Consider the following 71,658-nt stretch of genomic DNA (forward strand, 5'->3'; position numbering starts at 1 on the left):
TTTGAGGGATACGCAGGAGTTTGTTAGAGGAGTTCAGGGGAGGCACTCTGAGGTCATACGTTCCTGTACTCATAAGCCCAGCAGTGCAGTTCCAGAATTTCATGGCCCGATGGTACCAGAGAAAACTCTTGAGTTCCTGCCCCCTAGGAAGGAAGGCTAAGGAAGAGCCACACAAATTGTTTTATGGAAAGTTCGTTAATTTGCATTTCAGGTGAAAGGTAGAAGATTATTAATGGGCTCTTCCAATGGAGCAAGGTGCCAACCACAAAATGCTGGCAATTGCTGTGTTATAATCAATATTCAATATATTATTGTACACATTTATAAACTAATTGTTAAGCTTTTAAACTTGGCATATAGAATTACTTTTAAATGTAATTTTATTTTAAATTGCTTTCACTTTTTCCTTATTTTTCAATAAAATCATACATTTGATAAATCAAATTTTCCTAAACAGATACCACTTCCATATTTTGTTAACTAAAATTCCTTAGGCATTTCATATTATGGGCTGAAAATATGATTTTAAAAAATACTTTACATACCTAACAAGGCAGTTTTACAAACCTAAGAACTTTCTCCTAAGGACTTAAAAAGGCTCTTGTAAATTTAATGTCAGATTTTAAAATGCAAAACAAAATTTAAGCATTTTACTGTGCAAAAAACAACATACACAAAATAGCACACATTTTCTTAAAAGTACAATTTATTTGCATGTGTGTCTTGATGTTTCATGTGTTCCAAGATGAGTTTGTAGCCTACCATGTTTCTTCAATCTTCAATTACCTCATTCATTAATCAGGGTAACACACAAACATGCACACATCTTTCCTTAGATTATCACTTCCTTTGGAAAAGAGATCATAACCTGGGCAAAGAAAATTCTTTTAGTTCTCTTCCTAGAAGAGTGGTCTATACAGCACTGATATATACCCACATTCCTTAAGACACTATGCTTTTTATTTTTTTTTAACATCGTTATTGGAGTATAATTGCTTTACAATGGTGTGTTAGATTCTGCTTTATAACAAAGTGAATCAGTTATACATATACATATATTCCCATATCTCCTCCCTCTTGCATGCCCCTCCCACCCTTCCCATCCCACCCTCCCTATCCCACCCCTCTAGGTGGTCACAAAGCACTGAGCTGATCTACCTGTGCTATGTGGCTGCTTCCCACTAACTAGCTATTTTACATTTGGTAGTGTGTATATGCCCATGCCGTTCTCTTACTATGCCCCAGCTTACCCTTCCCCCTTCTCATGTCCTCAAGTCCCTTCTCTACATCTGCATCTTTATTCCTGTCCTGCCCCTAGGTTCTTCAGAACATTTTTTTTTTAGATTCCATATATATGTATTAACATATGGTATTTGCTTTTCTCTTTCTGACTTACTTCACTCTGTATGACAGACTCTAGGTCCATCCACCTCACTACAAATAACTCAATTTTGTTTCTTTTTATGGCTGAGTAATATTCCTTTGTATATATGTGCCACATCTTCTTTACCCATTCATCTGTTGATGGACACTTAGGTTGCTTCCATGCCCTGGGTATTGTAAATAGAGCTACAGTGAACATTGTGGTACCTGAAACTTTTTGAAATATGGTTTTCTCAGGGTATACGCCTAGTAGTGGGATTGCTGGGTCATATGGTAGTTCTATTTTTAGTTTCTTAAGGAACCTCCATACTGTTCTCCATAGTGGCTGTATCAATTTACATTCCCACCAACAGTGCAAGAGGGTCTCCTTTTCTCCACACCCTCTCCAGCATTTACTGTTTGTAGATTTTTGTTGATGGCCATTCTGACAGGTAGTTTTGATTTGCATTTCTCTAATGATTAGTGATGTTGAGCATCCTTTTATGTGTTTGTTGGCAATCTGTATATCTTCTTTGGAGAAATGTTTGTTTAGGTCTTCTGCCCATTTATGGATTGGTTTGTTTTTTGATATTGAGCTGCACGAGCAGCTTGTAAATTTTGGAAATTAATCCTTTGTCAGTTGCTTCATTTGCAAATATTTTCTCCCATTCAAAGGGTTGTCTTTTTCTCTTGTTTATGGTTTCCTTTGCTGTGCAAAAGTTTTTAACTTTCATTAGGTCCCATTTGTTTATTTTTGTTTTTATTTCCACCTAAACTTACAGCTAAAGCAATTAGAGAAAAAAGAACAGAAAAACCCCACAGTTAGCAGAAGGAAAGAAATCATAAAGATCAGATCGGAAATAAATGAAAAGAAATGAAGGAAACAATATCAAAGATCAATGAAACTAAAAGCTGGTACTTTGCAAAGATAAACAAAATTGACAAACCATTAGCCAGACTCAACAAGAGAAAAAGGGAGAAGACTCAAATCAATAGAATTAGAAATGAAAAAGGAGAAGTAACAGCTGACACTGCAGAAATACAAAGGATCATGAGAGATTACTACAAGCAACTATATGCCAATAAAATGGACAACCTGGAAGAAATGGACAAATTCTTAGAAAAGCACAACCTTCCAAGACTGAACCAGGAAGAAATAGAAAATATAAACAGACCAATCACAAGCACTGAAATTGAGACTGTGGTTAAAAATCTTCCAACAAACAAAAGCCCTGGACCAAATGGCTTCACAGGCGAAGTCTATCAAACATTTAGAGCAGAGCTAACACCTATCCTTCTCAAACTCTTCCAAAATATAGCAGAGGGAGGAACACTCCCAAACTCATTGTACAAAGCCACCATCACTCTGAAACCAAAACCAGACAAAGATGTCACAAAGAAAGAAATCTACAGGCCAATATCACTGATGAACATAGATGGAAAAATCCTCAACAAAATACTAGCAAATAGAATCCAACAGCACATTAAAAGGATCATACACCACGATCAAGTGGTGTTTATTCCAGGAAGGCAAGGATTCTTCAATGTACGCAAATCAATCAATGTGATACACCATATTAACAAACTGAAGGAGAAAAACCATATGATCATCTCAATAGATGCAGAAAAACCTTTCGAAAAGTTCAACACCCATTAATGATAAGACACTATGCTTTTAGACTTGTCTTCAATGAAGTTATGTGAAGCCACCCTCTACTCCTAATCACTGCCCTGCTATCTTCCCTGCAGCTCAAAGAGGCTGACTACTGGAGCTATTAGCAACAAAATGGAGTGTTGTCACCCCAATAATAGCAAGGACTAAAAGCCAACAAGGCTGGCTAGAGGCTTGAATTACATGATGGTTAGATCCCTGATCCTTTCAAGACCTTCTAGTTCCCAAAGTGAAAGGGTACCAGATGTCTCCTTTACTTGTGTGATGATAAGAATCACCTGGGGTGCTTGCTAAACACATCCATTGGGCTTCCCTGGTGGCGCAGTGGTTAAGAATCCGCCTGCCAGTGCAGGAGACACAGGTTCAAGCCCTGGTCCGGGAAGATCCCATAGGCTGTGGAGCAACTAACCCCGTGCACCACAACTATAGAGCCTGCAAGCCACAACTACTAAGCCCGCATGCCTAGAGCCCATGCTCTGCAACAAGAGAAGCCACAGCAATGAGAAGCCTGCGCACCGCAAGAAGGAGAAGCCCCCACTTGCCACAAAAAGAGAAAGCCTGTGCACAGCAACAAAGACGCAACATGGCCAAAAATAAATAAATAAACAAATAATAAAACAAAACAAAAAACACATACATTATCATGTCCATGCTCTGACAACTCTAGCTTAGAAGAGCCTGGGTGAGGCTCAAGTGTTTTGTATATTTTACAAGTGCCCCAGATGATTATTATTATCAGGCAAATATAAAATATATTGTTTTTTAAAAAATTATACCTAAGTTCACGTCTCAGCTCTACCACTTACCAGTTGTGTGTTGGAGCAGATCTAATGTGCAATGATTTCCCAAAGCTCTGGGCATCTCCTTTACTCCAGTGCACCCCTACCCTGGAAATGGCAGCAGATCTCTTTGGCAAAAGTTAGGAAGAGACTCCCAGGAAATACTTGCAAAAATATCGCAAGGTTCTTCCTAAGGGGCAAAATGCTTTCTTTTCATTTAAGAGCTTCTAGTTCTGACTCAGGACTGAAAATTGGATGAGGGGTCTGGAATTCTACCTGATGGCTCATTTTTGGTTCATATTCATATTAATTCATTCACTCAAATATTTATTGAGCACCTCCACGTGACAGAAACTGCTCTAGATGTTTGGGATGCATCACTTGAAAAAAGAGTAAAAAATTCCTGCCACCATGTAGTTTATGTTCTCAAGTAGAATCTCACTGAGCCTGCCACACAGTTTTTCCAAGGGACCCTATGATCATTTGCCACCACAAAGAATCTGTGTGTTGGATCATTCTGATATCCATACACCATAGCTGCTATTATGATATCCACATATACTTTGGTGGTTAGCACCACCTCCCATTGCAATCAAAGGTAATTTTCAACTACAGCATCTTCTTTCAGCCTTTGTGGACACCTCCACTGTGCCACTACTGCAGGCACCATCACCAATGAGCCTTTGCTGTAATAAGCACCACCATGCATAATCTCTCATTGCCCCTGAGCTTTTTCCTTTTGCTTTTTAAAATTACTATAATTATTATTGTTTATTGGAGTATAACTGCTTTGAGTCACCCCTTCAAGATGAAGAGCCCTGGATGGAGGATCTGACTGCTGAGTCTAGGACAGGTGCCCGTGTCCTTGCGGCCAGGACAGGAGAGGGACTGTCCGGCCCCTCTGGCAGGAGACAGTCCCTCCAAGACTCACACAATTTTCCAGCCCAAATAAGAACGATGGTCAGAGACTGAGTGACCAAAACAAAGCTACACAAAACCCTAATAAATGCACTTGCCCCTGGCCCACTCAGTGTTCAGGATCCTCTTTGGGCTAATTTACAGGGATCCTAGGACAGTGTAAGGAGGGATCTAAATGTGGCAAATCAGACCCAAACCCGGGACTACCCAAAATCATTTGCCTCTCCTTCAAGTGAACAAGAACTTACTCTTCAAACCCATTTGAAGGCAATAAAAAATGAGTATCAAAAGTTAATTTCCACATTAAAATCTTCTGAACACTTGTCTTATAACCAGCTGTTCTCTGTGAGTAAACTCATGCTGAGCTCCAAATTTCCAACTTGCTACAAATGTTTTAGACCTTGCTAGAAATTACTTCTGCCTCCTTTCTCTTCGGTTATTATTGTTCTTCATCTCTAAAACTCTTTCTATGTGGATCAAAAGTGTTCTGCCTGGCCCGGTTTACAATAGAAAATCATTATACCATCCTGAGAAAAATTAAAATGAAAGAATTATAACTTCTTTCCCATATTGCCTCTTGCTTGCCTCTAGTTTTCTGGGGTAACTGGTCTAGATGGATGAGGGATTGATCAGGATTAGAACATTTCTGGTCAAAATTGGTCACAGAAAATCTGCAGTTCTTTTGTATGCTATGATTTGATGAAAATATTAAATGACTTTGTCTCAGTCTTATGGTAAAATTCTTAGATAGGTGGGGTACCTTTTTCTAAGTAGCTCCTTTCCATATAGATATTGTTTATGTCTTCCTTTATAACATCTGTGGGAAAGAAAGTCTAATTAAACATATAAGGATACGCACAAGAAGTGGCAGGAGAAATTATACAGAAAAACACATCATTGTGAGCAAGTCCAAGAGACTTATTTCTTTTTTTTTTTAAATTTTTTTATTTTTTTAACATCTTTATTGGGGTATAATTGCTTTACAATGGTGTGTTAGTTTCTGCTTTATAACAAAGTGAATCAGTTATACATATACATATGTTCCCATATCTCTTCCCTCTTGCGAGACTTATTTCTAAGCCCATTAAAACAGGTTTTTCATGTGAAAGGGAGGTTTGATTTACTGGCACATTTGAAATAAGATGGGCTCTTGAATCACATAGGCAGAGTCCAATCTCAGTGTTGCACTTACTACCTTTCATTGAAAAGGAGGTGATGATAATCCCTATTTTGCATGGCTGAGAATGGAATGAGAATCAAGTATAAACACCTCATCTAATTCTTCCTCATGGAAGGCATTCAGCTAATATTTATTCAATCTTTTTTCAAAGCCAGTGGATAGTAACCCACAGCCAACCAGAGGCAACTCTTTGGGAAGGAAGAGAAGGGATGGAAAACAGCATGGATATTAGGTTGAATTTTCCAGCTTCTCTGAGAGACAAGTCATTAAACATTCACTGTGTACCTGTTAAATTTCTAGCAGGATATTGGATCCAAAAGACACATGAGAAATGAATGAACAGATTCCTACTCCCTCGAAGCATAAAATCAAGTTAAAAAGACAGAACTTAAACTCAGGATCTAGAATTAGACAACAATTATAAAGAAACTGTCGAACCACACCAAATAGTATGGACTGAAGCCCTACGTATGGGAAGAGTCTGTATGGTTAAGGGAATCCAGAAGATCAGGTAACGTAAAGACTTATTTTCAGACTGAGGTCTCTACCAGAGGTATCGAATCTGGAACCCCTAGGAGAAGGTGTCATTGTGCATTCATAAGGAGCAGTGGCAGGAAGAGCAAGGCCACATGAGCAATGCTGGTGTGAGTCTCTGAGAGGGATGTCTCCGCGGCTTTGAGCCCCCCAAGTAAGGCAAACCACTCACCTTCGTGGTTGTTAACAGGAATGAGTCATTCAGGGACACCACATGTAGATTTTATGTTATTCATACCAGTTGTTTTTCTTCTCTTTTCTCCCCTTAACCCACCTTATGCCACCACATCTTTTAGGATCAGATAGAGTCCCATTCATAAGACAACTAAGGCAACTAGGAGGGATAACTAATAGGGAAGAATTAAAATGCATATTGGCCCCTTGTGTGTCATACCGCCTCCAGGGAGAAGGCTAGCATGAGGTTTGGGGTTATCCAACAATTTCTTTGTTACCACATCAATATCACTATTGTGTGGAACGAATGTTGAAAACCTGCTCAGATTATAATGAAGTTTGAAGGCAAAACAGGTGAGAATGGAAAGACAAGAATGGAGAAATAGGACAGGGAAGTGGAGGATATGGAGAGCCTTGTTCCTACATCCCATGAAGACTGTATTGTTAATGCCAAGCACTGCTCTCAGTCAAGCCCCTTGTCACCAACAGTATGTGTGACTATAGAAAACAATCGATTGAGAAATGTATCCAAAACCTTGCTTTCCTGCACTCAGATTGTCTCAATAATCTTATTCAGCAAATCCATGCCAGGATTTATGAATAACAACAAATGAACAAAAGTCCAAACGACTGAAGATCTTTTCTTGAAAGAACAATTCATTCAACATTTACAGAACTTAGACACTGTGCAAACACTCTTAGTGTCTAGAGGAAGAAAGATGAAAAGACAAAAGTCCCACCTCTCATGGAGCTCAGTCTGTTGAGGAAGACAGTTGAGGAATACTCCTCCACTGCATAGGGGAGTATTGAGAGAGAGAGAGAGAGAAACAGAGCAACAGGAATCAAAGATGATTTTCAAGTTTCTGGTTTAGACAACTGGATGGTGGTTCCAGTAACTGAGACTGGGAAAACAGGAAAAGGAGAAGGTTGGGAAGGAAAATTATCAGATCAGCTTTGAAAATGTTGAGATGAAAGTGCTTGACAGGTGTCCATGTGGAGATGTCCCATAGCTCATTGGATATTTAAAACTGGAGCCAAAGAAAGAAGTCTGGACTGAGAACATAGATTTTGAAATTATCCATGGGGAATAGATAAATTAAATCAGGGAATTCTCATAAAAAGATGAGCAGAGGGCTGAGGAGGAGGACGATAGAAAAAAACACATAAATATTTACAACACTAGGTAGCAAAAGAAAAAGACATCTATGGATCAGAGGGCAAGAACGGGCATCAGTTCTGTTACAATCGTGTTTGATTGTCTGGGTTTCTATTTCTATTTCTATTATTAGAAGACAATAACCACCAAAGTGTCATTAGGAAAAGTAATGAAGGGGATTGTTTAGTTTTCTTATGTTATTACAACTTCACCCTAGTGGAGTGCCATGTACTTTTCTCACCAGACATTTAGCTAGCTGAGAGATAGGACTAGTGTATAATATTTAAGTTTCTCATTTTATGAGTGTTTTTTTAAAAAATAAATTTATTTATTTTTGACTGCATTGGGTCTTCGTTGCTGTGCACGGGCTTTCTCTAGTTGTGGTGAGCAGGGGCTACTCTTTGTTGCAGTGCACGGGCTTCTCAATACAGTGGCTTGTCTTGTTGTGGAGCATGGGCTCTATCTAGGCAGGCAGCCTTCAGTAGTTGCGGCGCGTGGGCTCAGTAGTGGTGGCTCGTGGGCTCTAGAGCACAGGCTCAGTTGTTGTGTCTCACGGGCTTAGTTGCTCCGTGGCATGTGGGATCTTCCTGGATCAGGGCTCAACCAGCGTCCCCTGCATTGGCAGGCAGATTCTTAACCACTTTGCCACCAGGGAAGCCCTATAAGTCTTTTCATTACACACTTTAGGTATGATGGAAAAATGCTGGGCCATTGATAGAACAATTAACTTACTATTTACCAGTTGACATTATACACTAAAAAGCAGGGGCAGTGAATTAGAATGAACCTAGAGAGGCCACCTAGTCCACCTGTGGTCTCTATGCTTGGTTTTGAGGCAGTCAACATTTATTTCCTGAGATTAACTTGGGCAGCACAACGATCAAGCTTGAGAGAAATAGTAAATATGTTCCATTACTGATATATTCAAAAAACCTCTTTTGGGGCTTTAATGTTGGGCCCAAACCTACAAGATGAAATTTGACTTGGTTTCTGAAAAGTGACTGCACAAATTAAAGATGGTGAAAGCTAACCCCATTTCCAGCCATGCTAACATAACATAGAACATGGGTAATAGTTGTCTTATGCTCCTCACTGGGAAGGATGTGGAATGATTGAGTTGTGGGTGCCCCTTCAGGCAATGAGAAGGGAACCAGACAGAAAGGAGGCCATGTGATGAATTACTGAAGAAATGCTTAGTGACTAGCCAGAGGGGGTGGAGGTAGGTAGAAGGTTGTAATGATTTTGTAAATATGGGATCTCTGTCCATTAAAAGAGGACTTAGATGAATTCAATCAAGCTTCAGAGGGCAGAGTTTCAACAAACAGAAAGAAGGTAAAGGAAGGCAGTTCACAGTAGGAAAGATCTTACGAAACTATTTTCTCTCTGCATAAATGGAATGGGCAGTCCTGTGAGGCGGGGAGCTCCCCACAGCTGGGAGTGTTTAAGCAGAGCGATGTGGCAGACGAGGGTCCTGGAGAGGGGAGAAATTGAGTTAGATGACCCTAAAAGCCATCGTCATGCTGAGGTTTACCCTTGTGAAATGATCCATTCAGATTGCTTCATTTTCCCATCCTCAAAGCAATCCTGCTTATGAGAGATTTTTTTCTCCCCATATAGAGATGATTGGTTCTACAAATCTTATAATTCTTCTAGAGGATGAAACCTTTGCTGATTTTTTCAACACATTTCTTTCTCTCCTCGTAAGCATTCTCAGACTTAAATCCAAATGTTTCATCAACAGCTGAATAGTGAATCTTACTGAGCTGAGTATCTTTTTTTTTTAATTTTATATTATTTATTTTTTATACAGCAGGTTCTTATTAGTTATCCATTTTATACATAATAGTCTATATATGTCAATCGCAATATCCCAATTCATCCCACCACCACCCCCAGCCAACTTTTCTCCCTTGGTGTCTATACGTTTGTTCTCTACATCTGTGTCTCTGTTTCTGCCCTGCAAACAGGTTCATCTGTACCATTTTTCTAGGTTCCATATACATGCGTTAATATATGATATTTGTTTTTCTGTTTCTGACTTACTTCACTCTGTATGACAGTCTCTAGATTCATCCACATCTCTACAAATTACCAAAATTTCATTCCTTTTTATGGCTGAGTAATATTCCATTGTATATATGTACCACATCTATTTTATCCATTCGTCTGTCAATAGGCATTTAGGTTGCTTCCATGACCGGGCTATTGTAAATAGTGCTACAATGAACATGGGGTGCATGTGTCTTTTTGAATTATGGTTTCCTCTGAGTATATGCCCAGTAGTGGGACTGCTGGTTTATATGGTAATTCTATTTTTAGTTTTTTAAGGAACCTCCATACTGTTCCTCAAAATGGCTGTATCAATTTACATTCCCACCAACAATGCAAGAGGGTTCCCTTTTCTCCACACCCTCTCCAGCATTTTTTTAAAAATCAAGTTTTACCAAATCAAAACTATTTCAATTTGAGCAAATAAACATGAAGTAGAAAATCCTCTAAAATCTCCAGGAGTTCCAGTTATTGATATAATGAAATCCTAAATCCCCAGCCTCCTTGATCGCCTTTGCCTGTACACAGTTATCTTTCATCACACCCTTTGCTGGTCCCCAGTGCTGCAGTGATGGCCGCTCTACCCTTGCAAAGCACACCTGGCATTCTCCCACCTCTACGCTTCTCCTTGGCTGTGTTCTTAGTTTCCATAGTTTCACCCACCAAACTCTTAACCATTTTTCAGATCTCTAGTTAAATCCTGCTCTGCTTAAGGAGTTCCTAGGTCCTCCCAATAGGAACTTATTTCCCCCTGCCTCTGTGCCCCTTGGCACTTTGCAACTTTCTTGTGTTATATGTGTGTATCTGCCCCACTGGATTGTGAAGTTGTGAATTCCTCCAGAAGGACCATGGATTATTCATTCTGCTCTACTCCCTTCACCCAGTGTTTGGCAGATAGCAATTGCTGAGTTGTTAACTGAAACCAAATTTATATATCTTCTCAATCTATGCAACTAAAACAAACCTCAAATATCAAAATATTCTTCAAACCAAACCTACACTAATCCTGCTTCTTTTTTGGTTTAAATATTTGGTTGCATCTGAGCGCTGATGCCTTATAAATAGTTGCTCACCTCAGTGCACCTTTTTCCATGGATGCTGCCTGTGAAAAGGTGAAATTTCACAAAACTAGGAAAGACACTATTATTCCACAAACACCTATTGGGTGGCACTTTGTGCTAGACACTGAGCTTAGTCCTGGGGACACAGATGTTAATGATACCATCTGTGTCTTCAAGGAATTCCAGTCTAACATGAGAGACCAGTGTTTAAGGCCAGTGCGCAAAGGGTTGTGAGTGACATGACTGAAGTCTCCAGGAGGCAGTGGGGTACATTGGAGGAAGAGGCCACTCCTACCTGGAAGAGTCAGAAAGGTGCCAGTGAAGAGGTCACACAAGCCAAGCCTGGAAAGAAGACTAGTTATTTGACAATGGTCTGGGGACGAAGATGGGGAGGGAAGGGTGGATAAAGAAGCAAGAGGAAAAGACTGGGGGGTTGAGTATCAAGAGAAGCAGAGGCCTTAGGGACAGGACAGAGTAAGTAAAGGCACCACGGAATACAGTCCTATGGCACCTTGGGGGAACCTCTAAGGCTGAAGAAAAAGTTGTGAGAGGCAGACATAGCAAGAGATGAGGCTGCACAGCCAGGCCTCCGAGAGTACGTAGGCCGAGCTTAGGAGTTTGGACATCATTCTGAGGGCAACAGAAAATCATCAGAGGTTTAGGTAAGGGAGTGACATGATCAGACTTTCATCTAGGAAAATTATTTCTGCAGAAGTCTAGCCATGGATAGCGCTGTCAGGGGGCCACAGTGGAGACAGGGAAACTAGTCAGGAGATTGTTTCAAGACTAGGTGAGAGGCGATGAGAGTCTAAAGGCAAAATGATGAAGAGGATGGATAAATAGGAGAGATTTTTCACAAAGCGAAACGCAGGACCTATCACTCTGAATGTCAGACAGAAGTGGTAACAAGAAGAGAGGGATCAGGGTAGCAGGAGTGGGTGCCTGGGTGGATGGTGGTACCAGCGACATGGTAAAAAAGGGAAGGAGGAAAAGGCCTCGAAGAGCAGGTGTTTGGGGGTGATCCGCACTCATACTCTAGCATCTGCCACTGTCTTAATGAAAGGTTTCAGAAGTAACCTTAAGGCATTTTAGCTCATCAGTTTGTCAACTTAATTATGCAGCCCGCAATAATGTTATAGAAATGGCGAACGTAATGTGGGAAGTAGAATCCTGAGAATGTCCTGGCCATTTAGGTCGCTGTGGTCTATTTAGGAAGAAAGTGGTATTTCATGTTGAGTGCTGCTGTCAATTTACAAATTTCTACCATTTACTGTCCATAATCACCCTGTCAGGTCAACATCACTCCCTCCTTACAGATGGGTCTCAGAAGTTAAATGACTTGCCTAAGATCACTTGGCAAATCTGGGGCAGTCCTAGAGTGACCAGGTCCTGTGGCTCCAGGCCTGGCGTGTTTTCCACATCAGCCTCCGGCCCTGAATGGCACAAATGTCACATGGTGAAAATGCTCCCACGCACTACTCCCACAAAATCTCACGATCTCACAGTCCCACCGCACATCCCATAAAGGTAACTTCACACGCCAGGCAGGGCGTGTCTTGTCCAACACTGAGTGCAGAGCAGGGAGGGGTCACTAAGGACTGAGTCTCCTTCATAGACCGATATTTGTGAAGTGCAGGCAACACCATCACCTTCCATCGATACAGCCAAGGACAAAGGGAAGAGACGGAGGGGGCCGCAGACTGACAAAAGTTTGGGGCCGCCGGTCTCGGGGAGATGGTCAGAATGACGTGATGTGCTGAGAGTTCACTTTAGCCCCTCTGGTTTATCACAAATACTTTGGGGGCACTTTGAGATATTTTGATGCCTACAGTGAGACTGCTAAGCATAGCTACCTGTAAACATAGAAGCCCTTTCACATTAGGCTCAAAACTGCCTAGGTCACAGACCCTTCTCCTTGACAAAAGAGGACAGTAGCCTAGAATTTTCTATCAATTTTGGACACTCTTAATGCCCCCCTAAGTAATTTGTACCTTTAATCCTCACATCCTCTGTTCTCTCTACTTTCTCCGGTTAAAGAATTTAGGCAAATCCAAAGGTATTTCTCTTTATGAAAAGGCTTTAAGCCTTTGCTCTTTCTAAGTCCTGTAGAAATGAATAATGCAATACACAAAATAAATGCCTTTTAATGTCATGAGCTTTGGCCTTTGCACACAGGCAAGATAACTCCCAGGTCGGGGCAGGATGGAACCAAAAGGTAAATGAATCTTGCAGTTTAATCTTTCTTGGTTGTTTTGCACAAAGCAAGTTGATTCAGTGCAATGAAGTTAAGAATTAATGTCCCTTGATATAGGAAAGCAATGGAACCTCTCTTCGCCTGTGGCTGCAGATGGACTGTGACATTTTCATGAAGAGAAACTCTAGACCACTTTGGCTGTTTCTTAGCTTTCTTTTGCAGGTCTTTGGTCAGACACCATTTTACACTCTTGAAAATTCATAGTGGAGCTTGTGGCCAGAAATACCCCATGACTTGGTGCGTATGATTCTTGAATGGTGTATGGTTTGGGATGGGGGAAGAGGCAGCTGAATTTGATGTGTGGATTCGGACAGGGAGAGGGATAGGAGCTCCTGAGGGTGACTATGGAAGAAACTATAAAGCAGGTAAGTAGGACAAACAGCATCAAGCCAGGTAGACATTTCTGCTTTTTGCATTTTTACCACTTGGGCAAGCAACTGCTGGTGAGTTCTTTCCTCTATATTGTAGTCCATGGTTAGCAAAAGTGATTAAACTCTCATGTCCACTGTGGTGGTTGGGTAGGAGATACTTGGAGGACTGTGTTGAGAAGAACTCTGAGGCCACACCTAAGCCAGAAAGAGTCTGAGAATTGGTTTGCGATGCTTGCAATGGGTGTGAGATAGGCAGTGCAGCCCATGGGCCACATAGCAATTATTTGCATTGTAAGGTGTAGCTCAAGTCAAGATGACACTCGACAGTTCCTAATGACTGCTTGACCATGAGACATATCTTTCTCCCAATCATTTTTTCTCTTTATATGTTTTTTCCTTGTCCTTGTTCACTGTCTTTCTCTTCTCCTTTTCCCCCCTTCCTGTTCTCCTTTTCCACTCTGTAGACCTTGGACTCACCAATGGCTTCCTCATGCCCTACCTGTGACATGTGGCATCAGAAAGCTCACTCAGCCATGCTCCCAACAAGGTTTTATTATTCTCTGGGATCTGGAGAGCTGAGAAAGACACTCCACTCGGATTCTTATATTTGGTTTTCTTACGAGAGCCCCAAGACTTACAATTTTATTTTATTTCCTTTCTCTGGTAGGTAGATCCTTCAGGGATCCGTCCCATATTCTAAATGATGTTATGTGTGAGTGTTTGTGTGTTTTTGTACACGTTGTGCTGGTGATATGGGTTGAGAGCTTGTGAGAAATTGTAAGTGTGCTTACAAAGAAGCAAGTTGAGTAGAGTTATGACTTGACACAACAGACCAAAATCTCTCCTGCTTCTCTTCTCTCAAGCAAAACTTAGATTTTTTTTCTTTACTTTGACCTTTTCTTAAACAACCTCACCCAGGAATAAGAAAGATTTTTCTGATGAGAAAACAAGCCTTTCCTTTCCTACCAATCAGTCCTTTGAGAACCTCAACCCCAGTCTCCGCTTCCCTTAGATACTATTTTTAATCAACACACCTCTCCTCTGGGCCAAATACTACAAGCATGAGGTTATTTATTGCCCTTGCTAAGCTGCATTTCTTAGCGATTCAGTTCCATTTCTCTTTTCTGTTCCTTGTTTGTTTGGACTCTAGATTGCAAAGTACAAAGGATTATTGACCTGGTTGGAAAAATACCGGTTACCTTTCTTCTGTAAAACCAACTTGTGTTTCCATTACATTCTCTGTCAGGAGTTCATCAGTTTCGTTCAGTCCCCAGAAGGAGGTAAGCCGGCGGGTGTGTGTGGGGAGAAACCTGGGCAGCTAGGTTGCACAGCATCCCGTGCCTGTCAGTCCTACAGTAAGGCTGCCTTTATAGCCTTAGATGTACGGTTGGCTCAGGCTGTGTTGCAGCGAAATCTTAGGCTGAAAAATCGGAACCAAGAGCAACAAGCAGGAGTCTGATGGGCTGGGCTGTTTGTCTCACTGCAGCCAGACATGAGAGAGTTAATGAGGGCCAAATTGCCCACAATATGTTCAGAATCAAAGGTAGCACCACCTTCACTGTTATCACCTGGCCTAAGCCACCATCATTTCTCGCCTGGCTATTGAAATCATCTCTTAATCAGTCTCCTCACTGCTGCTCTTGTTCTCTGCTCCCAGCAGCCAGGGTGAGCTTTTTAAAACATCCGTTAGTTCATGTCACTCCTCTGCTCGCTGACCCTCCCCACCACCACCACCAATGGCTCCCATCTCAGTGTGAAATCCAGCGCCCCTAAAATGCCTTTCCAGGTCCTAGAGACCTGGCGCCATTGCCTTTCTGACCTCATCTCCTGCTTCTCTCTTGCTCCCTCATTGCAGGCAGATTGACCTCCCTGCAGTTCCTCAGACATAGTGGACACATTCCCAGTTCAAGGCTTTGCACTGGCTGTTCACGCTGCTGAATACATGGAAGGCTCCTCCTCCATGTATTCACATGGACCTCCCTTCACCTCAAGTCTCTGGGCAGTTCTCACCTCCTCATTGAAGGCTACCCTGATGGCCCAATGCCCACTCATCCACCCCTGCCCTAGCTCTCCCTACGTCCTCCTTTCCTTTTTTCCTGTAATGCTTATAACTTTCATTCTCACTAGAGGATGTATTTATTATGCTTATTGTATATCGTATCTCTCCTCTGCTAGAGTATAAGCTCCTTGAGGGCGGGGATTTTTGTTCTGTTTGTGGATGTATCCCAAACACCTAGAATGGTACTCGGCACTTAGTAGGCACATAATAAATATCTGTTGAAAGAATGAATGAATAAGATTTCCATCTAGGGTTGATTTACAACTTGATTCTCAGCTCAACTAGCCAAAGGAGAAAGGAAATCAGGGAACGTTAAGATTCCGGAGATCCCACTGAGTAAAATGTTATAACAAATCGCCCATCGTACTCACCTCCCGCCTTCAATATATTGATATGTATTGGGAGAGAATTATAAAGCATATCCGAAGTGAAATCCCTGGGAGATATAAGAAAAAATCAATCCAGTGTCTGATAGTCCTCAGTCTCTTGCCTTGCAGACTGCTACCCTCTCCATCAGGGATATCAGAGGGAACCCCAACCCTAAACAGGGAAGGGCTTGAGAGAGACCAGTTGTCCTGAAGCTGGTAGGTGCCTGTTCCTGAGATAGTACTTGTGAGTGAAGGGTGGCTGGCAAGAATGAAGGGGAATTGGGACAGGGTAATTGAATAGCTCCTGCACTTCTAAGCCTGCATGGCATGTTTTGTTTTGTTCTCTAGTTGGTTTGTTTTATTTTTCAGTTGGGATTCTTGAGAACAAACTACAGTCCACAGGCCAAATGCAGTACATGTGGCCTAGGAGCTAAGAGTGTTTTTGTATTTTTAAAGGCTTAAAGAAGAAGAAGACTGTGCAACAGAGACTATATATGTGTTACAAAGCATAAAATACTTACTACTGGCTCTTTACAGAAAAAAGTTTGCCAACCCCTTCTCTAGAACATCAGATTCATTCAAATGTATTTATTTACTAACTGAGAAGGTGTTCCTAACCCAAATACAAATGTGTTCCAGAAGATTCGCTGTTTGGGCTTAGTCACACTCCTCTTTATTCATATAGATAACTGAGGATTGATGACATTAAAATCAGGGCTAGTTGGGAGTTTTTCAATTTGTCCAGTCCAAACTCTTTCCTCCAGTCAGATCTAACTTTGAGAAATCCCATTCAGAGGTACATGGTTCCTGTTCTTGAACATGTTTTCGCGTACCTCTTGCTTTCCTTTACAATAACTTTCAGTAGTCTGAAAAGTAACTTGAGGAATCCCACGAAATGGTTATTTCTCTGGGGAAGAAGGAAGGTAATCAGAGTAAGGGGTCACTGAGTGTTGAACAAACCCTAAAAACATGTTCACTATATATCTGACCTGTCGACACCCCAGGACACAAAAACATTTGGAAAAATTCAAAAACCTCACCATTCCACATCATTTTCATCCTTTATCTTTCTTTCCAGAGGCCCTTCTGAACCTTTCCGTCTGGCATCCCAACCAGTCAACCACCAGGAGGGAAATCCTGAGTCACAAGCAAAAAGTGGCTCTGTTCAAACTCCAGAGCTATTGGCTCCCAAACTTTTATACCCACGCTAAGACGATCATGGCCAAGGAGGAATCGTGCCAGGCTCTGATGCAGGAATATGAGACTCGCCTGTACAGTATCTGCTATACCCACGTAGGAGGGCTCCCTCTGAGTATAAGCATCAAGAAGGGGCACCACCCCCAGAAGCGGTACTCAAGCGGGAAGGCCAAGAGGAAGATGTGGCAGTTGACAGACCAGGGATCTTGGTCTCTGGAAGTGAATACCAACCCAGATACCAACACTTTGCTCCCCCAGGAGCTGTTTCCTCAAGACAAGTTGGTTATACAAATGCCTTCCCCGAAAGAGACCTCTTTAAAGGAGAGAATTATCAGTTTCCAGGAAGAGGATATTCTCTGTGCCAAGAAGTCCAATGTGAAGAACAAAGCCAAGAGCCACCTCCACATGGAGGGCCTCTTTGAGACATCATTCTTTACCCACCTGAGGACTGTCACCCCCATCATCAATTACTCCCCCCACATGACAATTAAGAAGGCCGTGGAGCAAAACCTCTCCTTGGGGTACACCCACTGGGCCTTGTGTGCTGATGCCTTGCAGGGAGTCCCATTTGGGACCACCTGAAGAAGCAAAATTTGAAAGTGGAGGTCCAACTCCTGGACCTCTGGCAGGACCTGCACGATTTCCTCAGTGTCCTGATGAGTAACGGAAAGACTGGGAAAGCCTTCCTGGGCACATGCTGGGCAACCGGATCTGTGAGCTCTACCTGAATGAGCAGATTGGTCTACGCCTACCACTAAAATCCCAAACCATCAAAGGCCTGAAGGAGCTGCTGCCATCTGGGGATGTGAACCTCTGGATTCCCAGAGCCCAGAAGGAGATCTGCAATGTAGGCCATGCCTCACAGAAATGGGTTGGTATCTGGAAGATTAGGTCAAGACTGACCAAAAATCCTATCTGGTCATCTATCCTGGCTAACTTAATGATATAACTACCCACATAACACTTTCCATATTGAAGAGTTGGTTGATCACTTAGGAGCAAGTTATATAAATTCCCAAGAAGCAGCCAAAACTCCAAAGTAGGATGGAGGCGGAGGAGTGGTCTTCAATTCCCCCTTATACGGAGTCACCCAAAACTGTGAACCTCGGACTGTTCTATTGAGGGAAGTTTTAAGAACTCTGTTCTAAACCTCATGTACTGAAATACAGGGTCTCCATTTTCTAGACTAGCCGTCACGGAAATGGCCAAATGAGAGGGTTTATTCTTTATTATTATTATTATTTTGCGGTACGCGGGCCTCTCACCCCTGCGGCATCTCCCGTTGCGGAGCACAGGCTCCGGACGCGCAGGCTCAGCGGCCATGGCTCACGGGCCCAGCCGCTCCGCGGCATGTGGGATCCTCCCGGACCGGGGCACGAACCCGTGTCCCCTGCATCGGCAGGCGGACTCTCGACCACTGCGCCACCAGGGAAGCCCGGGAGGGTTTATTCTTATCCCCAAACATTAGATAAAAGCATGGGACTATCCTGGAGACACAGGAAGTAATAGTTTGATGATTGTAAGTCAAGATCTTGGCAGAAAACAAATGGTGGAGCCAAATTGGGTAACAGATGAGAGCTTAATAAAAAGGCACTACTTACAAAGGAGGGTAGGGAAACCACAGTGGATACTCCGTGCAATACCCCAGGGCCAGTAAGGGTGGGCCACTTTCATCACTCTTAGGCCTGAAGAGTGGAAGAGAGGGAGCAGTTACCAGAACCAGGAGATAAAGAGCTGTGTAGAGTGGAGCACTGGTCAGGAGCTGTGACTGTCAGTAGAGGGACGTCTGGAAGGATCGGGGGGAATAGGTATTCCAAGCTCACTCTCCACCTTTTGTTTCCCTTTTCCTACCAGCTCCGGATATATCCAATGAGAGGTCAAGGGAGTGTGTTAATGTGCCCATACAGGTTAATTTCCCCAGGCACAAGCAGGGTGAAGAAGGGTAGAGAGTGGATCTGGAGGGCAATGGCTATAAACAAAAAGCTGTTTGGGGGGCTTCCCGGGTGGCGCAGTGGTTGAGAGTCCGCCTGCCAATGCAGGGGACACGGGTTCGTGCCCCGGTCTGGGAAGATCCCACATGCCGCAGAGCAGCTGGGCCTGTGAGCCATGGCCGCTGGGCCTGCGCGTCCTGTGCTCTGCAACGGGAGAGGTCACAACAATGACAGGCCTGCATACCGCAAAAGAAAAAAAAAAAAAAAAGCTATTTGGTGCATTATAACATATTTACCTGATAAGCACACTCACTACCTCCTTTGGGCTTCTTAGCACCTCCAAGCAGCAGAGAGGGTAGTATTATTGACACTACTACGCAACTGAGGAAAATGAGACTTAGAGAGGGTGTGTGGATTATCCCAAAGGCATGCAGCAGACTAGCGGAGGAATCAGGGTTAGAACTCAGGAGTCTCTGGCTCTAAATCCAGCACGATCTCTAATGCACCTTAATTATCCAGGGTTGCACATCTGGACAGTGTAGGGATGAGATCAGTCCAGTGGGTCCACAGCCAAAGCTGTTTGCAAAGTTCTCGAGTAGTAGAAGCTCCAGAGAAGTCCTCCCTCCCCTCCCTTCCCCACCCTTTGTAGAGGCATTTGGGGCTAAAGGCTTAGATAGGCTGTGCTTTCTGGATCAGCAAGTCCACACAGTAAAGCTCCCTCTCTAGGCCTTTGGTCTTCAGCAAAGATATTGAAGGTATTTGTGTTATCGATAATGCTGGACTATCACAGTTTCTAAGATTAAAAATCTTGATATCATCTATGACTCTCCTCTTTGTCTCATACTCACGTCTAGTCTACCAGTGAATCCAGTTGGTTCAACCTTAAAAATATATCCAGAGTCTGGTATTCTTCCCCTCACCTGTTACAACCACTCTCATCCAAACCCTGTCCAAACTCGCCTGGATCACTACAGCGGCCTCCTACCTGATGCCTCTGGGTCTGCTTTTGGCCCTCAGCAGGTTCATTTCCAGTGTGGCCACAGTGATTCTGCCGGAACATAAACTGTGTAATTTAACTGAAAGTAAGTAAAGTCAGTGAGGACCTTGAAAAGAGATGGCTGTCTCCAGTAAAAGCCAAAGCCCTTGCTAAAACCAACAAGGTCTACACTATCTGTCCTCTGCCTCTCCTCTCTGGCTTCATCTTCCTCTGCCTCTGTGCTCATCACATTGGCTAAGCCAGACACACCCCTAGCTCGGTTGTGCTGCTCCTGCTGTATGTCACATGCAGATTCCTGCACGGCTGAGTCCCCCACTCCCTCAGGTCTTTACTCAAGTCATCTCATGAGGCCTTCCCTGCCCACTTGATATAAAACTTCAACCCTATCTCCATTTTACTTTTCTCCTTAGCACTTATCGCGATCTGGATCGATGCATCCATCCTTCCATACATACATACATACATACATACACTTTGCGTGCATTCATGTATAATACATGTATAATCCTTACAATGCACATGTATGCATTTGTGTATACAATGTACATCTATCATATACACATATAATATACTTGTACTATATTTCAAATAAATACACTATATATAAGTTATATATGTTATATATATGCATATATAAATACATATATATTTAACTTAATTTGCTTATTTTCCTTCTCCCTATGAGGGCAGAAGTTTTCATCTGATTCGTCACTACTGTCTCCACAGCATCTAGAAAACTACTGGCAGTGCAGTGTTTAGTTCTCAGTAGGGCTGATAGATAGTCAAACGTCAACAGACATTTGTTGAATCAATCAGTCCTAGTTGGAGATGACCCTTCTTTGGGCTTTTCCACAATCTTTTCTGGTCTGAGACACCTGTCTCAGTGAGAACTCTGATTTTCATCCACCTGTTCAACCATCCTCCAATTATACAATCAGCTTTTGTTGAATGCTTAGAGCATGCCAGCTAATATGTCTACATCCTGACTTTTGACTCACTGATGTGGAAACAGAGTCCACGTGGAATAGAGGAAATTACTCTAGAATTTGTCCTAATTCTAGAGAATTGGGACAAAATCATATTTTGTTATTATATTTGTGAATTCAATAAGTTTATACTTATGTTGAGAATACTATACTGTAAAAGGTAAATAAGTAGAGAGAAAAGGGTGTGAACCTGGAAGACAGAGCATCAGCCTTAAAGTCTGCTCTTGCTTCTAACCAAAGAGGGGAAGATTGAGAGATGGTGCTGAAGATGTCTGGGGTATGCAGTTTCATAGATACTGATCGGAGACCAAGTAGGATGACAAGAAATTTAACTAAAATTTCCTTAATTAAATAAAATCTAATGGAAAATAGATTCATAGTTACCAGAGACTGGGGGAAAGGAAAATGGGGAGTTGTTTCTTAATTAGTACAGAGTTTCCATTTGGGGTGATAAAAGGTTTTGGAAATAGACGGTGGTGACTGTTGCATAATGATGCATGTAATTAACGCCACTGAATTGTACACTTAAAAATGGTTAAAATGGCAAATTCATGCTATATATATTTTACAACAATAAAAAGTTTCTTTTTGAAAGAAAGTAAAAGATACAAAGGACATTGAGTTTTAGTGAGGAGAGCAGACAGCAGTGAATTTGAATTCTAGCTTCTCCACTTTCAAATCATTTGATCTTAAGCAGAAGGCTGCCGGGCCCCTTTGATCCTTGTCTCCTCATCAGTACAATGGGGATCATAATGGCTCCCTCAAAGAAAGACACTGTGTGTATAGTGTCTGGCAAGTGGTAGTACACAAATGTTCACCTCTTACAACCCTTAATCAGAACCATAGGACCTTAGAATAGGATGAAGCCCTCGAGGTTCCCTCAGCCTCCCCTCTCATTGTACAGATGATAGAGCAGGGTCTAAGGTCCCACTGCTGTTTCCTGACAAGTTTGGAGCCAGTGTCCAGACTCCCCCAGTCTACAGCAGAGTCAGCAAACTTCAGTCCGGGAGCCAAATCCAGCTTATCTCCTGTATTTGAATAATCAGTGAGCTAAGAGTGGTTTTACATTTTTTAAATGGTAGAAAAATATCAAAAGAAGAATTCGTCATGCCACGTGGGTATTATAAGAAATTCAAATTTCAGTGTCCATAAATAAAGTTTTATTGCAACACAGCTATGCCCATTTGTTTACATGTTGTCATGTGCTCTAACTACACAGTTGAATCATTGCAACAGAGACCATTTGGTCTGTGGCCCACGCAGACTAAAATATTTACTATCTAGCTCTTTACACACTGTTCTGAGGAGAGGCCAAGAAGGTTTACCAAGTGATGGACAAACACAGTTCTGAAGGAAACACTAATACATTCTAACAAAAAAGAATTACAGAAAAATAAAATATAGGGACTTCCCTGGTGGCACAGTGGTTAAGAATCCGCCTGCCAATGCAGGGGACACGGGTTTGATCCCTGGTCAAGGAAGATCCCACATACCACGGAGCAACTAAGCCTGTGTGCCACAACTACTGAGCTTGAGCTCTAGAGCCCATGGGCGACAACTACTGAGCCTGCGTGCAACAACTACTGAAGCCCGCGTGCCTTAGATCCCATGCTCCACAACAAGAGAGGCCACTGCAATGAGAAGCCTGTGCACCACAATGAAGAGTAGCCCCCGCTCGCCGCAACTAGGGAAAGCCCGCACCCAGCAATGAAGACCCAAAGCAGCAATAAATAAATAAATAAATAAATTTTAAAAAAGAAGAAAAAGAAAAATAGTTCAAATTTTATTTAGGTCTTCTGCCCATTTTTGGATTGGGTTGTTTGTTTTATGGTTATTGAGCTGCATGAGCTGCTTATAAATTTTGGAGATTAATCCTTTGTCAGTTGCTTCATTTGCAAATATTTTCTCCCATTCTCAGGGTTGTCTTTTGGTCTTGTTTATGGTTTCCTTTGCTGTGCAAAAGCTTTGAAGTTTCATTAGGTGTCATTTGTTTATTTTTATTTCCATTTCTCTAGGAGGTGGGTCAAAAAGGATCTTGCTGTGATTTATGTCATAGAGTGTTCTGCCTATGTTTTCCTCTAAGAGTTTGATAGTGTCTCGCCTTACATTTAGGTATTTAATCCATTTTGAGCTTATTTTTGTGTATGGTGTTAGGGAGTGATCTAATCTCATACTTTTACATGTAGCTGTCCAGTTTTCCCAGCACCACTTATTGAAGAGGCTGTCCTTTCTCCACTGTACATTCCTGCCTCCTTTATCAAAGATAAGGTGACCATATGTGCGTGGGTTTATCTCTGGGCTTTCTATCCTGTTCCATTGATCTATCTTTCTGTTTTTGTGCCAGTACCATACTGTCTTGATTACTGAAGCTTTGTAGTATAGTCTGAAGTCAGGGAGCCTGATTCCTCCAACTCCGTTTTTCATTCTCAAGATTGATTCGGCTATTTGGGGTCTTTATTTCTCCAAAGAAGATATACAGACTGCCAACAAACACATGAAAGAATGCTCAACATCATTAATCATTAGAGAAATGCAAATCAAAACTACAATGAGATATCCTCTCACACCAGTCAGAATGGCCATCATCAAAAAATCTAGAAACAATAAATGCTGGAGAGGGTGTGGAGAAAAGGGAACACTCTTGCACTGCTGGTGGGGATGTGAATTGGTACAGTCACTATGGAGAACAGTATGGAGGTTCCTTAAAAAACTACAAATAGAATTACCATATGACCCAGCAATCCCACTCCTGGGCATACACCCTGAGAAAACCATAATTCAAAAAGAGTCATGTACCAAAATGTTCATTGCAGCTCTATTTACAATAGCCCAGAGATGGAAACAACCTAAGTGTCCATCATCAGATGAATGGATAAAGAAGATGTGGCACATATATACAATGGAATATTACTCAGCCATAAAAAGAAATGAAATTGAGCTATTTGTAATGTGGTGGATAGACCTAAAGTCTGTCATACAGAGTGAAGTAAGTCAGAAAGAGAAAGACAAATACTGTATGCAAACACATATATATGGAATTTAAGAAAAAAATAATGTCATGAAGAACCTAGGGGTAAGACAGGAATAAAGACACAGACCTACTAGAGAATGGACTTGAGGATATGGGGAGTGGGAAGGGTAAGCTGTGACAAAGCGAGAGAGAGGCATGGACATATATACACTACCAAACGTAAGGTAGATAGCTAGTGGGAAGCAGCCGCATAGCACAGGGAGATCAGCTCGGTGCTTTGTGACTGCCTGGAGGGGTGGGATAGGGAGGGTGGGAGGGAGGGAGACGCAAGAGGGAAGAGATATGGGAATATATGTATATGTATAACTGATTCACTTTGTTATAAAGCAGAAACTAACACACCATTGTAAAGCAATTATACCCCAATAAAGATGTTAAAAAAATAAAGATTATAGTCTAAACATTAAAAAAAAAAGCTAAAAATAGAGTTGCCATATGATCTAGCAACCCCACCCCTGGGCATATATCTGGAGAAAACTATAATTTGAAAAGATACATGCATCCCAACGTTCATAGTAGCACTATTTACAACAGTCAAGACATGGAAGAAACTTAAACATCCATTGACAGATGAATGGATATAGAAGATGTGGTATATACATATACAATGGAATATTACTCAGCCACAAAAAGAATAAAATAATGCCATTTGCAGCAACATGGATGAACCTAGACAGTATCATGTTAAATGAAGTTAAGTCAGAAAGAGAAAGACAAATACCATACAATATCACTTATATGTGGAATCTAAAATGTGATAAAAATGAACTTATTTACAAAGCAGAAACAGACTCAGAGACATGGAATACAAAGTTATGTTTACCAAAGGGGAAAGGAGGTGGAGGAGGGATAAATTAGGAGTTTGGGTTTAGCAGATACAAACTATTCAATACTATATATAAAATAAATAAACAACAAACTCCTATTGTATAGCACAATATATGTAACGTACACTCAAAATCAATACCCAGATTATATAGACAAAACATTAATAGGCAAACAAAAACACAACTTAGTACTAAAAAATAGTAGGATATATAAGTAACTATGACTCAGAAGAAGAGCAAATGATTAATAAAGATTAAAAATATGTTAACCTAAGGACTTCCCTGGTGGCACATTGGTTAAGAATCCACCTGCCAATGCAGGTGATGTGGGTTTGATCCTTGGTCTGGGAAGATCCCACATGCTGTGGAGCAACTAAGCCCATGCACCACAACTACTGAGCCTGCGCTCTAGAGCCCACGAGTCACAACCACTGAGCCCTAGTGACACAACTACTGAAGCCCGCGTGCCTAGAGGCCATGCTCCGCAACAAGAGAAGCCACCAAAATGGGAAGCCTGTGCACCGCAACGAAGAGTAGCCCCCGCTCACTGCAGCTAGAGAAAGCCCGTGCGCAGCAACGAAGACCCAACACAGCCAGAAATAAATAAATAGGCAGACTGAAATAGAGCTGTTCAAAACACAAGTAAAAAATTAGTGTTTTGAATTTTATTTTATTTTTTATACAGCAGGTTCTTATTAGTCATCAAAAAATTATTTTAAAAAATGTTAACCTAAACAATTTTGAGAAAAACAGATTTAAATAAAGTAGGATCTCTTTTTCACCATCAGGTTGCCAAAAATTGTCACAAGTTTTGAAGAAACAATATTGCCCACTGCCGGAGAAGATTAGGGGAAAAGGAATTATCATACACTGTAGGTGGAAATATGAATTGGTCTACATTTCCTTGAAGTCAGCTTGGCAGACTTTTGGTGTGCCAGAATTTAAAGTTCATATATCCTTCACGCAAACAATTCCACTTCCTGCTACCTGCAGTGGACATTTGTCATGTGAACCTAACAACATCTTTGAAATAGCCTCCCAACGCCTTCGTCAGTTTCCACATTGTCAGGCCTGCCTTCCTGATAGATTTCTGTTTTTAACCACTGACCTCCCTTGTAGCCAGCTAGGGTACAGGCATGTGGCCAGTTAGACACACCCACTTGAGATTTCAACTGAGAATTGAGCAATGTAAGAAAACTGAATCTGCATGGGGTCTCTATTCTGTAACAAGAGTAGTGGCAAAGACGGCAGCCTCTGTTCATCACCAAGCTGGTTTGCCCTGTCGTTCTGAGGTCAGTGCCAGAAGCAGAAACCTAAACCCATCTGACAGTGAAGTCCTGGGCATTGGTCCTTCAAACTTAACCTGGAGCCTTTCTCCAGCCTTCCTAATGATTCTGTGAACTAACATCTATTTTAATAAATTTCTTTCCCTTAAACTAGCCAGAATGGATTCTTGCCTGTAGCTAAGAACTCTTTCACAGTGTCTATTCTAGAAATACTCACATATCTATACAAAAAACATGTACAAGAATAGTCACTGAAGCACTGTGTCCATAGGTAGCTTTATTTATTTTTTATAAATTAATTTGTTTTTATTTATTTATTTTTGGCTGCACTGGGTCTGCATTGCTCTGCTGGCTTTTCTCTAGTTGCAGCAAGCAAGGGCTACTCTTTGTTGTGGTGCATGGGCTTCTCATCGCGGTGGCTTCTCTTGTTGCATAGCACAGCCTCTAGGCATGCAGGATTCAGTAGTTGTGGCATGCAGGCTCAGTAGTTGTGGCTCGCGGGCTCTAGAGCGCAGGCTCAGTAGTTGTGGAGCATGGGCTTAGTTGCTCCATGGCATGTGGGATCTTCCCGGACCAGGGATAGAACCTGTGTCCCCTGCATTGGCAGGTGGATTCTTAACCACTGTGCCACAAGGGAAGTCCCCATAGATAACTTTAAATAATAAATGTTCACCGGTAGGGGAATGGGTAAATAAATTATGGGGTGCTATGAACTAGTGAAAAGGAATAGGGGAGATCTGTGTCTTAATAGATCTCCAAGATGCAGTGAAAAAAGTTAAATGCAGAAAATATGGGGCATATGATCCAGGTTTTGGAGATAGTTGTGTTCTTGTTAACTTCAGAAAGTCTTAAATTTTCTCCTTACACCTGTCAAGAATGGCTAGGACCATAGAGCAATCAAGAGAGAGGACATCTTGTTGGGTGTGACTTGCTTTACTTAACATACCCTACAGCAGATTTTATCTCCATTTGAATAATGATCCAATTGGATTTTAACCTATAATTAATGTGACTATATAATTTATTATTTAAACTTGGACACAAGAGAGAAAAGATGCAAAATTAACTCTTCCACTGAAACAACAGGTAAACACCAAACTACTCCAGGCAAATCAGGATCTATGGTTACCCTACCATAACCTAAAAAGAGATGTGCCGTATATTTTCAATTTGCCCCTCCAAATCCATCTTTCACCTCTACCCTTCTCCCTCTCCCAGGAGACTGCCCTGGTCTGTAACACATCATTGAGCCCCCTTATCCTTTGGCTTCGGGCAGCACTTGGCCAATGACTAGCCCCAGCAGGAGGATGGAAAGAATAGTGAGATTAGGGTAGTATTGTCTTAGCTACTATCTCTGGGGTCACCTCAGGCTGGCTGTACCCTGCTATCACAACACCATCAGTATTAGTTTCCCAGGCTGCCACAACAAATGGCCACAAACGTGGTGGCTTAAAACAACAGGAATTTATGCTCTCACAGTTATGGATGCCGAGGTCCAACATCAAGGCGTAGGCAGTACTGGTTCCTTCCGGAGGCTCTAGGAGGCTCTGTGCCATGCTTCTCGCCTAGCTTCTGATGGCTGCTGGAAATCCTCAGTGTTCCTTGGCTTGTAGATGCATCACTCCAAGCTCTGCCTCCACCTTCACATTGCTCCTCTGTGTGCCTCTGTGTCTCAAAAATCCCTCCGCCTTTCTCTTATAAGCTCATCTGTCATTGGTTTAGAGCTCACCCTAAATCCAGGATGATCTCACCTCAAGATCCTTAATTATATCTACAAAGACCCCTTTGCCAAATAAGGTCATGTTCACAGGTTCTGGGATTAGGACTTGGAAGTATCTTCTTAGGGGCCATCTTGCAACCCACAACACTGTACTTGCACATACCCAGGAACTTCGTTCATCCCATGTTCCTTGGGGCCTAGAGGTAGTAATAGCTCCAACGGTTACTCAACTATTCCTTGTGGTGTCCTTACATTGTACCCATGTCTATGTGAGAAGTACCTTTATCAAACCTTCCTTGAACTATCCCAACTTGGGTTGCCATCAATTTTCTGTTGGGACCCTATCTGAAACACCAGTGGAGTACTCGCACAGGAGGCCATAAGCCTTAAACAGAATTTACTCCCAGATATTTGGAACAATGACAAGAGAAAAAAATGTACAACTGAATTTCACAAAAGTGCACATACAACGAAGGAGATTAATTTGTAAATTTGCAGGTAATACATTAAGGAGGTCTTCCAAATTCAATCAAGATGACCAAATGATTAATTAATTCATTAAAAAAATCCTAAAATAGCTACTATTTTCCAGGTACTGTGAAGGTATTAGCAATATAATAATGAGAAAGATACAAAGATGTGCACAATTGTATTGCAACTTACAGTAATGAACAAAAAGGAGGATTGGATGGTCTGGTAAGCAGAATTCTAGATGGCCCCCAAGATTCCTGCCCCTGGTATACATGCTCTGTACCCTCCCCTTGAGTGGGAGTGGGACCAGAGAATATAATGGAATATCACTCCCATGATTAGTTATTAATCAGTTGAGTTATGAATTAGTGAAAAAGAAGATTGTCCTGAATGGGTCTGACCTAGTCAGGTGAATCATCTAGGAGATGTACTCCAGTTGGCCTGGAAGAAAGCAAACAGCCATGCTGTGAACTTCCACTGAGGGCCACATGGCAAGGAACTGTGGGCAACCACTAACAGCCAGCAAGAAATGGGAGCTTCAGTCCTAGAACAGCAAGGAGCTGAATTTCGGAAACAGCCAGTGAGCTTGCAAGAGGATCCTGAGCCAGACAACACCTTGATATCAGCTTGGTGAGAGTTTGAGCAGAGGACTCAACTAACCCATGTTGGATTCCTGACCCATGGAAACTGTGAGATAATAAATTTGTGTTGTTTAAGCTCCTAATTTTATGTTAATTTGTGGCATAGCAATAGGAAACCAATTAGGTGGTATTAGTTTGGGGTGAAGCACTGGTCAGTGACGAGAAACACCGTATCTCATTAAGATGTGTGGCCCTGTTATTGGAAGATTGTATCCAAAATGAAGCAGAGATCCTAATGAGAATGAGAAGCTTCAGGACCACCAAGATGTTGTGCTCCTTATCCAAAATCATAAGGCACCTTTGTGAATTCACTTTCCTGGGCCCCAGAAGCAGTGGCTTGGACAGGGTATGTGAGAATTCTAGACTTTGGGATACTGGAGGCAGAGGAGGGAGTTGGATGGGAGTAATCAACTTAACCCTTCAGGTAGTTTACATCAAAGGTGATGGCCAAGAGTTGCATTTACATGAGCCCTCAGTGGGCCTGTTAGAGGCCTGGTAGACAATGTAGATTCATTAACTGATTTAAAACAGATAAACCCTTAAATCATATTGGCTTAACACAACAGAAGGTTATTTCTCCCACATTCATAAAATTAAATGCCAACACTTCTAGTTAGTAGGCAGCCTTTCACCTGGTCCTTCAGAAGCCAGACTCTTCCCATCTTGTAACTTTGTCCTCTAGTGCCTCACAATCTTCTGTATTCAGCCAGCAGATATGGAGAAAGAAAGGGTGAAGAATGAGGAGAGAGGTTTCTATGGGCCACGTCTTGAAGTGGTGTACAGCACTTCCACACACATTCCACTGGCCCAGACTCAGTCACTGAACACGCAGGTAACATGGTCCCTGGCTAGGTGGCAACTTCCCAACAACACCCTACATTGTGGGAGGGGAGCAGGGATATTCAGTGGGGAGATAGATGTATCTCCCACAGGGAATTTTTGAAATTTACAGTGGGGTTCCCAAGTTGCAGAGTTAAGAATCCTGCACAAGAGGGCACAAAGGTTAACTCCTGATTTGGGGATGCAGATTCTGGTTTGGAAGAGGACTGATCTATGGAGAAACAGACTCTGGGTCCTTGAGTTCTCTCCTCAGCCACTGTGTGAGTTAATACCATAGTCATAAGGGAAGAAATAGGTATAACAGAGGTAAGATGAGTATGTGCTTCCACCTTGCCAAAAGTTTCTAGAAGAAAAAGAAATTTGCAGCTGTTGAAATGTGATCACCAAAAGTAACTGAAATCTATTATATGAACTGTGAAACCTAAGTCATGGTTATGCAATGAGGTATAAAACTCCCATTATAGGAAATTTCAAAGAGGAAAATTATGAGCTGGTGTGCCAGGAGAAATAAAGCAAATAGGTCCTTTCAAACTAAGAAATGAGAATGTTGTTTTCCATCTCTCATGAGCTTTGTTTTGGTAAGTTAGTGACAAACCCCAAGGCTTAGTAACCCCTACTTGAAATAAGATGAAAGTTTGGCACATAAACAAATGGGCTCTGACCTTGTTCTGATTCCATGGACCCACTCCCTGTGTAGTTCTGCTCAAGCACCTACCTCTGGCTTTCTCCCTTCCTGTGGTGTATTTCTGCCTAGCAACAAGGTGAGTTGTAATCATTTTTTGATGATGATGATGATAATGGTGCCCCTCCCAAACAGAAAGGAAGTAAATTAAAAGATGCTTTTGGAAAGCACCATACTAAAAGCCTACAACCATTAAGTTTATAGTATAGCTGTCTAGATGCCATTTCTGAAGAAACCTGTACCTCCACCATGAACTGTTCCTTTCACTAAAACTAAAATTCACTCAACATGTCATTCTATACTGTCTAAATCTGTGTATATCAATATAGCAGCCACTAACCACATGTAGCTATTGAGCATGTAATATGGCTCTTCTGAAATGAGATGCACTGTACATGTTAAACATAATGCTGGTGGGACTTCCCTGGCAGTACAGTGGTTAAGACTCGGTGCTTTCACTGCGGTGGGCCCGGGTTCAATCTCTGGTCGGGGAACTAAGACCCCACAAGTCCTGATGCACGGTCAAAAAAACCCACAAAACATTGTAGTTTGTAGACTTAGTATGAAAGATGGAATCTAAAGTACTTCATTTATAAAAAAAAAATACTTCATTTATAACTTTTATATTAATTACATATTGAAATGATATGTGGGCATATTGAGTTAAATATCTCATTAAAATTAATTTCATCTTTTTATGTTTTTAATGTTGCTGTTAGAAAATTTGTTTTTGCTTTTTAATTCTTTATCGAAGTATAGTTGAGTTATAATGTTGTGTTAGTTTCTGGTGTACAGCAGATCAATTCAGTTATATATATATTATATATATGTTCTTTTTCATATTCTTTTCCATTACAGTTTATTACAGGATATTGAATATAGTTCCCTGAGCTATACAGTACGAGTTTGTTGTTTATCTATTTTATATAGTTTGTATCTGCTAAACCCAAACTCCTAATTCATCCCTCCTCCACCTCCTTTCCCCTTTGGTAAACGTAACTTTGTTTTCCATGTCTCTGAGTCTGTTTCTGCTTTGTAAATAAGTGCATTTTTATCATATTTTAGATTCCACATATAAGTGATATCATATGGTATTTGTCGTTCTCTTTCTGATTTACTTCATTTAACATGATAGTCTCTAGGTTCATCCATGTTGCTGCAAATGGCATTATTTCATTCTTTTTGTGGCTGAGTAATATTCCATTGTGTATGTATATGTATGTGTATATATATATATGTATATACATACATATACATACACACACACACATACACACACACACACACCCTACATCTTCTTTATCAATTCATCTGTCAATGGACATTTAAGTTGCTTCAATGTCTTGGCTATTGTAAATAGTGCTGCTATGAACGTTGGGGTGCATGTATCTTTTGAAATTATAGTTTTCTATATGCCCAGGAGTGGGGTTGCTGGATCATATGGCAGCTCTATTTTTAGCTTTTTAAGGAACCTCCATACTGTTTTTCATAGTAGGTGTACCAATTTACATTCTCACCAACAGCAAAGGAGGGTTCCCTTTTCTCTACACCCTCTCCAGCATTTGTTATTTGTAGACTTTTTAATGATGGCTATTCTGACCATGTGAGGTGATACTTCACTGTAGTTTCAATTTGCATTTCTCTAATAATTAGCAATGTTGAGCATCTTTTCATATACCTATTGGCCATCTGCATGTCTTCTTTTGGTGAAATGTCCATTTTTTGATTGGGTTGTTTGTTCTTTTGCTATTGAATTGTATGAACTGTTTGTATATTTTGGAAATTAAGCCCTTGTTGTTCGACACATTTGCAAATATTTTCTCCCAGTCCACAGGTTATCTTTTTGTTTCGTTTATGGTTTCCTTTGCTGTGCAAAGGCTTATAAGTTCGATTAGGTCCCATTTGTTTATTTTTGCTTTCACTTCTGTTGCCATGGGAGACTGACCTAAGAAAACTTTACTATGATTTATGTCAGAGAATGTTTTGCCTATGTTCTCTTCTAGGAGTTTTACAGTATCATGTCTTATATCTAAGTCTAAAGCCATTTTGAGTTTATTTTTGTGTATGTTGTGAGGGAGTGTTCTCACTTCATTGATTTACATGTGGCTGTCCAGGTTTTCCCCACTTGCTGAAGAGACTGTCTTTTCTCCATTGCATATTCTTGCCTCGTTTGTTGAAGATTAATTGATCATAGGTGTGTTGGGCTCTCTGTCTTATCCATTGATCCATATGTCTGTTTTCTGTGCCAATACCACAGTGTTTTGATTGCTGTAGCTCTGTAGTTTTGTCTGAAGTCTGAGAGGGTTATGTCTCCAGCTTTGTTCTTTTTCCTCAGGATTTCCTTGGCAATTCTGGATCTTTTATGCTTCCATATAAATTTTAGGATTACTCGTTCTAATTCTGTGAAAAATGTCATGGGTAATTTGATAAGGATCACATTAAACCTGTAGATTGCTTTGGGTAGTATGGTCTTTTTAACAATATGAAATGTTCCAGTCCAAGAGCATAGGATATCTTTCCATTTATTTGTGTCATCTTCAGTTTCCTTTATCATGGTTTTATAGTTCTCAGCACATAGGTCTTTCACCTCCTTGGTCAGGTTTATTCCTAAGTATTTTTTTCTTTTTGATGAGATTTTGAAAGGGATTTTTTTTTTTTTTACTTTCTCTTTCTGATATTCCATTATTAGTGTAAAGAAATGCAACAGATTTCTGCATGTTAATCTTGTATCCTGTTATCTTGCTGAATTCATTTATTAGTTCTAGTAGTTTTTGTGTGGAGTCTTTAGGGTTTTCTATATATACTATCATGTCATTTACATATAGTGACAATTTTACTTTTTCTCTTCCAATTTGGATACCTTTTATTTCTTTTTCTTGTCTGATTACTGTGACTAGGACTACCAATACTATGTTGAATAGAAGTGGTGAGAGTGGGCATCTTTACCTCCTTCCAGATTTTAGTGGGAAGGCTTTCAGCTTTTCAACATTGAGTATTAGGCTGGCCATGGGTTTGTCATAAACGTATTTTATTACGTTGAGATATGTTCCCTCTGTACCCACTTTGGTAAGAGTTTGCATCATGAATGGTTGTTGAATTTTATCAAATGCTTTAGAAAATTACATACATGACATTTGATTTCTATGGAACCAAGGTAGTCTAAATAGTTCTCTATATGTTGTGTGTTTGTGTATGTGTGTTTGAGTGTGTGTAGAGATGTGTGCCTTCAAATTGTAAGCCCTTTGTGGATAAGAACTACATCATATACTTTTTTATATGCCTGCTGTACTCAGCAGAATCCACAGCAGTTAGTAAATTCATAGGTACTGAATTCCTGAAGGCATTCTGGCTCATCCTGGCATTTCATGCCAGACAAGTGGCAGTGGCTGTGCCTGGGGCCCCTCAAGAACATGGGGGGGGGGACAGGTCTGAGGGGGAGTCTCGCCATGGAGCAGCCAGGCGATGAAGGACCTCCGTGGGCTCCTGTGGTCAAGCTGAGTTTGTCTTGGGAAACTCTTTCCAGGTACTTGGTGTCCACAGACTCTGGAGCTGTCTGCCAGCTCTGCTAATCATTCACCACCCTTCGCTTCCTTCTTGGCTATTTGTGGGCAGTGAGTGTCTGGTTTGGGATGGGTGATTCCTATCTTCAAAGTCGTGCTCAGGATGTTCACGTTTTAATGAACAACATGCAGCCCTGGTGCCTGGCCAAGGTGGGGCCTGAGCAACCCGGACGGGACCTGAAGTGGGGCCCCCTGTCCTCATATGTTCCACTTTCAACCTCACATTGCTCTGGGGTCAGTGCTGCTGTTCTCTCTCCTCTTCTGACCACTGACTCACAGCTGCAGGAACAACTGGGGAGAGGAGGATAGGAGCTGGAGAAAGCTCTGCTGCACCCACCTTACTAGGACCACAGCCTCGAAGTACTAGAAGCAACATTAAAAGCAATCAAATGTGGCTCCTCTTGAGGCCTGTAACCACATGCTTCCTGTCCCGGTCCTGCTGATACATAGAGGAGCGATGGACCCTGGGCCTCTCCCAGAGCAAATCCAAGAACCTAAGAGAATCCCTCGGGTTCTCTCCTCCTGACGACTTCAGAAGCGTCACTCAGATTTTCCCTTTGAATCTCCTACCTCTGAGCACTGAGCACTACAGAGCTCTCCCAGTGTTTTGGTAATTCACCAAAAGGGAGAAGACAAAAGATAAACATGTTCACTTCTGTGCAACCATATTCATGCCCTTTTATTTTCACTTTAATAGAAAGTTAAGTTGAACACTCAGTTTTTTTTAGATGAGGGGGATGACATGCAGCAAATCAAGGGGAACTGGAGTGAGAAGGCAGATTTCTGACTTCCATCGATGCATTTTCCATTCTTCATGCTGCTTTCTTAGAACTGTGTTTCTACACCTCAGTGGTAACAATGGTCACCTCCAGATTGTGAAATTAGATGATTTGTAACGTTCTTCTTTTTGCTGATGCATTTTATCTGACTTTTCTATAATGACTGTATATTAATTGAATAAAAATACTTAACTTTAAAATTTAAAGTTAGAAAATTCCCCCAGAAAGCTGAATTAAGTTTCGCTTTTCTAATTTCCCTTCACACTCAAATCCCTAGCCCCACCAAACCTCTAAATAGCAAGAAGAAATCTGAATTACTGTCATCCTCAAGGGCAGAAAGATTTAACTTTTTCTGGAATTAAGTGGACTTGTGGAAGTGTAGGTAGTTGGGTAGGAGTGAAGTCTCAGAGGCAGTGCTGTGACCTGTGTGTAAGTTCTCCTCCTCTTCACTAGGGGCACTGTCAGCATACAGGTGCTGCCTCTCTGCCCCACAGCATTACTTGTACCGTAAGGACAGATGATTATGCAGAAGACTGTGATGTCAGTACCATTCACGTTGAGCAGTGAACTTCTCCCCTCAGCATTATTATCACCCCCAGAGAAATTCCTATTCCATGTACCTTCCACAGTAAACCCAGAACCACTATGAGCTTCACATTATCTGTACTTTGTTCTTCACCATCCTCTCTGCCTTATACTCAGCTGGCTGTTACCCAATACCTAGGACTCTGTCCTCTGAGGTGCATTAGACACTAGCAGAGTCATAGATAAATGAAGCTGATGGGCTAATTCACATTAAAATCCAAATGGCCAACACTAGCACACTGGAGTCACTCCTCTCAACGGTATCTACATTTTAGGGATTACACCTTAATGCCTTGCATCAGTTAGGGATAGATCATGGGAATATGGATTTCTTATGGATATTAGACCTTACACATTTGTAGTGAGGAAGTCTATGGAAGGCTCTTGCCTCTCTGTGTGATGGGGTGGAGGCCATTTCAGCTCAAATTGGCAGCAGTCAGGAAGTAGTACATTACATGAAGTTGGGGAAGAGCAAGGACAAACTGCAGCTTATGAAGATAGACTGAAGCCTCTGTCTTCCCCTCATCACCTCATACTTCAGTGGCAGGTGGCCTGCAGAAGCAGCTGGTGCCCTTCGCACAAAGAGAAGCTGAGGGAGCTGTAGGCCTGGCGGTCCATGCCAAGGAGTTGAGCCAGCAGATCAGTAACTGAATACGTGAACTGCAGTGGCGCCTGGTACCCTACACCTTCAGAGTGTCTTAGGTTGCTTCATTTCCATCTTTAGGTTCTCTTGTAAACTTCTCTTGCAGCCAACTCAATCTGGAATCATAGAGGGAAGGTAACTCTAGGAAACATGGCTCAAGCTTGGTTAGGTTGACACAGTACAAAATACCCACTGTTCCTGAAATCAGTATCAAAAGTTAGCTTTTCAGATCCATTTACTGGCCAGTAGAAATGCTGAAGTGGGGAGACAAAGGTGGGGAGGTGAAAAGATAAGGGGAGGAGAGGGAGGGACCTTTCTTGGTGATCCTCAGAACACGTCTATAAAAGAAGAAAAGCCAGATAGGTATGAAACATGCTCATATATCCAAATGTTTTTAAATATATGTGTCCAGAAAGAAAACTTTGTAATCAGGCCAAAGTTATGTCTGAGAGATACCAAAGGAAACCTGAGGATTTGTGAGTGCCCAGGCTTCCTCTGGAGACCATGGCAACCCCTAATCCCATCCCATGCTTCTGTGCCCTTCTCTGAGTGCTGGGCAGTACCAGGGGAAGGAAGCCATAGGAGAAAGGGACAAGTATGACCAGAAGCGCCCCAAGGGCCCTAGAGGGGAGCCCCTAAAGGCACATTCACCAGCTGTCTTCTTTGGCAGAAGCCAGTTAGTCCCCAACGTCCCAGAATGGAATGGAGCAATGAGGCTTTACACCACCAAAGTCATAGGCTTGTTTCAAGAAGCATTTCCTCTCTGTGGGGGAGCAGTGGGTGGGGCGAAATGATAAAAGTTGGTGGAAGGCAATTCTTTCCAGAGTCCAGATCTTGAAGTGGCCCCAGAAGGTGTGGACGTGCCTTGGTTTTACTCTTCTCACCTTCTTTAGAGGGATTTCTAGTTCAATGGGAACCTTTATCGGTCATGCGTACCCAGGGCTGTTTCTACTCTCATATGGGCTGTATCAAGCAGTAGTGGTCTCCAAAGCTGTGATATTCAGTGACTCTTTCCTGTATCCTTCATCACCTCCCAGGAATAAGGGGAGATGGGCCAGGCTGTGGAAAATATCCTACGGAGGTTTGCTGAAGACGCTGGCTGGCTCTGGCTTGTAAGTGTATGAGATAAGCTGCGTGAAGAGAGGGCTGATACTGATGAACAGGGAACTGCCCCTGACAGTTATGTACGCCAAAGAGTGGCAGCACGTCACCATGTACATCCTTCTCACCCTCAACGGCTGTGTAGAGGTCGTGAGCAAGAACTTGCTGCCTCAGCACTGTGTGCCCCCAGAAGAAGGGACCTTGGTGCTGACTTTCTATGTGCTCCTGCTGTTGCTGGTGTCACATGTTCAGGACTCAGCAGGGGTGGAGCTGCAGGTTCACTCTCTGCTCATCTTGGTGGTGTTGTTGCTGATGCTGGTGTTGACCGTACAGCTGTGGGTTCCCGACACGTTTCAACTCTCAGTGATCGGGACCTTTCTGTTTCAGATCATGGGCTCCTGGCTGGTACAGGCCGGCTTCATTCTGTACAAACCAGGCACCGGCTACCCGGGGCAGGATGATGACATCATTGACATCACGTTTGTCACCACCTTCTTCTGCTGGCATGTGATGATCGATGCTTTGTGCCTGTTGGGAATCTATGGCGTCTCTTCCTTTTGGCATTGTTGTTACCGTCCCAGCTGGAAGCTAACAGGGTCCAGAGAAGCTCCATGTTACACGACCACCGTGGGACCCCTCTACAAATTGCTGCAGGAAGTGGATCAGTCAGAGTCTGGCAGTCTCTCAACCTCTAGCTGGGTCTTAAATGTCTGGGCTCAGATCCTAGTGAGGGCTGAGGATAACAACTGTTGTGACCAAGTTTTCTGATCCCTGCTATTTTCCCTTAATTCTTGGTTCCTAGACTCTTTCCAATTACCTTTGTTGGGGGAACTCCTTTTTTGTCTACCTCTCATACACACTGATGTCAGATGATGAAAAAGCACAGGTGCTGCCAGCTGCCCATTTCTAGTCATTTGAGGCCTAATTTTATAATGATAAACAAACCTCAAGTAATCAATTGATATCCCCCACACAATATCTCTAAAATATCCAGTGTAGGTAATAAACTTGCATGCTATTAATTTACTATAGTATTTGAGATGTAACAGAGAAGTCCTCCCCTTGAAGGCCAGCCAAGAAAAGACTTCTCAAACACTCTTAAGGTTGGGGGGAGAAATTTGCAATTCTCACAAAATTCCACCAGAGGGCACTATATTCACATCACCCCAGCCAAGCCTCTAACTCTCCAACCCAGTAAAAAGTCTCCTAAGAACCGGTTCAAAAAAAGTGGGGGGAGGGGAAAGGAGGTCAGGAAAAATATAGAGCCAAGTTTACGTATTGTCCAAATATCCAGAAAATGTACCCAAGCGCTGTTTGCTTCCCGCTAATATTTGGCGTGGAAATGTGAAATAAACAAGGATTCAAATCAACTAATGGGATAGGAGTGAGGGAGGATGAGCTGTGGATCCAGTTGAGGATATCTTTGGGAAAAGTACCAACTCAAGGACACACTCTGATCCTAGTCAGTTTTTGACCACAATGCTAAATTTCCTAAACTTCTAAATAAGCTTCAATAATGTTCCAATCAATCTAGAGAACAAAGATAAATCCATACATACCTTGAGAATAGGAAGAAAATTTATCTGTGAAGATCCCACATTCACAAAACAACGAAACAGATTATTAAATACACAAAATGATCTCCAAAGATTCCTTTTAAAAGAACCTGTCATACAGCAATTTTTCCCCTGGTAATCTAGTTATTCACAAAGAATATATTGAATGTCCATTGTATGTAAGGTACTGGGTAAGCCACTATGCAGGATTCAGAGGTAAACTAGTTGGTTCCTGGACTGGGTACTTTCCTTAGTGGGTACAGTAGGGATTTCGGAGTTTAGAGGTGGTGGCCCAGGAATGCATCACCCACAGCCCGAGAAGGCTGAAGGAAGGGCAACAGAAAAAGGCTCTCAAGGGAATTGCACCTTGGAAGCATATTAGCCTGTGAAATGCTGCACTAAGGTGAATCCAGCTAGCTACTGCAAGTGAGCACGTCCTCAGCTTCCTCACTGGTCAGCTAGAATGATTTGAAGGTTCATTCTAGAATTATACAGCTGTAATTTTCTCAGTAGCACTTATTTTACCATGTCGTTAGCTAAGATGAACTTAATTCCTCCCAACTCTCCAAGCAGTTTCCTATGAGAGACAAGATTTGGGGTAGGGCTCAGACCCAAACCTTCAGTCATAAGGTGTAGGCTGGGACACAAAGTGTTCTCTATATTTGAATGGTTTCCAGGGGCCTTCAACAAAACTCACATCAGACCAAAAAAAAAAAAAAAAAAAAAAAAAAAGCTGAGACTTGAATTTCTAATTTCCTAACCTGAGCTTAAGAATATCAAACAATCAGAAAAGAGATAAAGAACAATTCCTCTGGGTTCAGTGTTAGATACCAAATTGACGTAAAACCTGGTCTTTCCTTCTTTAATTGTGTACTGTGAAATTTGAAGGCTTGGTCAATTGCAGCTTTTCCCCAAAATGTGCTTTAAGAGTAATGACATCAACTTCCAAGGCTGTTTCTTTTTCTTTTGTTTTATTTTTGTTTTGCTTTAAGATATACAATGGTCTATTCTTTTGGAAAGAACTGGCATTGGTTTATTGAAAAAAAAATTTATAATTCTGGGTTGGGTTTCCAGGGTGTTCCTCAAGCCTGAGTCTCAGCTATGTCTCTTTAGCCTAAGTTAAGGGCATTTGTTCAGTAGGCATTTGTTCAATGCCTACTGAAATCATTCAAATGTTGGAAAAACTCCATTTCCCAAACTACATGTTCTGGTTGAAGGTTTGAGTACGTTTGAGCCTTACCCCAAATCTTGTCTCCAATGAGTGCAAGGCAACCAACCACACAGGCCTTGGGAAGGCACGCTCAGATCACTAGATTAAGGGCTTATGACCTGCAGAGTGAGAATGGGTCCTTTAAAAGAGAGTGAAAGAAACTGAGAGAATTCACAGGTAAAGCCCAGCCAAGACAAGGCCTTTATTTCAAGCAGCAGAACAACACTGAAGAAATGCTTTTTTTCAGTCCCCAGTCATTTCTGCAGATTTGGAACCAAATTTTTACCTGTGATATTTCTCTCCCACTCCACCCACCCCTTGGACACAGCTGCTCTATTCTAAGAGAGAAAAACCTGACTTCAAAGCACACGTAACAGAATCCCCTGTGTGCTTTGATACTGGGTGTACCAGGAGACAGAAGAGTTCATCCGTTCAAGTGCTCTAATGCTTTTTAGGGAGCGAGTGGAGAATGTGGGCGGGTAGCAATTTAGGGAAGAAGGAGAAAGAGAACAAAGGGCAGCAGACACAGCAAAGTCAAACAGGATCAAACAGTCCATTCTACTTCTAACTTCTCTAAAAGTACAGTCTGGGTTTCTGGGGACGAACCAGTTAGTTTAAGGACTTTCTTCTGCTTTTTCTTCCCTCATACTCTTTTAAGGTTCCCTGAACAATCATTGGGCTCATTTGGGCCCTAATTCGGTTGGGTTAAGTAAGTATGGTGCTGACTAAGGGGGACAAGGCCTCTTGTTCTGCCTGAAAAACTCAGTAGTCATGTATTACCTTCCTAACCCTCACAAAGTATGCCCCGTCACGTGAATGGATCAAAGCAAATCCATTTCCATTCTTGGAAAAGCAGCTCAAAGCACATGTTCTCTTGATGGTGCCGCTGTCATTTCTGTGTGGTCAACAAACATCGGTTATTGACCACTCACCCCGGACACTCCTGGGGGACACTAAGATGAATAAGCTGCTCAGGGAGGTTAAGACACCAGCAAGGGCGGCAGGCACCCACAGACTAGAAGCTTTAAGAACTGCACATGCTTCCTACTTTTCCATTTTCTATTCTGTGTGCCATCCCCGCCTCGGGTGCTGGTGGTGACGAGTACAGTAAAAAGCTCTGGTTCACTTCTGGCAGTTTGGCAACTGGAAATTAACATTTTCTAAAACAAGAACATGACTCTTCCCCTCCCTCACGCCCCCTCCTCAACAATTTAAACTCAAGACCTCACAGAAAGAAATGGAATGAAGACATCTCAGTTTGCTACCAGGTCTAAGCCCACTCTCATAAAACCAACGGTAGAGCATTACACGAAGTTAGGAAGTTGTACTTCACAGGTTGTGGTGGGGAAAGAAAGAATCCAATCCCATCAGATTATCTTGGCCTATAATAATTATTATTGCTCTTTTCTAAAAATTTACTATATGCATGTGCCATCACAATTAATCCTTACAATATACAAGGTAGACGTTATTCTTATTTTGGAGGCAAGGAATCTGAGGCTCTAGGGCTAAGTACCTACCCCAACACAAAGCTGGTAAGAAGTAAAGCCCAGATCTGAACCTGCGTTGCCTGAACTGAAGCCCAGCTTTTAACCATCATATCGAAGGATCACATAAAGGATGGAATCCCTTACACTTGCAAGGCGACTTACCTGGTCCACAATGTTACCTGTCTGAAACATACCAAAAGCCCCTGTTTGAGATGAATCTTGCATCTCTCATTTTAAATCACTACAGTGTTAGACACACTCTCACAGGGAAGGGATGTTGACCAAAGAAGCCAAGTTATGTGTGTGGGGTCACAGGCAACATTTCTTTTCCATATTTGTGGTACAAAAAATAACCAGAAGTGCAAACTTCTTCCCTTCCTCTTCCAAAGGCCCTGGAAACATGACTTCTTAGTCTTCAAACAGAAAACCTCGAAGTCTCAAATACTGGGGCTCTTGAAAGATGCAATAAAGGCTAGACACCATCAGATGGATTCAGGCAATAAAAATAGTATGATCAAGTAATAGCACTGGTAGAAATGAAAACATTATATTCACGTGTGTGTTGTGTATGTGTTGTATACATATATATATAGTTACTGTGTATCTGTTGACAAGCATCCACTTCAAGACTGTGTTCACATACACATACACGTTTTCTCAACTATCATAGTAAGGCTATAAGGAAAGAGGAGGAAGGGGTACTGATTCTCATTTTCCATATTACAAAAACGTGCAATAAATTACTTGACAAACAAAAACAGACAGAATTCGTTTCAGGAATTCTAAATTTTTGACATACCCTGAGCTTCGAAGAGGAGATGCCAAGACTTCACTTTCCTTTCAGCTGTCCTCGGGAAACAGTTTGCACACAGAATTTCAAATCTGATGGGCGACTCTTAAGGTCCTTTCTTGAACCGCTTTACTGAACAGAATTTCAAATCTGATGGGCGACTCTTAAGGTCCTTTCTTGAACCACTCTATTTTATTTTTTTAATTAATTAATTTTATTTTATTTATTTTTGGCTGCGTTGGGTCTTTGCTGCTGCGCACGGGCTTTCTCTAGTTGCAACGAGCGGGTGCTACTCTTTGTTGCGGTGCGCAGGCTTCTCATTGCAGTGGCTTCTCTTATTGCAGAGCACGGGCTCTAGGCGCGTGGTGTTCAGTAGTTGTGGCTCACGGGCTCAGTAGTTGTGGCTCGTGGGCTGTAGGGTGCAGGCTCAGTAGTTGTGGCTCACGGGCTCTGGAGCACAGGCTCAGTAGTTGTGGCGCATGGGCTTAGTTGCTCCGCGGCATGTGGTATCTTCCCGGACCAGGGCTCGAACCTGTGTCCACTGCATTGGCAGGCGGATTCTTAACCACTGCACCACCAGGGAAGTTCCCTTTATTTATAGATGAGGGAACTTGGGCCCAGAGGCTGCGAGAATTGCCTCAGGTGTGGCAGAGGCAGAATCAGGTCTCCCGACTTGTGTCTCCGCCCGCCAGGATCCCTCCTATGGAATGAGACAAAACACAGCACTTTCACTACCAATGTGAGATCCTAGACTTCTGTTCACATCCCCAAACCCGCCGAGAGACCTCCGGCAGCCCCGTCTGCGCCGCCCCCTCCGACGCCTGGCCACGGCTGCGGCGAGCCCAGGGCTTCCCCCACCCCGCGAGCTCCCTCACAAACTTGACCCGAGGGCCGGGAAAGGGGGCCGGGGGTTCTCTAACAACAAAAGGCAAAAGTGGGTGCCCGTGGGTCAGAATTTCCTCTGGGAGCTCTGGGGCGTGCAGTGTGACCTAGTAAAAGAGAGAACTCTCCCGCAAAATATCCGACCTGAATGCAATACTGGGCTGCGGGGCCGGCCCCAGCCCGGGCGGGCGGGGGCGCCGCGTCGCTGCGCGGCAGCCCGGGCCGGCGGGGTCCTTCCCGGCAGGCACTGGGCCCGCCGCCGCCGCCGCCGCCGCCGCCGCCGCCGCCGCCGCCGCCGCCGCCGCCGCCGCCGCCGCCGCCCCGCCCTTCCTCGCTCCCCTCCCCCACACCCCCTTCCCCCACCGCCCTTTCCCTTTCTTTCTTTCCCGGGCCGCCTCGCCCCCACCCCGGCGGCGCCCGCTCGGCGGCTCGCCCAATGGCCGAGTTGCCGGGACGCGCATCAGCTGATCCGCCCGGGCTCCGGGCCTCTGGGAGCCAATCAGGGCGTCGGGGGCGGCCCCGGCTGCAGATAAAGCGTGCGGGGCCGCAGACGGCCTTGCAGAGCCGAGAATGGGAGAAGAGCCGGCTGTGTAAGCAGTTCTTCCGGCCTCCTCGCCTCTCCTCTCCGCACCTCGCTCTCGCGGCCTGCCCACCCTGCCGCCTGCTCGCCGCCCAGGTAAGCGCCTGGCCGGCCCGGGGGGCTCGGAAGTGTCGCGAGCCGCCGCGCTCTGACCGATCGGCTGAGCTCGGTTCGGCCCCTTCCCACCTCCAGCCTCTACTCTGCGCCCCGGCCTGCGGGCCCTCCCGCTTGCTTCCGCCGCCCGTGCCTCCCGGCGGGTCTGGGTCGGCGATGGCGGGGCGCGCGAGTCGCCAGGGCTTCGAGAAGGGCGGGGAGTTGTTTTGATCTTCCTTCAGCTGCTTGCAGCCCCAAGCGCCGCCCCTGGATGTCGCTCGGCAGGGCGAGCTGTGGAGGCACTGCCCGGGCCCGGCGCCCCCGGCTCGGCCATGTGGTGTGCGTGGTGGATGGAGTGGTCCCCTGCTGGAGCCTCGCTCTCTTCCTCCGCGGAGGCGGGCCCTGGGGCGGTCGTTGCGGTTAGCCGCCTGCGCGGAGGCGAGGGGCAGTGAGCGTCTGTGTTGCGGCCCGCTCCCGCCGCGGGCTCCCGGGGGCCTACCCCTGTGACTGAACAATGGGGAGCCCGGGATGCGGCATGGCCGGCGGGCGCGGCGGGTGGAGAGGACTGGCCGGCCGGACAGGGGCAGCAGCGGCACGCTGTCCCTCTGGCGGATGTCCCCATCCCCCGCCCCTCCTAGCCCTGTCCTTGGAGAGGGATGGCCCCCTCGGCTAGGCCCTGAGATCCAGACGGGGGCCCAAGGGGCGGGGCGCCGACTTTCGGGACCTTTCTGTGGGAAAGGGCTGCTCTCAAAGTGGATTATCCCAACCACCCCGGGGGCGGGAAGCGGGGATCCTCCCCTGGCCGCAAATCCGTGAAGAAGACCATGAACGAAGGTGACGACCTGGAGTCTCGGTCCTCGGGGTCCCCCTCCAACTGCTTCGGCTTCGTCGCCTACTCAGTGAACGCCAGAGAGAAACTGCGAGTCAAGATCGAGACGCTGACCTACCAAACTTCGCATTCCAGCTCGTCCCGGTCCGATCCCTACCGCTCTCCAACTCCCTCTCCCTCTCCGTCTCCCTCGCCCAGAAACCTCCGGTGCCTGGACCAGCGAGAGCCGGAGACCCACGAGAGGCGCGAACGCCACTCGGAAAGGAGAAAGGCTAAGGAGGGCATCGATACCGTTGACCTTATGTGGCTGGGGTGAGTGAGGAGCAGGGATGAGGACCCCGGCTCCCACTGCAGCTGCAGAAACAGCTAAAAACTGCAGAATCCCATCCCTCCCAGCACCCACCACGTAATCTTGGCACCTCGGCGGCACCAGTTGATATAGTAGACTAGGCTGTTGGCATTGCAACTCGTCACCAAAAAGAGCAGGATCCGAGGCTTAAAGGGAGACAGAGTGGTTTGAAATTGGAGGTGTAACAGGTTGGGGACGAAAGCCAGAGACCAGGTTATAGCTTTTAGTGGGAGCTGAAAGGGTCAGGGATTGCTCCCTCTGGCTTTTAAAGGCAGGATGGGCGTCGGGGGTGGGATTTGACTGACCAAGTCTTCTACAGGAGTAGGCAAAGGTAGTGGTTGTCTGCTAACACTGCTTGACAGACAGCTTCTCCGCTTTCGGGGGGGTGGGTGGGTGGGGGGAGAAGGGTGAGGCTGTTGGAGGGGGAAGCAGTTATGTTTTCAGCTGGGCAAACATGGACGGTTGCCCATAGAAACTTTGCCACTGTACTTCAGAAAGTTACCCAAGTCATTGGAGGAGAACAGTGTGTTCCCTTTCCAGCCACCCTGGGCTGTCGACAGCAGAGGGAGGGGTGGAACGTTTCCTCTTAATGTTGAGGTTTGGTTTTGTGGCTTCAATGTCTCTTCTTTCAGGGGTTTTGCGGTGGAGCCTCGCAGTTTTTAGCATGCCTCAGCTTTTGAAACCCCAGAGCTTTTTGATTTAGAAGTGGGAATTTCTTAATTACTTGAAAAGCTCTCTGGTGGAATCTGGTCAAACTTAAATCTCCTGTCTGAAGTGAGAACTTTGCCTCAGACTGATGCAAATTATGCCATCGTGTATCTTAGAATCCAACTTGGATTGGCTATTTTTACATCTTGGTAATTGTAATAACTGCTGTTCTTCTAGGAAGCCACCAGTCTCTTAAATCTTCTAGCTAGCCCCCTTGTTTCATCCTACCAACTAAATGGGGGGGGTGTTTATTTTTTGGAAGGGTGGAGGAATCTTCAAAAGCACTCTTTACTGAGATATCCTCTGGGGTGTAAGGAAAGGGGAAGACTTAACCCAGAGATCATAGCAGCCAAGCCTTTCTGTGGCTGGATTTTACTTGGAGACTATGTCTGTTCGGCAGACTTTCTGTTTCAGAACTTTTGTATCTTCATTGTGTTTTGGGGTTTTTTTCTCCCTCTAGTATCTTAGTGTGAAAAATGAAACAATTCCTCTACCTCTGATAAACTGCAAAAAGTAGAGCTTAGTGCTCACAAGTTTAGATTCTGGCTTGAGGAAGCTTATAAGGAGACTTTTGTCTAGTATAAAAGTTTAATCTCCCTGAAAGCAAGTTAAATAGGGAGGGGCCACCACTCCCGCTGCTTCTTGATTTAGTTGTCCTTACTGCGTCAGAGGATCTGTTTGGAGTTGGTGTTCTTATTTTATTTTGTCTCTCTCCAGAACACCTTCCACCATGGCCACCTCGGCGAGCTCCCACTTGAACAAAGGCATCAAGCAGGTGTACATGTCCCTGCCTCAGGGTGAGAAAGTCCAAGCTATGTATATCTGGATTGATGGGACTGGAGAAGGACTGCGCTGCAAGACCCGGACCCTGGACTGTGAGCCCAAGTGTATAGAAGGTGAGAGACTGAGCTGGCTGGGAGCAGCGTGAGGGTGGGCGGCAGCCTGAGACCAAGCCACTAGATTTGGCCTCTGTTTGTGATGCTTTTCAAAGGCGGGACTTTTCAGACCTCATTCAACCAACATTAAGCTCCTACACTGCCTCCAAGCATAACAGCAATGGACCCCTTCATTTAAATGAAATCTTGCGTGTAAGCCAGTATATTGAAGGAAAAGAGACAAAGTCTGGGGGCAAGAGGGGTTGGAAACTTTGTTTACTTGGGCAGTCCTACTTAATTGGCCCTAAGGTACCGCCAGGAACCCAGTTTGAAAACCACCGCTGTAACCTGACTGTGCCATCTACTTTACAAACTCTTTGAATGCTGTTTCAGACTCATGTGTCACTGAGGTTCTACATGCAAAACAAACACCCTAAAGTGGTCTCTAGGACCAGCCATCATTAGTTTTTAGTTGATGCCACTTCTGGAAATTCTTAAACTGGCTGATTGCTTATCCTACAGGAGCTATTATATGAGTTGTGACAACTTCATTCTTTTGGTCTAGAACAAACCATAGCCACTCTCCTTCTGGAAAGGGACCGTGGTCCATCATCTTTTACTGCTTTTAGGTTAGGTTACTCTTCTGATAATGTTCACATTTGAGCAAATGAATGAATGACTATAATATAAAGCATATACTGTGCACCTGCTATGTGGCAGGTGTTGGATAGGCCCTGGGAATACAAGATGAGAGTCTGGTCTCTGCCTTGGGAGAACTCATAGTCACCTGGAGTGATGAAGGAACTGGCCTTTAAAACATAGTGTGGATACGTGACATGGGAGCACCATTGAATAAGTCATCCGGCTAGTGTCTGTTTCCTCATCTGTTAAAATAAGGACACCACTTGAACTAGGACAGTCCGTCACACAGCGGGGGGAGGAATTAGAGAAAGAAGCAACACAGTTGGCTCTCAGAGAATCTTTATTTCTCCTATTTCAATACTTTAAATGAGGACTGACTGACTGACTGGTGATATCCAGTTTGTCTCCTTGGTGTCCAGTAGACTTATTTACAGAGGAAACATCATTCTTAGGTTGTTCTTGTGACTGTTACTTCTTTTAGGAAAGTGATGCAGTGGTCTTACTTGGAACTCAGATAGGAAGGACTGTAGGGCTACCTGCAAACATCAGGGTTTGTGTGTTAATAGTGGCAGTCATGCAGGCCTCACTGGCTTTCTGGACAAGAGAGTACAGATCTTGTGAAGATCTGAAAAGTTCCTGTGCGTTTTAACTATAATTTTCCCCTCTCTTTTTTACCCCAGAGTTGCCGGAGTGGAATTTTGATGGCTCTAGTACTTTTCAATCCGAAGGCTCCAACAGTGACATGTATCTCGTCCCTGCTGCCATGTTTCGGGACCCTTTCCGCAAGGACCCCAACAAGCTGGTGTTCTGTGAAGTCTTCAAGTACAACCGAAAGCCTGCAGGTGTGTATAGGATAGGTATGGATACCCCACCCCAGTCCATGAATTGTAAAGGTGGGCGGGAGAGGATATTCCAAAATCGGTATTGGAAAGACGAGCTTACCTCAGAACTGTCTTAGAAGTCTGAAGGATTGGACATGGACCTCTCCATCCTGAACTTCCTTGTTCAGAGAGGTTGTATGGTCCATCCTCCCATTGTTGGTTCCATAAAACGACATTGGATTCTTCTAAATCTGCTGGGGGAGTGCCGCATGTCACAGTCCTCCTGCCTGTAGATTTTAAGAACATGGATTCTGAAGTTAGAATGTTGGGTTTGAGTTCTAGATCTGCCACTTACTTGGTATGAACTTGGGCAAGTTACTTTTCTCCTATACTTTTCACTTCCCCGATTTTAAAATGGGGAAAATAATGAAATCCGTCTCATAAAGTTGTTTAGAGGATTAATTGAGTTAATATGTGCAAATGATTGAGAAGAATTGTATGTTATTGGTTGCCTTTTCATTCCAGAGAGCTTGTCTTCTTTCTCTGTCCACTGACTAAAATAAGAGCATCTTGGTTCACTGATAACATACGTTTGCCTTGAGGTTTGCTGTAACTGCACCTTTGGTTTTTGTCTGGCATACCCATTGCTCCCAGTTCTCTACCATTCACCTTTTTAAGCTCAGCTGGAGTCTCACGTCCATGAAGTCTCTTGCTACACTCAGCCAGTGAGACTTTTTGGCAAGTCACTTAGTGACTCTGGACCTTACTTGTCTTTGTTTTGAGAGGCATTATCAAATTGTGGTAAAGGGCCTGAGCTCTGAAGTCGACAAGCAGGGTTTCCTGACCTTGCTGCTTGTGCTGTACCCTGGGCAGGCTACCTACCATCTCTGAGCCTCATTTTCTCATTTGTGAAAATGGAGACTTGTAATACCCACCTCAGGGCTGTTAGGAAAACGAAGTTGGGGGTTTTCTTTGATGTAATGTAGAGATCTTAAAATGGTTCCTGGGACATAGTGAAACAGCCATAATGAGTCTATAAAGTTCCGGTCTGGGTTAGAAATTGTTCCCAGTTGAGCTCGTCACATTTTATTTTATTTTTATTTTTTTGTACTAACCAGTACTATAGAACTTAGCACTTTATCTGCTCACCTGGAATGTAAAGCTCTTAATAGGCAAATGATTCTCTCAATAAAAATTGTAGATTTGGCTCTAAATGCTTGAGAAACTAGGAATAAGTCTGACAGCTAGAAGCAGTTCTTTTGTGAATAGAGGGTTTACGTGCCTGACATTTGGTATTTGGGAAGGAGCCAGCTTGCAGATAAGGTGAAAACTTGCTCTGTTCTGGATCCACTCCCATGTGACTCTGTTGTAACCCAGTTTAGTTATAAATAAAGCCTTTTGAGAGTCTCCCTGCAGATATATAATCATAGCTTCTCTTATCGTCCCCTTTTACACCGACCGACGGGGGCACAGAAAGGTTAACACTGGGTCAATTCAGCTTATAATCAACATCTCAAGTACCTGGAGTCCAAGGAGTATTTCCCATCAATGCAGGGATTCAGTACATTTGTCCATATGTCTCTAATAGTGTGTTGACTCTTTCTTTTTCCTAGAGACCAATTTAAGGCACACCTGTAAACGGATAATGGACATGGTGAGCAACCAGCGCCCCTGGTTTGGAATGGAGCAGGAATATACTCTCATGGGCACAGATGGGCATCCCTTTGGTTGGCCTTCCAACGGCTTCCCTGGGCCCCAAGGTAAGTCCCCTTGGTGAGGGGTGAATCTTGCTCCTCCCCAAGTGCTTAATTAGCAAGGAAAGTCTCTCTCTCCAGAGATGGGATTGAATCCTTGTGGATCAAAAAGCTAAGGGAGTATCCCTGAGTTTGGCTGAAATAATACCGTAAAGAGAGAGAGCCCTTGTGCTACCCAAATCCAGACGTGGATGTTGAGACATTAACATTGCGGGAAAACCTTTGGCCCTACTGAGAATGTGGCCAGGAGGGCCCCCTGCACTCCACTCCTGCACCTCCAGGTGAAGGCAGGGATGGTGATTCCAGAGAGCAAGTGTTGAGAGCTTTCTGACTTCTGACTTTGGGCCGTGCATCTCACATAGATAGGAATTTTCTTGATGTCCTGCCTCTTGACCTTCCATCTTGACGCCTCTGCAGGTCCCTACTACTGTGGTGTGGGAGCAGACAAAGCCTATGGCAGGGATATCGTGGAGGCTCACTACCGGGCCTGCTTGTATGCCGGCATCAAGATCGGGGGCACGAATGCCGAGGTCATGCCTGCCCAGGTAAATGGCTCAAGTCCGTCACCTTCCCCACCTAGAGGCGAGTGGAGACTTTTGCTAGCAAGGGCTGCTATGGGGCCCCGCTCCTTAACCCAAAGTCCTCAAGGTGGCTTGGAGTAGGGGTGAGAAGGGTGCACGTGTCAGAGCTTCTGGGTTGGGGTGAGCAGTGGGTTTTAAAGGCCAGTCTTCTCGTTCTCTCTAGTGGGAATTCCAGATAGGGCCCTGTGAAGGAATCGACATGGGAGATCATCTCTGGGTGGCCCGCTTCATCTTGCATCGTGTGTGTGAAGACTTCGGAGTGATTGCCACCTTTGATCCTAAGCCCATTCCTGGGAACTGGAATGGTGCCGGCTGCCACACCAACTTCAGCACCAAGGCCATGCGAGAGGAGAATGGTCTGAAGTGAGTGCCGCCTCCTGCTGGGGCTGTTTCACTCTCTTTGCAAGAATACTTGCCAAGGGTTTGATGTATCGGGAATGAGTCAGCCGCCTTCTCAGTTCGTACCTTGGCCCTTGGCTTCAAAAATTGTCTTCTGATCCTGTCATTTTGTTTCTATTTGAAAAGTACCCCAAAAATACTCTAGGAGTAGGATTCAAGGATGGTGATAGGGGAAAGTTGACACAGATGAATGCATTTGAAAGTCTTTAGTAAGAACTAAATTAGTAACCGTACAGGCTTATGAATGAATTCAATGCCTGTGGGTGGGAGAAAGTCCTTGCTTGGGATCTTTTCATTCAACAAATGCCATCTACTGCATGTCTAGCACTCTTCCGAGCATTAAGAGACACAGCTTACAAGGCAAAGTGCTGCCCTTGTGGAGAATTTGTTCTCCTGGGGCCGTGTTTTGGTGAAGTAGACCCTGGACAACAGTCTTGGTAGATGAGTCACTTCATTCTTGGATCCACACCTGCTCCTCTGCCCTTGAAGGGCGGGTTTCCTGGTGGCAGGTTGGACGCTCATCTTAACTGTCTCCTCCAGGTACATTGAGGAGGCCATCGAGAAACTAAGCAAGCGACACCAGTACCACATCCGAGCCTACGATCCCAAGGGGGGCCTGGACAACGCCCGGCGCCTAACTGGATTCCACGAAACCTCCAACATCAACGACTTCTCTGCCGGTGTGGCCAACCGTGGCGCTAGCATCCGCATTCCCCGGACTGTCGGCCAGGAGAAGAAGGGTTACTTTGAAGACCGTCGCCCCTCTGCCAACTGTGACCCCTTTGCGGTGACAGAAGCCCTCATCCGCACGTGTCTTCTCAACGAAACTGGCGACGAGCCCTTCCAGTACAAAAACTAAGTGGACTAGACTTGCAGCCGTCAAAACCCCTCCTAATCCTACATCCTACTGCCACTCTCGCCCCTCTCACCTGTTACAATAGCTGTTAACTCAAAGGGCAGGATGTCAATGTCTTTTTTTATTCCTCACTCTTGCTTTCTTTGGCCAGGATAGAGGGGTCAAGTTCTTAATCTCTTCACACCCACCTACCATCCCACCATTTTTTTTCCTATCACTGAAGCTTTCTAGTGCGTTAGTCGGGGTGGGGTTGGGGAAACATAACCACTGCTTCCATTTAATCAGGTGTGTTTGTCCAATAGGCATAGCTATCCGGACAGAGAGCATAGTATTTGTGAAGGGAGGGGGAGGACTTTCTCTGCGTGGTAGCTGAGTGGGGGGCAGGGGGCTTGATTCTGTGGTAAGGTTAGGATTTCCCTTTCTTGGTGAGAAATTCCATTACTTATAAGGTTAGAACCAACTTTCTATTAAAAGTGAGAATTAGGGGAGAAGGAGTGGTGGGAAATCAGGTGGGAAAATGCCCTAGATCTCCTAGTGTGGTGCTTCCCTTGCCTGGGGCTGAATGCCCTGACAAGCTCAGCATAAATGGATGGATAGCCCTACCTTAAAAGAAAGAGTTCCATGTTGTTTGGTCCTCCATTTATAACACAAAGCAGAGTAGTATTTTTATATTTAAATGTAAAAACAAAAAAATTATATATACGGGTGTGCAGATAAATGTGTGTTTTCTCCTTAGCAAGTAAAAACCATTCTGGTCACGGGGAGCCAAATTTGAGTTGAGTAGTCTGGTCTCCTTTTGCGGGGGGGAGGGGGGTGCTTGACAAGTTGGCTACTGGGCTCTCATCCCCTCACTAGCACTTCAGGGCTTCTCTGCCCTGCTCACCCTTCTGGGGAGGCTGGCACGGGTTGGCTGTGTCAGCCCGCGGGAGCAGCAGCAGTCACCTGAGCCCTGGGGCTTTGGTTCAAAAGACACACACGTACTTGTACACACAGGGGTTTGGAAATATGAGTTGGCTGGTCAACTTGAGCATGTTACTGACAAGGGGGGTTGGGGGTTATTTTCTGGTGGGACTAGCATGTCACTAAAGCAGGCCTTTTGATATATTAAAAAAAAAATTTTTTTTAAAGCAAAACAAGTTTAGATTTTAATCGTATTTGTAGGGTTTCTAAGCCTTTGTTTTACAGAATTGCTTGTTTGCTTCAGCTGTCTCCTTCCCATGTCTGCTGTTGGAGGAGATGAGGACAGGTCTGGAGTCAAAATACTTGTAATTTTGTGTCCTGGTGTCTATTCTCTGAGTGTGAAATATTCCCTTCCTTTGTTTAGATTCCTGAGGAGTTTTTTTTTTTCTTTTATAATAAAAACAAACCCCACCTTTGTCCCTACGTCTCCCCTACTGTTTCTGGCTGTTTCTGTGTTGGCTGCAGCAGGCAGGCTATGGTTTTTTCTTACCATGACAACTTCTAATTGCCATGTACATACAGTATGTTCAGAGTTAGATAACTACTCATTGTAAACAAACTGTGTTAACTGCCCAGAGCAGCTCTTATAAATCAACCTAACATTTATAAGACCTCTTCTGACTTGATTCTTTGTTATTCTTTTAAATCGCTATGTGCCTCTTCATTCCCTTTTACTACCAAAAAAGGGGAGTTTTTTAAAAGAGGCAAAGTAAGTTTAGGTTTACCTGTTCTTGGAATTTAAAAAAAAAAATCTTTCCTGAGTCTTGTTGCCAACCAGATCTTTCCCATGCTTTGGGAATTTGGATATGTGGGTTAAGGCATATCCTAGCCTTAGAATTTTGCAGTAGGGTACAAACACCAGCCGTCCCCTGCCTGTGCTCCAGAGCTTGCCTTTGACCTATCATGCTATCACATTGTTTTGAATACCCCTCTGCCTTAATTTTATAGCAGCCTGAAGTGTTTAGTGTGCTTTCAACTGGTCTCACTATCCCTACTGGTCTCCATTTCATCCTGTGCCCAGCTGCCAGTGATTCATCTAAATAGCAAATATTGACCACGTTGCTATGCTGGTTAAAGCCTTTTTTTTTTTTTTTTTTTTTTTTTGCGGTACGCAGGCCTCTCACTGCCGTGGCCTCTCCCGTTGTGGAGCGCAGTCTCAGCGGCCATGGCTCACGGGCCCAGCCGCTCCGGGGCACGAACCCGTGTCCCCTGCATCGGCAGGCAGACTCTCAACCACTGTGCCACCAGGAAAGCCCTGGTTAAAGCCTTTTGAGGTTACCTGTGCTGAGGGCAACCCAGCCCCAGACATGCCTTGGATATGCTTTTCCTTGCACCAGACCAGTGAGCTGCTTGTGATACCCTCAAAAGCACTATGTTGACACCTCAGTGCCTTTGCTCCCTGTCCCTTTACCTGGAAATTCTCCCACCTCGTCCTGGTTTCTTCCTACCCTAGTTTCATTTCCACATCAGGCTGGGTAGGAGCTCCCTCCTGCTCTCCAGTGCTGTGCACATACCTCTAGCAAAAGCACTTATTCATCCTTTGTCCTTGTAAGGTACCAGGTATTGTGGGCAATCATAATTATCTTTTTAAAAAGTAGTGTCCTCTATCAGTTTGGAGGTAGCTGGTGCCTGTTACAGCAAATTTATTATAGAGATGAGTTTTCTTTGGGCATGTGCTTATTGCTCTAGTCTTAGGTGATCCTAGATATCTGCATTTTTTTTTCTAAGTTATATCCCATTTTCAAAGTAGGATGATCTTACCTGTTGGTTTGCTGGGAGTGGTCCCAGTTTGCACCATGTTTTGGCATGATTTAAGAGTGCCCTCTTGCTCTCGGTGTTTTCCAGGTTTTGCTGATAAATTATTTATTTCAACTGAAGCTCTATTTCCCTCTCTTCAGCCGAAGTTGGCTTCCCTTCCCTGGGTCACCAGCACAGTTCTTGGTGAGGGGGTATTCTGCACAGCGCAAGCACTACATTAAGGAAATAACCTGAGCACTTTGCTTGTGTGCTCATTGTAAGCAATTCTCTGACAGATTACGTAGAAAGGAATTCTCAATGTGATCAGGATTTAGGTGGAAACAACTAGTATATTTCCTTCTCCAACCTCTTACATAGAGTTAGTTTTGACCTACAGGTCACAGTGCAATCCCCTTGTATTTCTAAGGTGTTTTTTATAGCTCATTTAGCAGACACTAGGTTACGTGATAACTTTATCAGTGATAGATTAAACAGAATGACGGCCAAGCCTTCAGCCTTAAAGAGACAGGCCAGTATTCACAAAAGGAGTTTCTCCATTTTAAACACGAGTTCCCTTAATTCCATCCTGCCAGTTATTGGATAAGAGCTAAATGACAACACAAGCTAGAAGAAGAGCATCAAGGAGCTGATAAAGGATTCCAAGGAGTTCCTTGGATGGTTATTACTGGGATCATTTAACAAGCCAGATCTGCGCTGCTGGGTAGAATTTTACCCTAGTGGATAAAAGAACTTCCTAAACAAATACTTGGTGCTGGGGCTCCAAATATCTCACCAAAGCCTGCATTTAGGTAATTCCAGATACTCCTTGGCCCTTACACCAATAAAAGTACAAAGTTTGAAAAGTAACTTGCTATCGCAAAGAAAGCCCTTCACTCACTAGACTTTTTGATTGTAAACTTCATGAAGGCAGGGATCCTGTTTTTCTTTCTCAGGGCTGTATCCCGACCTGTCATGGTGCCTGCAGGGCTTGTTTCACGAATTATTTTTAAGTACCAGTTTTGCAAGCTTTAAGCCCACAATTCTATGAGGTCTTGGTGGTTTGGCTGTGTTTTAACTCTGGTCATGGCACTAAGGTGAAGTTCTGTTTTACTGAATTTTTAATGACTGCTGGCGTGGTTGATTCTGGCTGGAGTCAGGCTGCCAAGAGCCTCATGTTGCTTTATGAGTAGTGGCAAGTTACCGTGTCATTCCAAAGGCTTCAGGTAGATTGCTACTGTAACCAATTTGACTTGATTAGAGCCCTATCATTTTATAGGCTTTAGCTCAATCACCACCTACTCATTAAAAAAAAAAGGTCAACTTGATTTTATAATATGCAGATATATGCACATATATAAAATATAGACACATACCATATTGGGACATATGCATATATGTACACATTAGAACACAATCTAGGTACCTTACATGAACCTTCTGCAAAAGCTATAGCACCTTATAAAGGAGACAGGAACTTAAGAATATCTCTTCCAGAAGCAGTACATATTCAAGCAGATTCACTGGTCTGAAAAGCTGTCACTAGGAGTGGGGGGGCAGGACATAGATGCTATAATCATTCTCAAAGCATGGTTCTACCACCAACCCTTTCTAATTCTACCCTCTCCTGTGCTTAATGGACAAGAAGTTTTGGGGCACTGTCAACTAACTGTTTATCTATGATTCACTGCCTGGAGCCCCTCTGATATAAAGGGGATGGTGTCCTAGTCCCATGTTACAGAGGAAGTGTCTATGCAGTTCCTATTGTTATTTGATGACTTTCTTTTGCAGGGCCTTGGACCTCAGCAAGTTGTCCTCTTTCTCATGGATTTCAGATTAAGTTACTTGCATTGTCTTGAGGTTGTGACTGTCTCAGCTTCCTCTACTCCTCCACCTTATGGCATAGTCAGCAGATCTATAGGCTTAACTCCAGTGGGTGCACACTCATCAAATCTAAACTCTGCATGACAGCCTTTCTGCACTTGCCTTTCAAGAAAGATTCAGAATAACTCCTCCTTTGTGACTATTATTCTGCTCTACTGATGTTAAATGGAAGAGGCATTCAAGATACCTCCAAAATTTAATAGCTATAATGTGGACCAAATAGGCACTACTTTTTGGTGTTTTGGTGCAAACATAGGAATGAGGGTGTCAACTGAATAGAAATTCTTCCTCTTCTTCATGCCCCTCCCTCTTACAGCTAAAAGAGTGTCATTGGCATCATGAAACAGTATGAGACTTCAGGACATATTGCTATGTATACTAGCTTATCCTCAAATGATTTTTTGAGCTGTTTTGATAACTACTCAAATAATGCTGTATAATGAAGTACAGTATCATACTGGTAGAAGGGAGGAAAGAGGATTGGGGGAGGGGCAGAAAAGTGAGTTGTCTGGTCTCTGGCAAGGAATTTGTGATATGTTAAGAGAGACAGTATAGTAGGAGAATCCACTTCCCCAGGGCTTTCTTTACAAGAGAGGATCATGAAATGAATGTACTGGGTTTCTCCTCCCCAAATAACCTACCTCCAGACTCATTCCTAGATGGGCTTAGGAACCAGAAACTGCCACCCTATTTTAACATCTTTACATAAATACATTATGGCCTAACCTACTTAAGGCACTGTAGCCATGTAAGCCTTTGGTAAATGTTTGTCGAATTAACTGGAAAGGTCATTATCAGTGTCAGTGGCTAAAAGAAGTGAATAGAGGGTGGAGGATGGGGGTGGGAGGGCAGTTTATCACAAGCATGAATCTTAGATGTTTATGATTTGTGTATGAGCTTCCTTACTCCTGCAGTTCGTCCCAAATTACCTGGTCCAGAAATAGTCTCCTCTCCCTGGTCCCAAATGCAGGGCCTTCAAGGATGTTCACCCCAACTGCTCTATCCTGGAAACAGCTGAGCCTTGCAGGTTCCTCCCTTCCCTAAGGAGGGAACAGCTGGGAGCACACTGATACCTAGACTATCTGGCATTAAATGATTCATTTGTACAGAAATTGACACCATCCTAATAGAATCAGCCTGAGATAAGCTATGGACATCCCTGAAATTCCTTCTGGATTTAGAATTCCATGCAGTGAACAATGTTCTACCGTGAAATGAAGCAGTTAAGGGTTAAATTGGCTTTCTTGGAGGATGACTGCTTTCAATTTACAGTTATTTATTTGTGATCAAGGTTCACAGCTAAATTCAGAAAGTCAGGGATGTTGGAGAAGTCTGAAAGAAATGAACAAGTCACACCTTGACACAGCGTTTCTTTGGGGGTAAAAAATATGAGGCAACATTTTAGTATGAGTAATGACAGGAACATTTAACCTATTTAAAACTCATTTCTTCTAGGTTAGAGAGAACAGTTTCTCTCTGTTTGAAGACTCCTGCTTCATGTACAGGAATCTTAAAGCTGGATGACAATCTTTCCCAGGGAAATTAGCCCAGTACTCTCCATCCCTGAGGGTTATATATAATTTGAAAGCATTGAAGTGTGTTACCCATCATTGCATAACAAATTACTCCAAAAATATAGCAGCTGAAAACAGCAAATATTTATTATCTGATACGGTTTCCTGGGGTGAGGAATCTGGGAGTGATGTAGCTGGGTGGCTCTGCCTCAGAGTTTCTTTGGAGGTTGAGTCAAACTGTCAGAGCTGCAGTTTATGAAGATGTGACTGCACTACAGGATCTGTTCCCAAGCTCAGTCACATGACTGGGTAGGAGGCTACAGTTCCTTGCCACACAGGTCTCTCCACAGTGCCACTCATGACACATCTTTCTTCAGAGTGAGTGAAGCAAGAAAGAAAATGAAAGCAAGAGAGAGAGAGATGGAAGATACAGTCTTTTTATAACCTAATCTTAGAAGTGATATCCCATCACTTTTTTTTTTTTTTTTTTTGCGGTACGCGGGCCTCCCACTGTTGTGGCCTCTCTCGTTGCGGAGCACAGGCTCCAGCCGTGCAGGCCCAGCGGCCATGGCTCATGAGCCCAGCAGCATGTGGGATCCTCCCGGACCGGAGCACGAACCCGCGTCCCCTGCATCGGCAGGCGGACTCTCAACCACTGCGCCACCAGGGAAGCCCCTCCCATCACTTCTGCCGTGCTCTATATGCTGGAACTGAGTCACGAAATTCAGTCTACGCTTAGAGGAAGGAAAAGCTCCACCTCTTGAGCTTAGGCCAATCTTTAAATGTATCACGGTGAGCAGCTTTGGCCCTAAGACAATAGTAAAGATTAAAGTATTATCCTGGGGAGAAAGTCTTTTATTTACAGTTTCTGGTTTCATTTCTTTGATTCCTGTTTTTAATGATTCTCTCTTGTCTGTCGGAGAGTGGAATTAAGGATTTCCAGTTCAATGCCTGCACTTAATTGGGAGCGAGGAATAATTTGGATATGTCTTTCCCTTTCTCCATCCCAAACCGCAGGAAGGTCCTCTGGGAGCTATACAGGGAACACGGAGCAGGCAAGAAAATAGAGGCAATGTTTCCAGGGACAAAAAATGCCCCCAAGTGTGTGTGCATATAAAGTAAATTCCCAGACTGGACTCCTATAGGCCTTCCAAAGCCAGGTGCAACCTCTCCATTCATATTAGCTCCACTACAAGCCCAAACCTGCATGCTCCTCTGTGAGATATCGCCTTCCTGTCAAAGATGCCCTTGATGGTCATTGTAATCCACATTTCACCTGGATTAAAATGTTTGGAGAAGATATATACACAGTGTGATTGATTCCCCTTTAGCCTGGGCTAAACTTTCTCTAATCCTAAAAAATGACATTATGGATCAGCCCTTCTCCTGATCCATATACTTAGGAAAAAAAGGCGAGTCCTCAGCAGAATGAATACAAACCCAGAAACCGCAAAAAAACTATGTTCTTACCACAGCATTCCCAGGAGAGACCCCTGGGGGGGGCTTGCATTAATATTTCTGCCTGAATAATCAAGATCTGGGAGCCAGGGACATCTCTCAGGGGACGAGGTTAACTTAAGTCACTTCTGGGAGCTTGAAACTATTGATATGGACTTGCCCTTTGTCTTCCCATCTATTGAGAAACCAAGAACTACATCTAGGGGCTAGTAAACTAGTGTGTATTGTGCAAAGTTTTCAGCAGAGAGGCCAACTTAGAATTCCAGAGGTGGTGACAGAGTATGGAAAGGATGGAAGGTTCCTGTCCTAGTTCACACGTTTATTTAATCATTGAGTCTGTCTTTGCCACCGCTCACTGCAGCCCCACCTTCCCTTGTCTCTGACCTGTTCTGCCTCTGCCTTCTGGAAAGCTCCAAGACCTGACTGAGTTCATCTCAAGAGAGACTCAGATGTCTGGTGCCCTCAGAGCACGCAAGCCCTTTTCTGCTGACCCTCCTTGCGAAGAATCCAAGAAAACCCAGAAGCGCCGAGCACCAGGTTTGTTTTTTTTTTTCATCTGGGTTTCACCCAGCCTGGCATAGCAGGCGGCAGGGTTATTTTGCTTTCATAAGCCATGTTATGTAACTAAAATTTTGAATAGTGACAGTGAGCCAACTGAGATGTCACACAGAAGGGGAGGGGAAGAGCAATCAAAGAAGTGGAGAGAGAATACGGAAAGAGAGTAAGAATGGAGGAGCAGAAAAGAGAGAAAAACTGGAAGGGAGAGTGGGGATAAGGAGACTATTTCTCCTGCCTGTTCGTATGTTCTTGGTCTCCAGTGACAGGGTATGCTACCTGAAAAGTTCTCCTCCCCTCATTTGAGCTGGGCTGGAGGCCTCCTTCAGGTCCCAGTCTGTGGAAAACCTTGCTGAGTGCCAGCTGTCTGCAGGCATCACCCCGGGGCCCACTGGTGTCCTATTGGAGGCTGCAGCTGCCTGGCATGGTGTAGCACAGAGTGTTCTAGGTGGAAGACAAACAGGCATGACACTGTCTCCAATCATGCAGCCTCCAAGACAATTCCAGGCTGACTGCGGGAGTCAGGGGCTGGTGAGTAGGAAAGCCCCAGAGGGTTCTGGAGACCTGAGGCCTTCTTCTTCTGCCATATTTCAGAAGATTAGAGTCTACTCTCACCCGCTTCCAGGAGCTTGGGTAGACATCAGGAGCAGGTATCAAAGAAGGCTAAAGAGTTTTGAATTTGTACCCACAAAATGTCACTTTGTTTCGCTTACTACAGATTAGATCTGAAGCCAAGGGAATTCCCTGGCAGTTCAGTGGTTAGGACTCCAAGTTTCCAATGCGGGGGGCCTGGGTTTGATCCCTGGTTAGGGAACTAAGACCCTGCAAGCCATGGTGTGGCATGGCCAAAAAAAGAAAAAAGAAAAAAATCTGAAGCCAAAAGTAGTGATGCTGAGGTAGGGATGGCCCACATCTACGTCCCAGGCATCCAAAGAATCCTCTTTTCTTGTCAATGCATGCTCATTGGAAGTTTCACTGACCTTTGGCACACAAAGATGTTGGTGCAGGAATTTCAATCCTAGAGTCAGAAGTGGAAGTCAGACTAGGGCAGTCACCCTAAACTTTATTTTGGGTTATTCCTTTCTTGGACACTCTGGTTTAAACATACGAATAGAAGCAGTTATGGATAGATACAGATGCCCCCCTAAAATAAGCTTTATTTATAATTTCAGTGTGTTCAGAGTCTGCCTGAAACCTACCCAGGGATTCAGGTTAAAAACTCCTGCCCAACGGCTGATTTTGTGCAGCCTTCCAGGTTTAGAAACTGTTTTTACAGCATTCATTATAGGCTGTCATGTACTTTATGCTCAAACTCTCTAGGGCGGGGAGATCTCACTATATCATAAGGAAGCCCTTTCCATTTATGCAATGCTTTATGCTTTTCTTTATGATGAGGTAGAAGTTGCTTCTCTGTAGTTGTTGTTTGTTCTTTCCTTTCTTTTTTCTTTTCTTTTCATCTTTATCCTCATTCTGCCCTCTGAAATTACACAGACCCAGGAGGCTAATCTTTCTCAGGTGAAAATTCTTCAGAGTTGAAGACAGGACTCATGTCTCCATTGAGTCGTTTCTTTTTCACATTGAACATTCCCAGTTACTTCTGTCCTGCAGTGACTTCTAGATCCTTCCCCAGCCTGTTCTCATTCCTCTAGATAGTCTCTGGATCACTGATCCAGTTCTAAAAGGCTGATTCTCTAGGACAATTCTAATGGATATGATTTTTAAACAGGTGTCTTGGACATCCCTGATGGTGCAGTGGTTAAGAATCCGACTGCCAATGCAGGGGACACGGGTTCGTGCCCTGGTCTGGGAAGATCCCACCTGCCATGGAGCGACTAAGCCCCTGCGCCACAGCTACTGAGCCTGCGCTCTAGAGCCCACAAGCCACAACTACTGAGCCCGCGTGCCACAACTACTGAAGCCCACGCCGAGAGCCCACTCTCTGCAACAAAGAGAAGCCACCGCAATGAGAAGCCCGCGCATCGCAATGAAGAGTAGCCCCCACTCACCGCAACTAGAGAAAGCCCGCACACAGCAACGAGGACCCAACACAGCCAAAAATAAATAAATTTAAATTAAAAAATTTTTTAAATAAAAATAAAATAAAAAGCTTGCCAGTCTCACTACCAAAATTTGTATTTTAAAAAATTAGGGCAGCGTTCACCCAGTGTATAGTATCCTGTCTACCCTTGTGCTAAGGTTACTGAGGGTGGTTCCAAGAGCACTTTATCAGGTAGTCCTCCCCTCCCCCACCCCCAGCTGACCCCACAGCTTGGCCATCGGTTAGCTGGGATTTTTGTTTCTTTGCCTCAGGGGAAGGTTGGGTTGCTGGGTGGAAATCTGAAGCTACCGGGGAGACTACTTCCCCAATAGTCCTTAAATGAAAGCTCAAACACTTTAAATCTTACTGGGGGAGGGCACAGAGGGCTCCCCAAGAAAGGGAGCCACTGAGAAGACTTAAAGGAAATACTCCCCAAGACATAAGGGACATTGATATTGTTTTGGGGGTCCAGGAAGGTGACAGGAAGGGGGCAGGTTTCACCTGAAGAGGCTGGGTCAGAGTGGCGAGGAGGCCACCTGCTTCCAGGGTACCATGGGCAGTGACATCGCCAGCAGCAGCCACTTGCTACCTTTTCCTTGTGTTCTGGGCACCAGGTAATTCTCCTGAATTTATTTCCAGCTCTGGGCAGGGCCAGGGACCCAGCAATGCAGGCTCGGAGTGCAGCGAGGGCTCCATTGAAAGGAGGGGCACAGGGCAGCTCTTCGGTCATCAGGGCAGCCTGGAGACTTGTCCCTGAGTTTAGAGAACAGGGACACTTTTTACATAGCTTGTAAATCTATTTGGAATGGCTGAGTAGAGATTCTGATGGAGATTACGAGATTGCTGAAACCACCTCAATACCACTACTATTGGCTTCAGATGAAGTAAAATAACATTTTACGGGTGTAAATTCAGAACCCTCTACCTTATCTTTGGCATTCTTTCTGATATCAATTCAAGTTCCTAGTAGATACTCAATAAGTGTTGTTGAATGCATGGATAAATTCAGGGGTTTTTTGTTTGTTCTTTTTGGCCCTGCTGCTCAGCTTGTGAGATCTTAGTTCCCTGACCAGGGATCGAACCGTGCCCCCTGCAGTGGAAGCACAGAGTCTTACCCATTGGACAGTCAGGGAATTCCCAAGTGGATGAATTCTTAAAGGAGCTGAGCTACTCATTTATATTCCTTTATCTTTTGAGCATGTGCTTTAAAAAAAGTATAAACTCAGGACTTCCCTGGTGGTGCAGTGGTTAAAATCTGCCTGCCAATGCAGAGGACACGGGTTTGAGCCCTGGTCTGGGAAGATCCCATATGCTGTGGAGCAACTGAGCCCGTGTGCCACAACTACTAAGCCTGCATGCCACAACTACTGAAGCCCGCGCACCTAGAGCCCGTGCTCCGCCACAAGAGAAGCCACTGCAATGAGAAGCCTGCACACCGCAACGAAGGGTAGCCCCTGCTTGCCGCAACTAGAGAAAGCCCGTGTGCAGCAACGAAGACCCAACGCAGCCAAAAATAAATAAATTTAAAAAAATATAAACTTTACAAAAATCTCTATAATAAAAGACTATCGGTAAAGGATTTTTTTTTCCCTATTGGTAATTACTGCATGCTGGGTGCTGTTGACTCACTTAACTGCACAAGAATCCTATGAGCTGCTGTTGCTATTATTATTCCCATTTTGCAGATAAACAAGTTGAGGCACATAAAGATTAAGTCACTTGCTAAAGGCCACACACAAGTAAGAGGCATAGTTAGGATCTGATCCCAAACAGTCTAGTTCCACAGCTTCCTGGGACTCTGGTCTGTCATCCTTAAAATGGCAGTGATAGCTGTCCTGTGCCCACCACTACAGCTGCATGGACACAGTGAACGTGAAAGTGCTTTGTAACTTGCACTATGTGGCACTGGCGTACAGTAATTTTAGCTACGAGAGTAACAGAGCCCTTTCTCTTGTTTGAACTTTCTGTGATGTGGCCACAGTTTTATTTTAGAGCCTGTGTTCTTGGCTCCTGCTCCATTGCCTTTGTGTCTCAGAAAGGGAACATTTCTAACTCAGGTTAAGTTTGACTTCTTGGTTGCCTCGGTGTGTTCCTCTGAAACCTTTCCTAAGAAGTCGAGATGGTGTAACTCACAGAAGCAATCACCTTAGGACACATCTAAATTGAGATCAAGCACAGGTGCTCACAGACACAGTTCAAAGTTATGGCGGTTTGATGCTGAGATGCTGAGTGTGGTTCCCAGGAAATAGCTTGCTGGGGCCACTCTCACTGCTTGGGTGGGGTGTGTGCTGCTCTACAAAGGAGGCTCCGGCAAAACAAACACTGAACCCTACTTTCACTTTTCGACTTTTCTTGTAAAAGCAAAATTCCTCTTCGGATTTATTTCAGTTAGCAAAAACAGGTACTACCATAGGTCTTTCCTAAAATCGGAGAGGTGTAAAGGAATCTGAATAAAGTGAACTTTTTTAAGAAATTTTATTGATTGATTGTTTGATTTTTGGCTGCATTGGGTCTTCGTTGCTGTGCGTGGGCTTTCTCTGGTTGCGGCGAGAGGGAGCTACTCTTCGTTGCGGTTCGTGGGCTTCTTTTTTTTTTTTTTTTTTGCGGTACGCGAGCCTCTCACAGTTGTGGCCTCTCCCGTTGCAGAGCACAGGCTCCGGCCGCGCAGGCTCAGCGGCCATGGCTCACAGGCCCAGCCGCTCCGCGGCATGTAGGATCTTTCCGGACCGGGGCACGAACCCGTGTCCCCTACATCGGCAGGCGGACTCTCAACCACTGCGCCACCAGGGAAGCCCCGTGGGCTTCTTATTGCTGTGGTTTCTCTTGCTGCGGAGCACGGGGCTCTAGGCGCACGGGCTTCAGTAGTTGCAGCACACAGGCTCAGTAGTTGTGGCTCACGGGCTTTAGAGTGCAGGCTTGGTATTTCTGGCACATGGGCTTAGTTGCTCCGCAGCATGTGAGATCTTCCGGACCAGGGATCGAACCCATGTCTCCTGCATTGGCAGGTGGATTCTTAACCACTGCGCCACCAGGGAAGTCCCTAAAGTGAACTTTTGAAAAGTGGGGGATACCTGTATGTCAAATCCATTTAACTTTTCCTTTGTGATATGAAAAGACTAAGTGTAATGATAATACCTCTATAGTTTTTTGGGTTTTTTTTTTTCTTTTCTGGCTGTGTCTCACAGCATGCAGGATCTTAGCTCCCGGGCCAGGGATCGAACCCACTCCCCCTGCATTGGAAGGGGAGTCTTAACCACTGGACCGCCAGGGAAGTCCCTCTATTGTATTCTTAAAGAACTGCAACAAGGGTTAAAATGACCAGATGGATGAAGAAGAAAAACAAACAGCTTGAATTTTCCACTATGATTCTCATAGTTTCCTGAGCTCTTCACACCTAAGGACATACTAGGAGCTAACAGGCATCCTTCAGGACATCCCTAAAAGGCAGGTGGACAGGAGGTTCAAGTAAAGAAAGGAGCAAGGAAACTAAGTGTGATGTCCCTGAGAAAAATGATTAATAGATCTACAATTGCTATATAGCTAGTGTATTCGTTGACCATATAATTCTTGCTTTCAAAAGGCAAAGGACTTATTTGTATGCTGTTTGTTTTTAATTGGTGGGGATACATGAGACTAAACTAGAGCCAACCTTTCACTTCTCCTCTACCTTTTCCTCAAACATCACAATCATATAAAAGATGGTCCTGTAAAATTCCAAACTAACCAAAGAGTTCTGTGTTCCCAGCAGCATCTTCTTTCCACAACTGCAGTAATGGGGCAAATTATAAACTTTCAGAATTAGGGACCCCACCGTAGACCTAACTACATAATAATCTCCAGAGGAGGGAGAGAGGGAGTACATATTTTTAAGAACCGTTCCAGATGACTCTTCTCAGTCAAGTTTAGGAAATACCTCTGAGCTTCGGAGTGCCAGGCCAAGCCCAGATTTTGGACCCAAAGGACCTAGTTCACTCTCCATCTGGCATCAATTTTCTCAAACTCATCAAGTGTAATTTTCTACACTTGTAAAGTGGGACTCATAATACTTCAAGCTGCACAAGGGAGCTTGTTGCTACAAAGCCTAATCTCCTCACTCAGACATTAGGAATATTCTGGAGTGTATTTTGAACTGATTACCCAATACGAATTCCATCCCTCAGCCTTTATCGCAGGGTCTCTCGTATCCATGCTGTCCCACACATTCCCTAATGTGGACCAATTTATTCCTCCCTTCCCCACATCTGACCCCTCCACTGTGCTTGCTAGAACGCCTGGCTTGTGATCAGCAGACTTTCTATACATATAGTCCTAACTTATTCCTTCCATCTCATTGCCTGGACCAAGGCTCCCCTTCAGGGCTAGTTGGATATGAGTCCGGAGCTCTTGGTTCCCAGATGTTTCTGTGAGTTCTTAGCCCTTTCTCATCCCCTACATCTCACCTGGCCTTTCCTTTTCAATCTCTTTCACTGGTTCCTCCTCCTCCCTTGACTGGCTCCAATGTCTACATTTTGGAGAGTTTCTAGGGCTCTATCCTAGACTCTTTTTTTAATGTATATCCCTCCCCTGGTAACCCTCAGACTACATGTCCCAACTTTTACCTCCAGCCTAGATCTTTCCCTTGAGCTCTTGACTTCTATATCCAACTACATACTTGAGAACCTCACTTGGTTATCAATAAGAATCTAAAACTCAAGTATGTCCAATAAAGAGCTCTTTATTTCAGAGCACCATTTCTAAGACTCTTCCTCCTCTTCTCTCTGGTACCAGTCATTGTTGCCCCAAACCTAGCAACTGATCTTGCTTCTTCCTTTTCATTTACAGCATGCTCTTTCCCCATCTTGTCTATCAGCAAATCCTCTATGTTTTATTTACAAATGTATTGTGAATCCTCCCATTTTTATCTATCTCCACCATTACATTCCTAGTCCAAGTCACCATCATCTCTCACTTGTCCTTCCACTTAAGCCTTGCAAATGGTCTTTCTCCTTCAACTCTAAGCTCTGATGAATGCATTTCCCAACAGCAACCAGGGAAATCTTTCAAAAACCCAACCTGGATTATGTCTCATCTCTTCTAACACTTTTTAATGGTTTCCCATTGTTGTTATGGAATTCAAGCTCCATTCTGTTGTCTCTTAGGTCTTGCTTTGATCTGGACCCTTCCTGCTTCTCCAACTTCATCTTAGACCAGTCCACCCTCACTCCCTCTGCTCAGTCCCTCCATTCTGCTTTCTGTTCTGTGAACACACCAAGATGGTGACCTCTGGGTGTGCTGTTTCTTCAGTCAGAAGAGGTTCTTCCTCAAATTCCAAGCAGAGCTGTTTTTCGTAAGTCTCAGCTCAACTGCCACCTTCTCAGAAAAGCCTTCCTTAACCATACTCTCTAAACCCTCTACTCTGGCCTTTGCTTTATTCTAGCACATCCATCTTAACACTTCTTTCATCACAAGTATCATAATTAGCATAACATTATCATGCTAATCTATTTATTTGTGTGTTGATTATCTGTATTCCTTATAATGGTAATTATTATTTTCAATATGAGATACTAGAAAGAGTTTGGGATATGGAATTCAATGGAAGGCATAGGTTAATTTTAGGTCTCATTACTTACCTGCTATATGATCTTGGCAATTTACTTTCTCTCTGTCTTATTTTTCTCATTAGTAGATGGGATTAACATAGCAATATAAAGTCATTACAATTAATGAGCTAACATCCATGAAGGGCTAAGCGAAGTTTTTCCTGTTACTATGCACTGGATGTGGCATTTTTAAAGACGTTCACTTTCACAAAATTACTTCCCAAGTAAAATCATTTTAAGAATTACTTAAGGGCTTCCCTGGTGGCGCAGTGGTTGAGAGTCCGCCTGCCGATGCAGGGGACACGGGTTCGTGCCCCGGTCCGGGAAGATCCCACGTGCCGCGAAGCGGCTGGGCCCGTGAGCCATGGCCGCTGAGCCTGCGCGTCCGGAGCCTGTGCTCCACAACAGGAGAGGCCACAACAGTGAGAGGCCCACGTACCGCAAAAAAAGAAGAATTACTTAAGAAGTTTTTTTCTATAGTTCACCTCCCATTTTTATGGTATGAATCAGGGAATGCTCTGGGCACCTGTATCTTGCAAACCAGTAGAATGGACACAAGGGCCCTCACTCTTGGAGAACAGACACTAGTGAAAGAAGGCAAAGCTTTATGGACCCACACAGTAAAAACTTCAGAGCCAGACAAGCCCAGTGAGGCCCAGGGAAGGCCTTGGAGAGATTCAGTGGAGACAAGGTAGTACTATAAAGTAGATCCATGCAAGCGCTGGACTTCTGAGGCTCAGAAAGAGGGCTGGCCATTGGACCTTCGGTTGTTTAGTGATTTGTTCAAAAGTTTGTACTGCTTTGTTTACTCCTAGGAGCTAAGCTCCAAAGGTAGAGCCACTATCCCTTCTGTTTCATTTAAATTCTGACTTTCTCCCACCTCCTTTGGACTATGTCTATGTGGAAGGTAATTTTGCATAAAAGGAAAAATAAACAAATACTAGAATTAAAAACAGAAGTCCTGGGTCTGGGCACTGGTTCTGTCAGATACAATGTGGAAAGGTTCTAGGTCTTCTGGCAGATTGGGAATCACCAGCAGTCTCTCAGACATTGTTACTGGAGGTGGAAGTTGGGACATCCTTTTGGGAGGGCAATCTGGCAACTTAAATTACTATTTCCCATACATGTACCACAGTGTTCATTGTAGCACTATTTATAATAGGCAGGACATGGAAGCAACCTAAATGTCCATCAACAGATGAATGGATAAAGATGTGGCACATATATACAATGGAATATTACTCAGCCATTAAAAGAAATGAAATTGGGTTATTTGTAATGAGGTGGATGGACCTAGAGTCTGTCATACAGAGTGAAGTAAGTCAGAAAGAGAAAAACAAATACCGTATGCTAACACATATATATGGAATCTAAAAAAACAGTACTGATGAACCTAGTGGCAGGGCAGGAATAAAGACGCAGACGTAGAGAATGGACTTGAGGACACAGTGGGGGAAGAGGAAGCTGGGACAATGTGAGAGAGTAGCATTGACATAAATACACTACCAAATGTAAAATAGACAGCTAGTGGGAAGCAGCTGCATAGCACAGGGAGATCAGCTTGATGCTTTGTGACCACCTAGAGGGGTGGGATAGGGAGGGTGGGAGGGAGGCTCAAGAGGGAGGGGATATGGGGATATATGTATACATATAGCTGATTCACTTTGTTGTACAATAGAAACTAACATAACATTGTAAAGCAATTATACTCCAATAAAGATATTAAAAAAACTTTAAAAAAATTACTATTTCCAATGCACATATCCTTTTCACACAGCAAATATCCTTCTAGAAATATATATGCTTGTATATATGCATAAATACGTGTAAGGAAAGATCATTGCCCTATTGTTTATATTAGCAAAATATTGAAACCAAGTGGTTAGATAAGTAAGGCCCATTCATAGGTAGTACGCAGCTGTTAAGAAGAAAGAAGGAGGTCTATGTGTACTGATAGGGAAATTGGACCTATATTGTTAAGTGAAAAAGCAAAGGTTGGAGCACACCAAAAGCAGACACACACACTCCCAGGCACAATTATATGCTTATATTCATAAACTATTCCTGGTAAAATTTTCAAGTACTGATAGTGACTTCCTTGAGACAAGGATAAGAGCGAATTGTTTGTGGTTGCTTTTCTCTGCAGTTTGGAGTTTTAAAAAAATCATGCATTTATCATCTTTTCAGAAGAAAAAGTCTACACTTTTCAGCCCCATGGCCGTAAGTCTACAGCACTGAGTCAGTGAAGGAGCGATGTCTGATCCTCTTACCTTTGGGCAAGTCATTTAATCTTGCTGAGATTTTTCATCACCTACAACATGTTTATAATGATATACAGCCCTCGGGATTAAGTAAGGTCACTCTGTGGATGTGCCAAAGTACACTAGTAGGGAACACAGCCGATGTCTAATAAATGCTCGTTAGCCACCCTTTCTGTCCTTGCCACAGTAGGTAGAGCCGTGGGCACATCATCTCTTGTGGCTTGGGTTTCCTTTCTTAGGCCAGGAAAGTTGCTGCGGATGCCACAGCTATTTAAATCAACTGACCTTTCCTGCTAAGGCTGCAGGGCAGCCTCTATCTTAGGCTGGGGATGACTAAAGTTGCTGATGATGGAGGCTGCTGACGGTGGGTGTGTTGGGAGGTGGGGCAGGGGTGGGGCCATTCTTTCCTCAGACCCTTCTGACCTACTGGCTCTCATGCTCTGCAAATTTCTCTTGACAGAGATGCCTGCCAGCCAGACTGGTAATCTCTGGGAAGATAGAAATAGCAGGGCTCGTGGCTCCACCTCCCATTCTTTGGGAAGGGGACTTTGGCCTGAAGTCTTTTTTCACTTTTGCCAGAGTTTTAATTCGTTTTATTGCCTTGGCCGCCCCAAGCCCTCTCCTGAGGGTGATGAAGCTTTGTCAAAGCAGTAGGCTGGGCTTGCATGCTTTCCAAAGGACAGGATCTAGAGAAACACCCAAGAACATTTCATTGTCTCCTTAAGAGGTGCTGTCAGGATGTCATTGTCCCACCTGGTTCCTTCAAGCCAAGTGACCTCATTAAGGAAAGTCATGTGATTTAACCACCTCCATCCACAATTTCCATCAGCTCTACTGCGAACTCCTATCCTCATCATACAATCTAAACAAAAGCAGTGAGCTTGCTCATTCCAGAGAGTAAAGCACTCCACGCATACTACCACACCTACTAGAGAACTCTTCCTAGAATTAAGTAAACTTGCCCAGGGTTCAGCACCTGGCATGATTTCCACAAATACCGTTATGGTATGAGAAGCAGCTTACACAGAGCTCCATTCAACCCTCAGAACTTTTATTTATAAAAATCTTTTACACAGTGTTAATTTTTTCTTTTTTAATTTTTGACCACATTATGTGGCATGTGGGATCTCAGTTCCCCGACCAGGGATCGAATCTGCACCCCTTGCAGTGGAGGTGCAGAGTCTTAAACCACTGGACGGCCATGGAAGTACCAAAGTGTTAGCTTTATATATCAACTAGCCTGGGCCATGGTGCCTGCCCGTGGTTTCTGTGAAGGTGTTTTTGGATGAGATTAACATTTCAATTGGTGGACTTTGAGATAAACAGTTTACCCTTAATAATGTGGGTGGGCCTCCTCTAATCTGTTGAAGTGGGACAAAGAGTAACTTCCCAGAGCAAGAAGGGACTTTGCTGTGACTCAAACTGGAACTCTTCCCTCAATCTCCACCCCCTTTGGATTTGCCAAGCCTCCACGATCCTGTGAGCCAGTTCCTGAAAATAAACCTCTCTCTCTCCCTCCCTCTCTCTCCCTGTCTCTGTCTCTCTCTCTCTGTCTCTCACTCTCATATATATATTTTATATATTATATATTTATATTTATTATAGGTATACATATATATATTTGTATTTACAATTTTGTCCTAGAAGAAAATAAAACCTAATTAGGTTTTATCAGCATCTTACCAAAGTCAAAACCAAAAAAAAAGCACACATTGAAAAAAACTGGAAAAAATATGTTAAAATTAAATGGTAGAACTATGGGTGATTTTCCTACATTTTAAAATGTTTAGTAATGAGAATGTAGGACTTTATAATGAAAATGTTAAAAATTAATTTTTTAATAGGGAGGTTTATGTTATGACAAGATAGAGGTTTTAAGTAAAACAAAACAAAAAAGGGTGTGCTTCCTAAGCAAATAGAGCTTCAAATCAAATATCCCAGAGCTCTCTTTCAACCATGCTGCCATTAAGACCCTGTAGCTAGGAATCTTGCTGAGGTTTTCCCTGAGAGCTGGGGCTGCCCGTCTCCCAATATTCAGATGTG

General features: G+C 43.8%; 3 protein-coding genes and 1 long non-coding RNA gene across 6 annotated transcripts; all 4 read left to right on the plus strand.

Moving 5' to 3' along the window:
• The first annotated feature begins 6,540 nt into the window (after positions 1–6,540).
• Positions 6,541–18,823, plus strand: RGSL1 (regulator of G protein signaling like 1). Its single transcript, XM_060141836.1, is given in 8 exon segments — positions 6,541–6,553; positions 9,393–9,475; positions 13,302–13,376; positions 14,661–14,790; positions 17,016–17,684; positions 17,687–17,821; positions 17,824–17,981; positions 18,818–18,823. Coding segments are annotated over 8 exon segments (1,269 nt in total).
• An 18,199-nt stretch (positions 18,824–37,022) lies between these two features.
• On the plus strand, positions 37,023–37,982 carry TEDDM1 (transmembrane epididymal protein 1). The gene is given in 1 exon segment (XM_060141837.1): positions 37,023–37,982. A coding segment is annotated over 1 exon segment (960 nt).
• A 5,677-nt stretch (positions 37,983–43,659) lies between these two features.
• On the plus strand, positions 43,660–53,008 carry GLUL (glutamate-ammonia ligase). 2 transcript variants are annotated; one of them, XM_060132043.1, is made up of 8 exons: positions 43,660–43,818; positions 44,843–44,956; positions 46,419–46,597; positions 47,899–48,060; positions 49,653–49,799; positions 50,211–50,338; positions 50,538–50,737; positions 51,314–53,008. In XM_060132043.1, exons 2-8 carry the CDS (start codon positions 44,946–44,948, stop codon positions 51,630–51,632), a joined length of 1,146 nt encoding a protein of 381 aa, XP_059988026.1. In that variant the 5' UTR covers positions 43,660–43,818; positions 44,843–44,945; the 3' UTR covers positions 51,633–53,008. The 2 variants fall into 2 exon arrangements, with proteins under 2 accessions (XP_059988026.1, XP_059988035.1); XM_060132052.1 differs by lacking the exon at positions 44,843–44,956 and having other exon boundaries at positions 43,667–43,818.
• Positions 53,009–59,741: 6,733 nt separating this feature from the next.
• On the plus strand, positions 59,742–61,844 carry LOC132515800 (uncharacterized). Of its 2 annotated transcripts, none has more exons than XR_009539189.1 (2): positions 59,742–60,265; positions 61,461–61,844. It is a non-coding gene; the product is annotated as an uncharacterized LOC132515800 (long non-coding RNA). The 2 variants fall into 2 exon arrangements; XR_009539190.1 differs by having other exon boundaries at positions 60,247–60,384.
• Positions 61,845–71,658: the final 9,814 nt, after the last annotated feature.

Source organism: Lagenorhynchus albirostris, chromosome 2 (genome assembly GCF_949774975.1).
Source record: "Lagenorhynchus albirostris chromosome 2, mLagAlb1.1, whole genome shotgun sequence".
Lineage (NCBI taxonomy): Eukaryota > Metazoa > Chordata > Mammalia > Artiodactyla > Delphinidae > Lagenorhynchus > Lagenorhynchus albirostris.

Excerpts from the sequence above, each read along its gene's own strand:
- GLUL (XM_060132043.1), top strand. Across the intron at positions 48,061-49,652 it reads GTACAACCGAAAGCCTGCAG|AGACCAATTTAAGGCACACC; the intron begins GTGTGTATAGGA and ends TCTTTTTCCTAG. Across the intron at positions 49,800-50,210 it reads CGGCTTCCCTGGGCCCCAAG|GTCCCTACTACTGTGGTGTG; the intron begins GTAAGTCCCCTT and ends ACGCCTCTGCAG.